A 72,089-nucleotide genomic window follows, 5' to 3' on the forward strand; every position below is an offset into this window, starting at 1 on the left:
GAGCTACAGAAAGAATGTTTCTGGAGGGGACTAGAGCCGGTCTCGGGCGGCAGCAGCACCTCAGGTCGGAGGTGCTCAGACGGGTTTGACGTGAGTCCTTGGGCTCGGAGGGGGGCGGGGCCCGGCCAAGAGCGACCGGGCTCCCAGCGGGCGGGGCGGGGAGAGGAGAGAGCAGGCTCTCGGGGGGCGGGGCGACGCGAGGGGCGGGGCGACGCGCGGTCGACGTGGCAGACGCCGGGGCGTGCGCCTCCGGTGGCCATCTTGGAGGCGGGGTCGCGCGGCGTTGAGCTTCTGCCCGGCGTCTTCGTGGTTATCTCCGAGCCTTGCTCTTAGCTCTCGGAGCTTCACGTCCCCGCGCGTTTCACCTGCCACGCAGACGCTCCTTCGGGCCCCCAGGTGAGCGTCAGCTTGGCAGTGACGCGGGTGTTTGCGGGCGGCGGGGTGAGATGCGAGCGCCAACGGGCGCAGCCCCTGCCAGGTGGGCGGGCCGGCGCCCAGGGATGGTTTGGGTCGCGTCGGAGCCTCGGTGTCGTCGAGTCCGGGCGTGGGCTGTGCGAGCGTGCTTGGCCAGGCTGGCAGTCTCCCCCGCGCTCAGCCCTGTTGGGTGCGTGTTGTGGGTCCGGTTCTGGCCCTTTGCTCCAGAGCGCGGACCCAGACTGGCGCCCCGGACCGTTTGGCTCCGCCTTTCAGAGCGCTGGCTGTCGCGCGGGACCGGCGGCAGGCGCCCGCTGACCTTAGCCCGGCCCAGCCCAGCCTGGAGACGTGGCAGAGCCTGCGGGGAGACCGCCGCCTCCAGGAACAGGATTTCGGCCGTCCCGGCCTTCTCCCAGCTCTTGGGTGCACACACTGGGCACGGCCTTGGGAAGTAGCTGGTTTTTCCTAGGTTCCCCCAGCCGGGGCGAGCCGCTCTCGAGACGGTGTGCAGTTGCATTCTGCTGTCTCTTTGTTCCTTCCCTTCCCGGGGCCGGCTTCAGGCAAGTTAGCAGGAAAGGAAAGCTCCTATCCCAGATTGGCAGAATTATATATCCATTTCTGTCATTCAAAGTAGGTACTTTGAGAGGCAACGGGTACTTTCCCGCGAAAGTGACACATTTTGACAGTCCAGGCTTTCCCCCTTTGCAGCCATTATTTCATTCATTTAACGTTCATAGAAGTTTATTTTGGCATCAGAACTGAGAATGCAAAGACAAAACTCACATCCTGCTTTGGCACTGTTTTGTCTGTTAGTGGAGACCGTGTTTTGCACTAGTAGAATATGAATAATAATTGTTTTTAATCCTTTTGCATTCATCAAAGCTGCATTAGTCCATTTCTTTTTGTTTTTGTTTATTTCTGAGAGAGAGAGACAGACAGACAGCGTGAGCAGGGGAGGGTCAGAGAGAGAGGGAGACACAGAATCCGAAGACAAGTTCCAGGCTCTGAGCTGTCAGCACAGACCCCGACCCGGGGCTCGAACCCACGAACCGTGAGATCATGACCTAAGTAAGCTGCAGTCGGACGCTTAACGGACTGAGCCACCCTGGCGCCCCTCCATTTCTTTTATTGTATCCTAATAAGTAGGCATTCCCTTTTTTAACAGAAAAATCCTATAGGAAGCAAATTGGAAGAGGAGGGTCTGGCCAAAGACTGAGGGCTCAATTTTCTAAGCCATTTTTTATCAATTTCTTAAATGTTCATACATTAAGAATACTTTTTATGCTGAGACTTCTGCACTAAAACCTTTATCATTTGACATTTCACTGTGACTGCAATAGCTTTTCTTTATAGAAGGTTTAATGTTTATGCACACAGCATTTATCCAACATCATCATTAAGCTGTTTCTTAAATAGAGTATCTAATAAAGACTGAAAAAAATTGACGCTTTATTTTGGGTTATAGGTTGTTTTCACTGCATAGCTTATTTTGCTAACACATCCGTTAATTTTACAGATCAAGATTATCTTAAACTTGACTTCCACCAGCCAATGGAAGGATTTAGCAGCACCTGTAGGAGGAAACTGAATTACCAATAGAAAATGGGGCGATGAAAAGAGGTAGCCTTCACAGGGAGCAATAAAGTCCCCACAAGGACATTTGTGTTCAAGGTTATTGCCCTTGGGTGTATAGGTACTGAATGAAAGGATTTTACCTCCCTGATCCCTGTTCTTTCTTGATGACATAGATGTTTCTTCTACATTCATAACCAAACTTTTTGAAAGTGTTTTGTGTTTCTGCCTCACCTTCTACTCCTTAGACTGGTTGAAACTGCCTTCTAGCCCCACTCTTTCCATGGAAACAGCTCTCACTGCACTCATATCTTAGTTTCAGAAATACATGGAATTTTTCAAATATCGTTGTTTGGCATTTCCACAGCATTTGATACCACTGCCTCTTCCCGCTGTGAAACTCTTCTTTGGCATTTGGCCACCACAGTCTCCTGGTTTTCTTCTTTTAGTTCATCTCCCACTTCTCATTAAGCTCATCTTTCTGCCAGACTATTTTTCAAGGATTGATTGAGTTATCTTCTCTTTTCATTTGGTATTCTCCTTTTAGGTAACCTCATCCCAGTAAATATGACTTTAGAGGCTATCAGTAAACTGAAGAAATCCACACCCACACTTACTCTGAAACTGCAGACCAAGTCAGATATCTCTACTTGGGTGTTTCAAGGAGCTTAAACTCAACATGTCCAATATTAAACAGTGTGTAATGCCCCCTTCCCCAAAAAGAAGACCTCAAACACCTTGACCTTTTCCTGCATTCCTGTCTTCATGAACGGTGTAGACATCTGTGCAGTTGTGCAAATCGTGCCTCTTCCTGTCACTACATCCATGTCCAGTCCTTGAGTCTACCTCCTGTCCTCTTCTCCTGTACTTGAGAGCCGCTTGTCTAGAGTGTTATATGAATTCTATCCTTCTTAATAGTCTTTCTGCCTTTACTCTGACTGCCCTGTGTCTCCATCTGCGTACTGTGGTCAAAGGAATGTTCTCATGTTTGGAACACAAATGTGAATTGGCAAAAGCTGGAATTAGCCTTAGATTAGCTTTCAGCAGACCAGTAGCTAACTGTGGCACATCTATGAGATGGAATACTATTCAGCAGTTAAAAATACCCAACCAGTGATAGATCCAACAGCTTGGATGGATCTCAAGACCATTGTGCTGAGTGAAAGAAAAAGCTGATCTCAAAATATTACATGCTGTATGATTCTATTTAGGTAACATTTCATGAAATGAGAAAATGATAGTGAATAAATAGTCAGTTGCCACGGCTTATGGTTAGTAGAAGGATGTGCAAGGGAGCACTGTGAGGGAGTTTCTTCAGGGTAATAGAACAGTTCTGTAACCTGATTGTGGTGTTGGTTACATGAGTCTTTGCAGATGATGAAATTTCATAGAATTACATACACACAGACATACACCCATGTGAAAACAGATGAAAATCCAAATGAAATCTGTAGTTACTCGTATTGCACCAGTGTTAATTTCCTGGGTTCCCCGGGTTCTCTGGTCTATTTTGCATCTTTCTGTGAATCTAAAATTTCTTAAAAAAATTTTTTTAAGGCTTATTTAGTTTTGAAAGAGAGGCAGAGAGAGAAACAGAGCATGAGTGGGAGAGGGGCAGAGAGTGAGGGAGACACAGAATCCAAAGAAGATCCAGGCTCTGAGCTGTGACCACAGAGCCTGATGAGGGGCTCGAACCCACGAACTGTGTGATCATGACCTGAGCCAAAGTTGGACGCTTAACCTATGGAGCTACCCAGGCACCTCTAAAATTTCTTTTAAAAAGTTAAGACAGAAGACAAATATTTCATCTCCAGCTTGAGTGCTGTATGGTGCTTTTCTCTTTTTGAAAAACCCAACTCCTTGACCTGGTGTAAAGTTAACCATGGTGTGGGCTCTTGCCTGTGTCTCCAGTCTTAATTCTTCTTTTCTGTTTGGTGCACATGGGTTTTCTTGAATGTGTCCTGTCCCCTCTCCCCTCCCCACCCCCAGGGCTTGTTTACCTCCTCCTGGTATTTTTACTTTGTCTGGGACCTTCTCTACTTAATTCTTTTCCCTTGCTTAATTCTATACATCTTTCAGATCTCTGCTTATATGTGATTTCCTTTCCTCCATTTCAACTCAAAATTGTATTCCTCTCAAGGCTGTGTTCTTACCCACCGAGCACATAATTCAGTTCATTGCCCATGGGTGGTATTATTGAGTTGTCTCACACTGGACTGTACGTATCCTGTTTGTTTCTGCATATATTGTATGCACACAGGTCCCGGTACAGTGCTTGGCACTGTTGACTTTAAATATTTGTTAAATAAGTAAAAACATCAAAAGCAAATTCCGAAGTTTTATTTGGAAGTTTTGATTTTATATTTGAGACAGGCTTGAAAATTTTTCATTTTTGAGGAAATTTTCCCATATTTTGTAGTTCATTATTATCTTAGGACCATATAACACTTTTGCTGAAGTTAGTGTTTCCAGTACATGAGACATATCACTTAGCAGTTACTGTGGTTTAAAATGTGAACTAGAGATACTGGGAATGGAGCACATTTCGAGTTTATTTTCATGTTAACAGAAATAGCCCACATATAATACTTTATGGGGAGAGAAGTAATATTAATAATACTTAATAATAGGGGCACCTGAGTGGCTCAGTCATTAAGTGTCTGACTCTCGATTTCGGCTCAGGTCATGATCTCAGGGCTGTGAGAGCGAGCCCTGTGTCGGGCTCCACGCTAGGTGTGGAGCCTGCTTAAGTTTCTCTCCCCTCCCTCTTCAAAATACTTAGTAATACTTAATGACTAATGATTCATTTTTACTTTAAATGTAACAGTAACTGGAATCTAGATATCAATCTTATATACATTCATGTGAGAAAATTATATTGGTAATTTACTATTTGAAGTTTATGGATAATTAGTTAACTTCAAATTATTTCCTAATTACCAAATATGTGTATGGAATATCTCATATGTGCATATTAAACATAGTCACAGACTATTTTCCTAGGAATTTGGACAGATCCTTTATGTAGAAGTAAATGGCATTATAAATAGCAAAGACAGATCTCTGTCTCTTGATTATTTTCTATAATCATTCTCTAGAAATACACATGATTACTGTGCAGTATTTATTACATTTTTATACCTTTGCAGTAAACTGTAACTGAAGAAAAATGATGGAAGAGAGTGGAATAGAGACCACCCCGCCGGGGACCCCTCCGCCACATCCTGCGGGACCCGCCGCGGCCACTGTGTCTTCCACGCCCCTTCCTTCAGGTACGTGGAGCTTTCTGGTGTCTGGTGTGTCTGGAGGGCGGTGGAGACGCTTCACTTTTCTCAGAGTCAGGTAGAAGATGACTACATATTTTACAAGTCCCGTCATCTTTGCTAGGACGAAAGGAAGCATCCTTTCTTATTTAAGCCTCAAGGTAGAAAACTTGTTATGTTCTGCTTTGGGTCAAGTTTTGTTCTTAATGTTTATACTGACTATAAATCATCGTCCTATGACAAAAATATCCTAAAACACACGCATTAGTTTTGACTCATGTTCTGAGAGTTTGATGATTAACTTACCAAAATATTTGAGCCAGTATGTAGGTTTTTATGCTGAAGTCAGCAGGGGTGAAAAATAGCTCTATTTTATTAAGAATGTTTCCAAAATGAATGAAAACACAAGGATCTACTTATGAATGGGGCTGTAACTTAATTCTATACAGCTGCTGCTTTTGCTTAGGGGAATTGAAAGTCATTTGCAGTCAGTTATACTTGTGTATTTCAGATTACACATTTTAAATTAATTACTCAGTTACGGATTGATAATTTTTAAAATTTTGCAAGACAGATGTGACAAGATACTTTGCAAAAAGCATTTGCAGTTTTGTGTTTTATTTTCCTTCCCACCTATTTTTTTTTTTTTTTTTTAGCTGCAACTAGTTCTTTTTCTTCTCCAAACGTGTCCTCCATTCAGCCCTTGGCGCAGCATGTGTACTCCACCCCTCAGCCACCCCTGGCTCCTGTGAGGCCCTCTGCGCCCTTGGTGCCGCCTTCACCTGTCCCTCCCGTCGCAGCCCTTGCTGCTTCTGTACCGCCTCCGGGGGCTCCAGCACCTGCTGCCGCCTTCACTAACCCTCCTCTGTCTCACTTCCCCCCTCCATCTTCTGCCCCAAACACTCTTTTGTCCGCACCCTCTTCCGGTCCTCCCACATCGGGATTTTCTGTTGGAGCGACTTACGACATTACAAGGGGACATGCGGGAAGAGCTCCCCAGACACCCCTGATGCCGTCGTTCTCTGCACCTCCTGTAACAGGTAACTCTCTCTTACTGATACTTGGAATTAAATGGCTGTAGGTAATGTTTGAGTAATGTTATTTATTTTTTTTAAATAACTGCTCTATTGAGAAATAACTTACGTACAATACAATTCACCTCTTTAAAATATATAATTCAGGGGTGTCTGGGTGGCTCAATCGGTTAAGCGTCTGACTTCGGCTCAAGTCATGATCTCATGGTTCGTGGGTTCGGGCCCCGCGTGGGGCTCTGTGCGGACAGCTCAGAGCCTGGAGCCTGTTTCAGATTCCATGTCTCCCTCTCTCTCTGACCTTCCCCTATTCATGCAGTCTCTCTCTCTCTCTCTCTCTTCCTCTCTATCTCTCAGAAAAAAAAACAAACAAACCCATAAAATATAGAATCCAGTAGTTGTCACAGTATGTACAGAGTCATGTAACCATTGCCATCATCAGTTTGGAGCTTTTTAATCACCCCCCAAAAGAAGCCCTATTGCTATTAACAGTCACTCCTGACTTGCTCCCACTTTTCACAGACCGAAAAACCATTCATCTGCTTTTGTCTCTATGAATTTGCCTATTTTGCACGTTTCAGATAAATGGAATCATGCAGTGTGTGGCTTTTGCGACAGGATTCCTTCACTTAGCATATTTTTCAGGTTCACCCACATTGTAGCATGTATCTGTACTCTCTTATTTGTCATGGCTGAGTAATCCTCCATCGTATGGCTATTTCTTCCACATTTTGATTATTTCATCAGTTGATGAGCTTTATCTTGTTTCCACGTTTTGATATTATGCATACTGCTTTTATGAACATTGGTGTACAAGTTTTCTTGAGGACATGTTTTCAGGTCTCTTGGGTGTACACCGAGGCTCGGAATTGCTGGCTTTGAGAGAATGCTGGACTGTTTTCTTGGTACTGTTTCACTTTCTCCTCAGCACTGTTTGAGTGTTTCCGTGTCTCTGTATTACGTGTTTTTTTTTTTTTTTTTTAACTTTTTTTTTTTTCTCTGTATTATTTTTTTCTCTTTTCTTTAGACTCTGGAGTGTTCCATTCTCATGTTTTGACATTTTGATATTATGCATACTGCTTTTATGAACATTGGTGTACAAGTTTTCTTGAGGACATGTTTTCAGGTCTCTTGGGTGTACACCGAGGCTCGGAATTGCTGGCTTTGAGAGAATGCTGGACTGTTTTCTTGGTACTGTTTCACTTTCTCCTCAGCACTGTTTGAGTGTTTCCGTGTCTCTGTATTACGTGTTTTTTTTTTTTTTTTTTTTAACTTTGTTGTTTCTCACTGCATTATTTTTAGCTCCTTCCTTTAGACTCTGGAGTGTTCCATTCTCATGTTTTGACATTTAAACTATTGAAATACAGCTGTTGTTAATTTAGTAAATGATTAACTTTATATGTTGTAAAATGTAGATGTTTAGTAAATGCAGTGCAGGTTTTCTTAGAAACACCAGGGTGAAACTTGAGAGTTTTTTAAAGCTTTACTTGAAAGGTTATATGGACAGAATGGTTCAGGGAATAGTTTTATTTGCCAGGTAAACATTTAAAGACAAATAAAAGCTCACATATATATGCCTTAAGTTTGTGGAGTTCGGCCATCTTCCTTGTGTAAGTTGGTTACAACTACTTTTTTGTCTTTCCCGAATGGTTATTGAAAACCAGGATCAAAACTGCATCCTTGTCATCTTCTGCCTGTTCCTTCTCCTTTTAGAAAAAGCAGCTTTGTTGTGATTTTTATTACCCAAATGTTTTGCTTATCTATGTTTACAAACAGAACTTTTCGCACAGTTTAAGTATTATATCTAGGTCTATGAACATGTGAATTTTCTGTTCTGAGTTAAAGTAGGGCACGTGGAATATGTACTCATTGTTACACTCTTTCATATGATGGGCTTGGGTGCTCACATCAATTAGTTTTATGCATTAAAGGGATTAGAATTACACCTCCCCACATCCAAGTATTAAATAGGGCCATTAGGAAGTACTTTTTGATATGTATTTGGTCCGTTTTTAGGACACTTCATAAAAAAACCTACAAAAAGGGAAAGAGATTTGTTCTTTGAAATCTTGTTTCATATGTATTTTATAAAGATTTAGGTGATTCTTGGAGTACATAACTCAGTCTTGAAATGCCTGAGTATAGGGGTGCCTTGGTGGCTCAGTTGGTTAAGCGTAGGACTTCAGCTCACGTCATGGTCTCACGGTTTGTGAGTTCTAGCCCCGTATCTGGCTCCATGCTGACAGCAAAACCTGCTTCCGATCCTCCGTCCCCCTTCCCTCTATGGCCCTCCCCGGCTCATGTGCGCTCGCTCGCTCTCTCAAAAATAAACAGACATTAAAAAAAATTTTAACAAATGCCTGAATATATATTTACGTTATTGAAGCTGTTTTGAGCTACTCATCTCATATATCTTTTTTATAGGAAATAGTTAATGAAATAAATTACACATATTAGAAATGTTTGCCGATTACCAGGTATTTTGCCGACTCCCATTACTCAGCAAGCCAGTTTGACATCTGTGGCACAGGGGCCTGGAACCACGTCAGCCATTACTTTTCCGGAGGAACAAGAGGATCCCAGAGTTGTTAGGGGTCAGGATGAAGCGTCTGCTGGTGGAATCTGGGGTTTTATTAAGGTAAGGGGTATGTAGTTAAAAAACTATGCTGAACTTTTTAGTTATAAAATTCTTAGATGTTCATTGGAATAATTTTGAAAGTACAAAATGGTATAAGGAAAAAGTAAAAATTCGTTTTAGTCTTATAACCAGGTTTTTTTTTCAGTTGCTCTCAATCTTTTTTGTGTGTTTATATGTGTATATATATCTTTTTCAAAATAAAAGTCAAAATGGGGGTAGTGACATGTGGACACTGTTTTGTGTTTTGTCTTTTTTTTTTCACTTTTTTTTTTATTATAGGAGAATCTTGCAAACAAAAAAATTCTCAAGACCCAAAGTTTTTTTTTTTCTTTCTTTTTTCTTTTAAGACCCTTATTTTTGAACACGTTAAATAAGGAATGTCCTCATACCAGACCACATAAGGTAGTAATAACAAAGTGAACACAACGTATACGAAGCCTAATAACAGTTCTGGGATTCTAATATGTTTTGAAAATTAGCATTTTGGCATTCAGAATGTCTCTATTTTAGGTTTTTACTTTTCAAAGCACTTATTTTTTTCTTTTTTTTCTCCTTTTTTTTCTTTCAAATAGTTTATTGTCAAATTAGTTTCCACATAACACCCAGTGCTCATCCCCACAAGTGCCCTCCTCCATGCCCCTCCCTCCCCCCCCCCACATCCATCAGTCCTCAGTTTTTGTCAGCATTCAAGAGTCTCTCATGGTTTGCCTCTCTCCCTTTCCCCCACCATTTCCCCCCTTCTTCTCCCCCTTGTTCCTCAGTTACATTCATCCTAATCCTCCTATACGTGCAAACATATGATATTTGTCCTTCTCTGCCTGACTTATTTCACGAAGTATGTCTTGTTTGTCTTTATTCAGCATATAGCAGGAACATCTTCGCAGCCATAAATATTCTTCAGAAGTTTTCTTTATGGCTGCTTTGCCCTTCATGCCATGGCATTTATTTCCCATATTTTGCTAATGTATTTTAGCCGTCTCTAATTGTAATTCTTACCAGTGCAACTCTGATGAGCACTCTTGTAGGCAAATCTTTATGCTCATCTCTGTTTTGTCGAGGTTGAGTTCTGATGAATGTCAGAGTGAACAGAGTGAATGTCTGACTATCCCAGCATTTTTCATTTGTCAGCCCTGATTATGGATTTGAAATATAACTTTTTTTGATTTGACAAACAAAAAACATATCTTTTTTTTTTTAATTTTTTTAATGTTTTATTTATTTTTGAGAGAGAGAGACAGTGTGAACAGGGGAGAGTCAGAGAGAGAGGGACAGAGAATCCGAAGACAGACTCCAGGCTCTGCGCTAGCTGTCAGAACAGAGCCCGATGTGGGGCTTGGACCCACAAACCGTGAGATCATGACCTGAACTGAAGTTGGATGCTTAACCAACTGAGCCACCCAGGCGCCCCAAAACATATCTTGTTTTAATTTGCGTTTCTTTGGTATCAAATTTGAACATTTTTTCACCTGATTTTTTTGTTTCCATTCATGTTTTTTTTCCTTAGGTCTCTAGTCTTGTTCTTTGCCCATTTTTGAATTGGGATGATTTTTCCTCTCTGAACAAAAATTCATAAGAGCCCCTAGTGCAGTAAGAATATTTTATTATCTGCATCATATGTTGCAGTTTTCTCTCTTTTTATTATACATTTGAATTGTATTACACCTTTTTTACACAACATCTAAATTTTCAGAAGTTCTTCATATCAGTTTTGGGTTTTTTTCGTTATTTTATGTTAACAATGACCTTTTCCTACCACACTATATCATGAATGATTTTCTGTGATTTTTTCTAATTCTTTTATGGTTTCATTTTTTAATACCTACCAGTTTATTGTTGCTGATACTTTATTACATGAAGTAGAAGTCAGACTTAATTTTCTTCCAGCCACTTACTTGACTCTGGCAATATCATATCCCAGGGTTTTGATATCTCATCTTTATGTTAATTATGAAATTGTGTGTTAATGTCATTATCTGAACTCTGTTCTGTTCCACTCTTTGGCCCGGCACTGCAATAGTAAGTACCTCACGAATGTGATTACTGTTAACTCTGTTTATTATATGTACTGAAAGTCTACTCTGTGCTCAGGTGGGGATGAGTAAGATAGAAAGGTCAGTGCCAAATGCCTGCTTTTGTAATGATATATCAGTATTTAATTTTTAAGTTTGCAGATTTTTCTTAAAAAGTTTTCTTTACTAGTCTTCTGCATTTATTTTTCTTAATGAATTTTGGAATCACTGTGACAAAGTTTCTCCCAGTATTCTGCTGAGAGTTTGGCTGAAATTTAATCATATGTTAAACTTATTTTTTAATTGCTAAGTAGCTAACTTAGTTACAATGTTTGAGCTTTATGTTACACAGAGATGGCATTTTTCTTACCTTCCTTTTTTTTTTTTTTTTTTTTTTAACCCTTCTGTACTTTTTAAAGGTTTTCCTTATAGAGGGATCACTACTACTTTCCACTGTTATGAGCTTCTGTCAGTGTGTCTGTCACTAGTTGTAACACTCATTCAACTCTACAAGTCTTGTAAGGAGTTCTTCTAATACTCTGCCTAATATTGGTTGACAGTTTTAAATATCACCGTTAAGAACTCAGCTTTTTCTGAATCCCCTTAGTTCAGTGGTAGCTTGGAAAAGGTGGAATGGTGGCCTGCTAGTCACATGCCATCTCAGGAGACCCTGCTCCTTAGCTTACCCTGGGAGAAGTATGGCACAAGAAGGGAGCACTCAGACCTGGTTCCTTCTGCTGAATAGGTGGTTTTAAGAATTCAGAGGAATGGGTGTGGATTAAAAGAGAGAATTTGGGAATGAACATAACAAATAGAAGTTGGAATAAAGAAGAAACATAGCAAACCAGTAGAACATAGCAGAATAATGCATGTTAATGAGGGAATAAGGATGAGAGGTATTACCATTTTTATTTTTTGGTTAGGGAACCAAGTATGAATCCATGGAGACATCTCATTACAGTTTTTATTGATGGATTAGTTTTGCATAGTCTTTCATATAAATAAGTAGAAATGCAGTACAATAAGAATATGTACATGCAGAGAAATGAATGTGTATATATGTGGAAATTGAATACATATGAATCTATACATCCATGAAAGGAATACCTCCACATATCCTGTGTGGATATACAGGCCACTGGGGTCTGTCGACTGCCGTGGGTCTGTGATGAAAGGAGAAATTGAGAGTAAGCATTTTGAAATCTTAATAGCATTTTGACATTGCCGTAACCATGTTTTTCTTACATTTTACAAAATTACAGGTCTTCCGTGTATCAGAAACTTCAAAAGTTTTCTTCCACCGTCAGGTGTTCTTTACTTAGAATGGGCCTTTATATATTAATTTGTCTTGTGCAGGGTGTGGCGGGAAATCCCATGGTGAAATCTGTGCTTGACAAAACAAAGCATTCGGTAGAAAGCATGATTACAACGTTGGACCCTGGCATGGCTCCATATATCAGTATGTACTTAAGATAGAGCTGCATTTGCTGTATGGTTTTAAAGTATGTGCTTTTGTCAGCCACTCACTGTCATTCCAGAGTCTTGTAATCAGTGGAAATCATCTTACGTTCTTGATCATAAGTCTTAGCGTTGACATTCTTAACTTTTTCTTTGTCACAAATAAATTTTGAAAACCCCGCAGAAGGGACTCTGGGAGGAGTAAAACCCATATGAACTTGTATACTGATTAGTATACTTGTTTGTTTGTTTGTTTTTTATGTTTTTTTTTTTATTTGTGAGAGAGAGAGAGACAGCGTGAGCAGGGGAGGGTCAGAGAGAGAGACACAGAATCTGAAACAGGCTCCAGGCTCTGAGCTGTCAGCACAGAGCCCAACGTGGGGCTCCAACCCATGAACCGTGAGAACATGACCTGAGCCAGAGTCGGACGCTCAACTGACTGAGCCACCCAGGCGCTCCGTGATTAGTATACTTGTAATTAGTGTATATTAATTGTAAATGTGGTTGGTCTTGTTTTGTATGAATTTTATTTTATTCACTATTGACATTTGATGTGATGCTTTGTTTATATTTGATTTTGATAATTCTCCAGTTATCTATTTTAATTAAATGGGATTATGCTTACCCTGGGAATAATATTTTTAGAGGAAGTTAATCTGTTTACTAATAATGTCTGATTACTAGATCTGTTGGGGAAGCTATTTTACTCACCTTTGAATTCCTATTACCAAGAATCCTCCAGACAGATGATGTAGACATACATGCCATGCCACTTAATTTTGCATGTACATATCCCAGTATGTGAAGAAGCATAATCGTTAGCAGGATCAGTGACCAATTATTAGTATTTCTGTTAAAGATAACAACTTACAAGTCACAGCCATGCATCAGGTACTTGAACAGAGATTTTTAGTACCAATAAAAAGTTAGTAGCTTTCAGAAGTCTTCATATTGTTGGTGGTTGGCTAGTAAGCATCAAAGGACAAGACCTAATTGTAATGAGTATCATTTTTAAATGCTTGCTGTGCCCGGCAGTAATTCTCATAAGAACTCTGCAAGTTAAGTATTTTTTTTTTACGTTGGAGATGCAGAACCTCAGTTTGGAGTGATTATTATCCTAGGTCATATACAGTTAGGTGGAGCTAGATTGAACCCATGTTCAAGTTGTTTTTACTCTTAGCCACTTTGCTTCTGTGGGAATAGAAAATTGAATCAAGTATTAAATCAGCTGAGTTGTTCTTTGTGTCTGCCAAAGGATTTAGAAATTGGACCCTGTCATAGATACTGATTTTATATATTCATAATAATCAAGTGTGACATAACTAATGCATCATATATATTCTTTTCAAGCTCCTGTTTTGAATGAGGGAAAGAAAGGAATTAGTATATTTGAAGCTCTTGCTATTTTAACAGGTACTGTGTTAGACTGTGAAAACAGTTACTTAGTCTCTAGAAAAAGCCCTGTGAGGGGGCAGATGTTTTTCTTTGAAGAAACCAGCTCATTGACTGCCCTGAGGTGACAAAGCTGATAAAGTCAGGACTCACACCCAGGGCTTTTTCTCAGGTCAGTGGTCCATGTGGCATCATGAAAAAGGCAGAAAACGAAAGGGGTCGAGTTTCAGGGGAAAATACCAAATAAATTGTCTATCAGTGAAGATCATAACATGTAGTCTTAATCAGTTAACTATAAAAAGCAGTAAGACTGATGTGAACAAGCTGACTCTTTACTGGCAGTGAAAGCAAGACCATTCTGATCTAACAAATTCAAAATAAAACTTAAGATATTTTTATAGAAATATTGTACAAATCATTACAATTTCAAAGGTATCAAGAAGGCATAAGAGTATTAGAAATGGATTTTAACACAGTTTAGCTTCCTATATTCTTAACATTACTTATCATCCATCAATAAAGGTGATACTGTTCATCACAGAGAGACTGAGAAGCCTCTCGAGGCGAAGTTTAATGGAACAGTACTCAGCCAGGGCCAAGAGATAGGTCCCACATGGAGAAAAAATTAGAGAAAAGTATATTTGTTCTCTTTTCTCTCCTATGAGACTCAATGCTTTTAGGTTTTAGTAACTTAGGAAATTCTAGTACAGATGGGATCTGTGGATCATCCTGTCAGTGGGGAAAAAAGAAAAATGATACAAAGCCCAGATATTTTGAAAATATTTTTAGGTGTTCCACAAGATGCTTATTAAGGAGCACCATAACATTGTTTCTGGGGCAAAATATTTTACAACATAAACAGCTTTCTTGATCTTTCTATTGGACTAGTGATCCCCATTAATGCCAGGTGCCAAAATATGCTGTGCTTAGAAATAGGTCTTTGAACTCAGTGTGTCACAAAATGTTAGGTAAAGATTTTAAAAAATAGGTATATTTATCAAATCACTCTGTGTAAATGGTACAACGTTTTTAGAAATGATACATTAAAAATGTTTTAGAATTTTTATTTCATATTCTTTGCCTTTTTAGATTTCAAGTTTTATATGTGTTGGTTCTTCCATTTCCTTATATGCTTACATATTAGGACAATAATAGATGTATCATTTATAGCTAGATACCCCATTTATTTATGGCATATGCTTTTTTCTTCTGATGGTGAAGATGTAGGGTAAAAAAGTTGACTCTCACCATGTAAACTATTTTCTAGATAAAAAGCACATTTCATGGCGCCCTTGTTGAGTGCGGAACTTCTTTACAACTCTGACAAATCCTTCTTGTCAGTAACAGTCTTCATTTTCATTTTCTGTAACACACCCTAAATGTGTAACATGTATTTCACAAGCTCCATATTTAATTTCTGTGATTGCTCGCTTAGTTAAAGGACTTGGAATTCCAACATTCTCATGATATCAGAAGTTTACGCATAATAGATGTGTGTCTTTATTAATTGAAAGCAGGAAAGCCATTGTGATTTGCAGGCTTAAAAATGCAATGTGTTTTATCCAAAGTGTAGACTTAACAGAAAATGAAATTTTGTGAAATTAATAGAGCAGTATAGTAGAAAATTAAACTTTTTTCATAGCTGTGAAAACATTATTTTCCAAATTGACATCTATGGAAGACTTTCTAGGAGCTGTTACTATGCTGAAAAAGTAGTCTATAAACAGATTAAGTGTGGAAAGTGGTGGGTTAAAGTCATATTTAACTGTTGGTTTTCTGAGAATCTTAATGTTCACTGTGAATTTCCAAGACAGAACGCATAGAGCAATTCCCAAGCGTGTTTGACCACAAAATGGCTGTTTTAGGGGGGAGCAGTATTTCGTAGGAAAAAAACTGTTACGCTCTTTTTGTGGCAGATGAGATGCTCAGAACATTTAGAAGGCATGCAGTATCTTCTGCCTGCAGATGAGACTCTCAGGTATTCCATTAAATGCTCAGTTTTAAAAGGACAAATTGGTAGTTTGGATCTAAACACTTGAATAAGATGCTGTTGGATTAGAGGGTGGAAGTGTGTCTGGTGGAGCAGATGGTGTGAAAGAGGATGTCGGAGTGTGACACCCCTAGGTTCGTGTCCTGACATCATCGCAAAATTATTGTTACCGTGGGCAAGGTCTTATCAGTCTTAGCTTCTTCAGCATATAAAGAAGTTCATAACCTGTGTCTTGCATTATTTTGTGAACTTAGTAATAATTCTATAATGAAGTGTTAGCATATGACAATGATGACGAGAATTTCATTATTTTACTTTGGAGCTGAAATTTTTTTTCTGGTCGTGGTAGAATCTGGAGGTGAACTGGACATCGTAGTGACCTCGAATAAAGAAGTGAAAGTCGCCGCCGTCCGAGACGCCTTCCAGGAGGTCTTTGGCTTAGCTGTGGTGATAGGGGAAGCTGGACAGTCCAATATTGCCCCACAGCCGGTGGGCTATGCAGCTGGCCTGAAAGTGAGTAATAGAAAACTTTCATCAGCGTATAGAAACTGGAAACTAATTTTTTCATAATCCTTTGGTCTTTATGGAGCTGATGGCTTTTTACATTCAGAAATAATGATCATCTTGGTTTTTAAGTAGAAAACTGTGTGTAGTTTTACTTTAACAGAAGGGTAGGTTTTGATGACGGGACGGGAGGAACACTCGCAGAGAATAGTTAGTCCTAAAAGAGATCTTGACCCAGTGCTAGCATGTAAGTCACACTGAATTTAAATAATTTTATACTGAAATTATAGTACCCCTTGAATCCTCTAAGCTTTTTATTGCTTCACTATAAATAATACTTCACACTTACATTTTTCTTCATGGTTTTGGGGACTCCAATATATTTGAAAGTTTCCCGACTACTAATGGGCTTCCAATAGGCAGGTTCTATCTAGATTGACCCTACAAATTTCCCTTTTGCCTGTCCTTGGTGAGAGGACTTAGCACTCATCTGGGAGCTTTTCTTAGCTTCCTTGCCTTGATTCTTCCTCTTCTCCATCCTTTTAATTCCTTTGTCTTAAAGGCCTGACTACCTGGCACTTTACAGCTACAAAACCTGCATGTTACCAGAGTTTTTCAGAGTCTCACCAGTGTATAGAGACTTTTTAAATCTCATTATCAGTAATAACTTTAAAAGGAAGACACTGTCTTAGTTTTTCCATGGTGAGGGAAGAGGATCTTGTGACCAAGTGTGTAGCAGGGACAGATGACAGAGTGACTTATTTTAAAGAGAAATTTCATACAACTGCATACTAACACCACCCCTGGAATATTACAGATTGTCTTCTGGCCAGTTACCGTTAAAAACCTTGTCCTACATCTGTGGAAAAACTGTCCAATTCCCAGTGAACTACATCTGGTTTTCTCAAGCCAGTGAGGGTTAAATTTCAAGAATCCTGGGGCACCTGGGTTACTTGGTTGGTTAAGCATCTCACTTAGGCTCAGGTCATGATCTCACGGTTCATGGTTTTGAGCCCTAGGTCAGGTTTTGTGCTGTCTGCTCAGAGCCTAGAGCCTGGAGCGTGCTTCACATATCTCTGTCTCCCTGTCTTTCTGCCCCTCCCCCACTCATGCTCTGTTTCTCTCTCTCTCTCAGAAACAAACATTAAACATTGAAGAATCCTGTCCTGTCGGACATTTGTTACCACCAGAATATAGACACACAAGAGCAAATGAACACTAAACAGGTCATTAGCATGCAGATATTTCTCCTACCTTAAATAAACCAGAGACTTTAACAAAATTTTTTACCTTATTATCATCTACCATCTCATTTTGTTTTTTTTGTTTTTGGTTTTGTTTCTTTTAGCAGCCAAACTTCTCCAAAGAGTTGCTAATCCTTTATCTCTAATTCTGCCTTTATAGTCTCCTTAACTCCACCCAGCCTGGGTCTCATCCCGACTCCACAGAGAGCGCTGTGCATGTCACCAGTGTTCTCCTTCTGCTCTTACCTAAGCTTTTGTAACACTTAGGTTTCTTTACTGTGTTTTTCACTGCTGGGGTTCCACACTTGTTTCCCCCTCCCCTGTGCCTCCTTTGTGCGTTCCCTCTGATGGTTTTGTTTTTATCTACATTCCCTCCTTTGGTGAGCTCAGAGTGTCTGGCTTTAAATACCATCTGTGTGCTGACAGTTTGAAATTTCCATCTCCAGCACCAGCCTCTCACGTAAACTAGATTTATGTAAAAGTTGCCTTCTCAACATCTTAACCTGAGTGTCTAAAACATGCACCTGCTTTCCCCTCCCCGCCCCCCCCCCTCCCCCCAGGCCGCCCGTAGCCTTCTCCTTCTCTAGGATCGATGGCAGCACCGTCCTTCCATTTTCCCAAGTGAGAAACCTTGGAGTCCCCCTTCTGTCTGTGCCCATGCGCAGTTTATCAAGAAGTCTTGTTTGTCCTGCCTTCACGATGTGTCCAGCAGCTGGCTGCTCACATCCCTCCTGCCGCTGCAGTGCCTCGTCTCTGACTAGGCCATCTAGCTGTTGGGGTTACCCTGCTAGGGTAATGCCCCTGTAGCCCTCTAGGTCCTTCTCAGCAGAGTGGCCAGATAATCCTTTCATATCATGGGTGAGAGCAGGTGAGAGCACGTCACTCCCCTTTTCAACACTTTATATTTCACTCATTGTAAACCCACATTACTTAAGTGGCTTCTTCCGTGGCCTCACACAGTTGGGCTGACATGGCCTTTTGTTCTCTCGCTGCTGCAACTCCTGGTCTTCCCCTCACTCGCTCATGCCAGTCACAGTGGCTTCCTTGCAGCTCTTTGTACTTGCCTTTCCTGCTCCTCTTTGTGGGGCCTTTTCACTAGGTCTTTTCTCTGTCCGGTACATTCTTCCCTCCAGCATGTTCTTGGTGGGCTCTCTGAACCTTCTTTAAGTCTTCACGCAAATCTTGCCTGCACAGTGAGGCCTGCCTTGTTTAGTCCTGCATCCTGTGCTGATGCACCCTAATCGCCCTTACTCTTCTGTTTTCTTTCCTGTGGTTCTCAGCACCTTCTGATACACTGCATCATTTTGTTTTGTATTTGTGTTTTGGAATGTTTCCCCACATTCCTCAGGAACAGGAATTTTGGTTTGGTTCACAGATGCAAAGTCTTAAAGTAGTACTTGGTGTTCTTTAAAGTGAATAGCAGTTTTATCAAGATGTCTAGGGGCACCTGGGTGGCTCAGTCAGTTAAGTGCCCGACTTCTAAGCGTTGGCTTTGGTTCAAGTCATGATTTTGCGGTGTGTGAGTTTAAGTCCCACATCAGGCTCCATGCTCAGAGCCTGGAGCCTTCTTTGGTTTCTGTGTCTCCTTCTCTCTCTGCCCCTCCCTCACTCACTCTTATTCTCTTTCTCAAAAATAAATATTAAAAAACATTTTTTAAAAATGTCTAAACCCCAAACATCAGAACTAAAAATGCTAGGGTGTGTTTTTTAAATTATTAATTTATTTCTTCAAGTAAGCAGTCTGATACAGAAGATATTTTCATTTGGGGATCTGCTTTCAATTTTGGTTTAACATCCTATCGATTTCATGAGAAGAGATTTTTCACTTAAGAGCACTCTGGCTGCCTCCCACCCATCACTATATCTTGATTGTAGTTCTACAGTCACACAGTGGTCTTCAGACTGGTCTAGAAGTTCCTCTGATGAGACACAAAGGTTTTTCAGGGTCTCAGGAAACCCTGAGAGCTTTAAGGAACTCACTTCTTCAGCCTCCACATGTTCTCTTGCCTAAACATTTTCTGCCTAATTATATACCTGGCATTGAGGCAACTTGTTCTCCTTTCCTATCTTCCCAGATAGAACCTCTGTTCTTTCCCTCTGGGAAGTGAGACCTACCTCCTCCCCACAAATGTTCATATGGTTCATTGCCCCAGAACATAAAATACTCCTCTGAGTGTCGTTGGAAGGGACGGTTCAAAATACCGTGTCCAATGTTGGGAATACTAATGACATAATGACGAGGTAAAATTTTTTTGTTCTTGTCAAAACTGAAAAAAGACCAGACACAGTTGTCAGCTGATGGGTCATTAATTGTTTTATGACAAATCACCATGTGATATTTGGACTATAACTCAAATTTTTATGGTTTTTAAAACATGAGTCAAACATTTTGTTATGTCAAATATTATTACATGGAAGATATTTAAAACTGGGGTGCCTGGGTGTTTCCATCGGTTAAGCGGCCAACTTGTGTTTTTGGCTCAGGTTGTGATTTCACAGTGCGTGAGTTCAAGCCCTGCATTGGGCTCTGTGATGACAGTGTAGAGCCTGCTTGGGATTCTCTGGGTCCCTCTTTGTGCCCCTTCCCTGCTCATGCCCTCTCTCTCTCTCTCTCTCTCAAAATAATAAACTTAAAAGAAGATATTTAAAATCATTAGGTGCTGTTCTTGAAAGGCTGATGGAGATTATTTTCTGCAAGAAAAACCTCATCTTTTAGAGAATATTAATAGCTCAAGATGTTGTGACTTTATTAGTGTTTGACAGATTCATTTTTAGGTTGGTTTTTGTCCTTCAAATTCAGACATATAGGCTTCTTTTCCATAATATTTAATAAAAGCTTAAAAATCAAAATTCACAGAAACTGATACATAGGAAAATTCTTCATAAATTTATCAGCTGTTTTTTTCCCCACAAACAGTAGAGGGGGCTAATGAGAAGAAAAGTAATGTAGAATCCTAGAATATTAAAAATTCAACACGGATTTTTTTAACTCATCAGATTTTTAATTGAATGTCTTTTTTTTTTAATGTTTTATTTATTTCTAGGAGGGAGGAGGGAGAGAGAGACAGCATGAGCAGGGGAGAGTCAGAGAGAGAGGGAGTCACAGACTCTGAAACAGGCTCCAGGCTCTGAGCTGGCAGTCAGCACAGAGCCCGACACGGGGCTCGAACCCAAGCGAAAGTCAGACGCTTAACCGACTAAGCCACCCAGGCGCCCCAATTGAATGTCTTTTCTGAACTAAACCCAACTTTTCCTTTAAGCATGTGAGATTGTTTAAGGAAATAAACCTGCCATAATTAAAATTAGGAAGCTTCTGAAATGTGTATGCCAAACATTAATTTTATGGAAAAGCCAATCATAGTTATTATGACCACTGTTTTATAACCTGTATTCAGCAGATACAGATAAATCCACATGCATTTGTGAAGAAGTATGGAGTTTTGATAAACAAAATTGCTTAGTATAAACTGTTAAGAGTACAGAATAAGCACGGGTGGCCTTTTTGTGTAGTACTTTCATTCAAGATCATTACTTCATTGTGGCCTCCAAAGTACCTAATTCTTGATTCCTTATACTTCTGAAAATGAAGTTAAAATGTGTTCTTAAAACATGGGTAGGGGCTCTGCTTAAAGTGTATTTGTGACTCCAGAAGATGCCACACTTAATGTCAGGGGAGAAGAGAGCCACATAGAACGCCCTCTTTGTTTTCCTTATGAAGTCTCTTTAGATCTTAGATGTTCTTTCAAATTCAGTAGGTGCCTCCTCATTCAAAGTTACCAGAAAATTTACACTATTAAGATTCTTAGTATAAGTTACAAACATTTTTAGGAAGGCCGTTGTTTTTCATGCAGTTCATTTTTCCTGAATGACCTTTGGGATAGACACTGTGTGGTACTGGAGAGAGAGGAAGCAAAAATATAGTCCTGATACTACTACAGTTTTGTTTACACCTTCTTTCATCCTTCATCTTTATAAGCTAATGTCTTAAATTGATTTACCCATTTTCATGCAGTTGTCACCTTATTTCTGTTGTCTCTAGAAGTGCCCTAGCTTTTAAATTATCATTTGATAAGAATGGACCACTTTTTCTTACTTACTACTTAGCTCCGCTGTCCTTAGTAAAAATAGGTTAATGTATTATCCATGGCAAGTTTTATTAAGAAATAGAACACATTTGTCCAGGTTTTTAAATACTTGCTGATACTTTCCTTATGATCACTGTTTATGAAGTAATTCAGATGAAAGTAGGTAAACAGCAATCTTACTGAAAACTTGTAGTTTTCTACCATAAGATATGTATTGATGGTTTTCAGTTATCCATGTAGCATTGTCAGCCCCGCAGTTTTGCTGCATAAATGATAGTAATTTTCTTGAATAAATCTTGGTGCAATATATATGTTTCCAGTTAAAAATATATCAGCCAACTGTCATTTTGGTGCATATTTTAAGGCTATATTTAAAGGAAATAAGAAAGAGGAAAAAGCATTTACTGTTGATAGGATTGCCTACCTAGATAACTCAAGAGCAAATTGAATAAAAACTACTAGGACTAAAATAAGATTTATCAGTAAGATATCCTCTTGACAGATCAACATTAAGAAGCAGCACACAGTTTCATCATATCGGTAATAACCAGTGAGAGCATTAATGTAAAAATAATCCGTTTTATAGTAACAGCCAAATTAATAGGGCATATGGAAAGTGCTCTGTAAACTTTACACAATTGGACTCTTCATTCTTCTGTATTGTTTAAATATATACCATGGGTGTATAGGTGTGTTTGGTATAAATGTACATATTATGTAACCATGAATTAGTATATGTAATACTGAATAATTTGAAGTGGCTTCTAACCTGAGCCGTTGTCATTCAGGGAGCCCAGGAACGGATAGATAGTTTGCGTCGAACTGGAGTGATCCATGAAAAACAGACTGCTGTGTCAGTAGAAAACTTCATCGCAGAATTGCTGCCTGACAAGTAAGAGGCTTTTTTTTTTTTTTTTAACATAACGAAAAAATTTTTTTCCTATAATGAGAACTTTCACGATCTACTCTCTTGGCATTTTTCAGATATACCGTACAGTATTAACTATAGTAACCATGCTATATATTTTATCCCCATGACTTATGACTGCAATTTTATAACTATTAATCCCCTTCACCCATCTTAACCACCACCCTATGCCAACCATCAATCTGTTCTTTCCATCTGTGAGTTGGGTTTTTTTCCCGTGTATAAGTGAGATCATACATTATTTGTTCTCGTGGACTTATTTCCTTTAGCATAATGCATTCAGGATCCATTCATGTTATTGTAAATGGCAAGATTTCCTTCTTTGTTCATGGCTGAAGTGTGTGTGTATGTGTATACCATAATTTCTTTGTTCATTCTTCCATTGACCGATGCTTAGGTTGCCTCCATGTCTTGGTGAATGCTGCTGCAGTGAACATTGGTGGAGGGTGCATATGACTTCAAGTTAGTTTTCATTTCCCTCAGATAAATACTCAGAAGGGGAATTGCTGGATCATAGGCTTTATTTAATTTTTTCAGGAGCCTCCATATTGTTTTCCATAGTGCACCAATTTACATTCTCTTCAAGGGCTTTCTCTCCACATCTTTGCCAACTCTTGGTTTTTTTTTTTTGACTTTTGATAATAGCCATACTAACGGGTTTAAGAGGACAGCTCATCGTGGTTTTGATCTGCATCTTCCTGATGATGAGTGATGTTGAACATCTTCTCATGTATGTGTTGGCCATCTGCAGGTCTTTAGAAAACTATTTAGAGCCTCTGCCCATTTTTTAATCAATTTTTAATATATTTGGATGTTAACACCTTCTGAGATAGACGATTTGTAAAGGAATTTTCCCATTCAGTAGGTTGTCTTTTCACTTTGTTGATGGTTTCCTTTGCTCCGTAGAACCTTTTTAGTTTGGTGTAGTCCCACTTAATGAGTTTTGCTTTTGGTGTCTAATCCAAAAAATCACCACCAAGACTGCTGTCAAGCAGCTAACTCCCTCTTGTCTTCTAGGAGTTTTATGGCTTTAGTTCTTAAATTCAAGTCTTAAATCCATTTGAGTTAGTTTTTGTGTATGGTGTAAGTAGTTCAGTTTCCACAACACCTTTTATCATACAGACTCCCCTTTCCCCATTGTATATTCTTGGCTCTTTTGTTGTAAATTAATTGTGTGTGTGTAGGTTTATTCGTCAGCTCTCTCTTTTGTTGGATTGCTCTGTGTCTGATTATGTCAGTACCATACTGTTTGGATGAATGTAGCTTGGTAATGTATATTGTTTGAAATACAGTTTGAAATTGGGGCGTGTGATGCTGCTCCTTTCTCAGAATTGCTTTGTCTGTTTAGGTTCTTGTTCAATTTCTGTGAAAAATGCCATGGCAATTTTGATAGAGATTGCATTGAGTCTGTTGATTGCTTTGGATACTATGGACGTTTTTATTTTAGCAGTGTTACACAGTTTTCGGAGTAGACTTTTTTCACCTTGGTTAAATATGTTCCTAACTATTTTATCATTTTTGAGGTATTTGTAAGTGACCCTAGAGAACATTCCATGTGTTCTTGAAAAGAATGTCTTCACCTCGTTTTGGAAGGAATGTTCTATGTAGAATGGTTAAGCCCGTCTGGTGTGATGTCTTGTTGAAAGCCACCATTTCGTTACTGATTTTCTATCTGGGCCATCTATCCGTTGATACAAGTGGGGTGGAAAAGTTCTTTAATGTTACTGTTTTACTGTCAATTTCTTCCTCTGTATCTGCTAATTTTGCCTTAGATATTCCATTATTGGGTTCATCTATATTTACCATTATAGTTTCTCGTTCGATTGATCCCTTTATTATCATGTAATGTCCTTCTTTGTCTCTCGGTACAGTCTGTTTTAAAGTCTGGTTTGATGTATTATTCCCCCAGTTTTTTGGGGGTCCTTTCACGTCCATTTGTGTCCAAGGTTTTTTTCCATCCCTTCACTTAAAAGTCTGTATGTGTCTTTAGGTGTGAATTGAATCTCCTTTAGGCCACATATAGATGAGTCTTGTTTTTTATACAGTCACCCTGTATCTTTTGATTAAAGCATTTAGACGTTATTTTATGTGTTGTGTCTCTTGTTCTTTCATTGTGACTGATGACTTTCTGTAATGTTAGGTGTAGCTTTATTTTTTTATCTTTTAGAAGTTTTGGGTTTGTGGTTACCATGAGATTTCTGTATAACAAACATCTTAAGTATATAGCAGTCTGTTAATGATCTCTTACACACATTCAGAAAAACCGCATCTTACCCTTCACCCTTTCTTTATATGATGTCTTATTTTACATCTTTTTATAAATCCCTTAATTATTGTAATTATAATTGATTTATTACTTTAGCCTTTTAACCTTTGCAATAGCTGTCTAAGTGATTGATATACTCACTTTACTGTGTGTGTGCTTTTACCTGTAAATTTTTTTTCCTTTTAGTTTTACCTCTGTGGCCTTTGCTTTTCTTCTTAGAAAAGGCCTTTTGAAATTTCTTACAAGCCTGGTTTAGCGGCAGTTAACCTACTTATCTCTTTTAGTGGTGACTGTTACCCTTGCCAGGTAGAATATTTGTGATTATAGGCTTTTTTTCTTCTTCCACTTGGATTATATCATGCCACTTCCTTCTTTTCTGCAAGTTTGTGTTGAGAAATCTGAGAGCTTTAGGGGGTTTCCCTTGTGTGTAACTAGTTTCTTACCTCTTGATGTCTTTAGTATTTTCTATCATTAATTTTTGACATTTATGTTTCTTGACATGGACCTCCTTGGGTTCATCTTATTTTGGGCTATGATTCTTGGACTTCAATATCTTCTTCTTTCCACAGGTAAGGGTTTTTTGCTCCTTTCTCTCTTCTGGAACCCCTACAGCAGGGGTGTTAGTATGCTTAACATTATCCCAGAGATCCGTTTTACTCATCTTCATTTCTTTTTCTTTCTGCTCTTTAGCCTCTTTGCTTTATGATACCCTCTCTTCCAGATCACCGCTCTGTTCTTCTTTCTAGTCTGTTTGTCGTTTCAATTATTATATTCAACTCTGATTAGTTCTCTTTTATGTTTTCAGAGTTTATGCACTCTTCTCCAGTCCAGTGAGCATTTTTAGGACCAGTACTTTGAATCTTTATCTGTTAGATTGTATAATTCTGTTTAGGGTTTTTTTTGTTAAGTTTTTTTCTTGTTCAAAGCATATGAGTTTCCAATTTAGGTAAACACCTAACCTCTCTCAGTCTTGAAGGTGTGGCCTGTGTAGATGTGTTTGGAGCCTTGGAATGTCTCGGTGTATACCATGCTGACACCACCCTGGTGAGATGGCTTAAGCTGGTGTGTGTGTGTGTCCTAGGGGTCAGGCCTCACTGAGGTGGCAGGCCAGCTTGTCTGCATTGTCACAGTGGCGGGAGAACATAAACAGTGGTCTTCCTGAGCACCTCCAACCCCAGAAAAAATTCAAACAAACAACTTCCCCAGTTCTTGAAAGATGCTGGGGACTTAGTCTTCACCTCACTCTGAAAGCTTTTCCCATCCAGAATGTTATTCCATTTTGTCCTCCTCGCTTTTAGAGCTCTTTAGCTTAGCTAGATAGAGGCATTTAGAGCTCTTTAGCATAGCTAGATCATAGCTAGCTGTGGCATTTTTCCTACCAGTTACCTTTTGACCAGTACAGGAGCATTGAGGAAGATTAGGGGATAGAAAAAACAGCTGTCTCTTGAAACACATATATTGGAACCACACAAATCTGCTTATACAGATTTTTCTCTGATAGAACGCAGTACTATAAATGTATTTTTCTCTTCCTACTAATTGTTTATTTTTGAGAGAGAGAGAGCACAAGCAGGGGAGGGGCAGAGATATGAGGCTCAAACTTGCAAACTATGGTATCATGACCTGAACCGAAGTCGGACATGTAACTGAGCCACTGAGGCACCCCTCTTCCTGATGATTTTCTTAATGTTTTTTTCCTCTAGCTCACTTGATTGCAAGAATATAGTAGGTGGTATGTATAAAACCTACAAAACTTGTATTAATATACTGTTATTGACTGACTTTTGGCCAACAGGAGGCTATTATATGTTTTTGGAGAGTCAGAAGTGAGATTTTGACTGCATTAGGGGGTCATGGCAACCCATGTTGCCGACTTCGGTGTCCGACTTCAGTTCAGGTCATGATACCGTAGTTAGCAAGTTTGAGCCTCATGTCCATGTTGTTCACTGAAAAACTGTCGTATTAGGAAATCTGTTGTTGGTTTGTAGTGTGGATTAAAGAGGAGGGGATGGAAAGGCTGTGATAGGGAAGTGCAGAGGAGCAGAGAGGAAGAACATGTGAATAGAGAGCAAACCTAGGATTGCAAACCACTTCACGGTTCGTGCTTTCTGTCTGCCATGGTCCTGTATGAAACAAATGCACAGCTGATCAACAGCCCAAATGCGTTTAGCCCTAACAAAGAGTAGAGCCAGTGTGGACTGACTTCTCTGGTGAATTTTACATCAGTTCATGTTATGTGAGGAAACCTAACATGATGTGTACCATACCTGGACAAAAGCCTGTGTAAGCATGAACTGTCCTTATTCAGAGATTAACCTGTAAAGTTGCAAAATGTTGGGTTGTATATTAAATGTATTAAAATGTCTTTGGTGTGAATTGACTGGTGGTGGTAGATGGTCTGTCTTTGTAAAATACAAAGTGGCAGTTCCCACATTCCATTTTGAGATTTTTGCTGGTAAATGGTATTCAAGTGTCTTGGAACCATTCACAGCTCTTATTGAGCTCTTTTTTAATCAAGGTGGCAGCCACAGGAGATTGGTCAAGCCTGTGTTACTTCGGCAGCTCCCTGGAGAGGGTAAGGAAGGGATGGAAAGGGCCCTCAGTGTTTGGCCCTGAATGTGGGGTGGGGAGTGTCCTTGGAGTTGAAGGACAGTATTTAGGAGAGGAGGACCCAGTGTTTCTCTGGCCAGCGGCACTCTTGAAAGAAATGGAAGGGGTTTCCAAGGCTGTGACAATGGTGGCAGTTTTAGCGGAATTGAAGAGAACAGGATGTCCCTGTTGACGTGGTCAAAAGCGTGATGGAATTTTAGGTGACAAAGAGGACCTTGCAGTTCTTTTATCGCACCTTCACCAGCATCACAGAAGGAACTTTTACCTTCCGTGAGACTCCAAGTTACTAATTAGTATACGAAATAAACTAAATAGCATAATTTAATGTTATTTTGAAACCAAATTTTAGGATATGAATGCTACAGACATCCCATTCTGTTTCTTTGAATATGTAAGTAGAAGTTATCTAATTCGTTTTCTATTTCATCACACTTTATTAGATCTACATATTTTAAAAAATAGCATATATATATATATATATATATATATATATATATGCTCTATCCTCTTGTTATTCAGGCTTATGATTTCATGGCATCTGGTGGTTGCATAATTCTAGTTATCTAAAATGCTGGTGGTGTTACAGATGACTTAAGGCAATTATAAAATGTGTTCTTATAATTTATGAGTAACTTTAAATAGAAGAGAGTTTTCTTGATTTCATGAATGTTTTCAAAGACTGATTATCAAGGAGGAGGAGGAGATTTGGTATGTCCTCTGAATGAGCTTATTTAATTTGCTATTAACTTTTCAAGTCAGCTACGTATTAACAATAGAGAAGGTAATATAAAATTTCTCCTATTTTAGCAAGTGACATTTTAAAAATGTTACTCATCAGGTAATGTATTTGCACATTCAAGTGAATAACTGTCTGTTGCTGATATGAATACTGCCGTCCCCATTCTTCTGCCTCAGTCGTAGCAGTATAAGAAGCTTGACATGGATACTTCCCAGTTACTTTTTCTTTGTTGTCGTTATTTCTCGTTTTTGTCCTGCCTCCTCTTGGAATTAAGGTAATAGGTAATTTTATATATTCTTATGGATTGTTTTCTTCAAAATTGATTAGAAAAACATTTCAACTCTGGTCATGTTTTCTCTGAATGATAATAGTTTTTTGGGTTGGTTTTGTCTGTTCACCTTAACTTTTTTGGGCACGTCAACAACTTAATCCTCCTCCATCCCATCCTAGGTGGTTTGACATTGGCTGCTTGATAGTTGAAGATCCCGCCCACGGCATTCATCTAGAAACATTTACCCAGGCCACACCAGTGCCTTTGGAATTTGTACAACAGGTTAGTTTTCTCCTTTGTCATTATACTTCAGAGAAACTTGAAATACTGTCTGTTCACAGTAAAAGCTTTAGTTAGATTTTTCACTGGATATACATTTTTGATTTTAATTCTTTCCCTTTTTAAGCTTTCCAGTTTCCAATTTGTTTCAGGTTGTTTGAGTACCTTCTTCCTTGTTTTCCCCCCGTCTTTGAAAAGATAATACTTCACAGCCTTAATCACTGTTTTCCTCTCTTGTTTTTATGATTGTGCTGTGCTCACTGTTAATAGGAGGAAAACGAGTTACCAGTTCTGGTTTTAGATGCACTTTTCATTTACTTTCCCTTTATCTACCATTTTGGTTCCCTTATTACTATCCTGTCTTTTGTCTTTATCTTCCTTTTTAGTTTGTTCATCTTTTCTAAAAGGTTTCTAGAACTCAGGAAACCCACTTACTCCTTTATGAATTTATTATAAAAGGATGTAACTCCAGAATGGCTAGATGGAAGAGATGAGCAGGACAAGGAATGGGGCAGGGGACAGAGGTTCCCTGCCATCTGAACCCTCCACTTTTCCAGCTCTGTCATGTTGAGTCAGAAGTTCTTCAACCCCATCCTTTGGGGGTTTTATGGAGACTGTGTTTCATAGGCATGTTACAAAGTCCGCAGGTTTGGACTTTCAAAAAAAAATCACCTCATTAACAAAAGACATCTTTATGGTTCTCTATCCTTAAGAAATTACAGGGGCGCCTGGATGGCTTAGTGAGTTAAGCGTCTGACTTCGGCTCAGGTCATGATCCCATGGTTTGTGGGTTTGAGCCCCGTGTCAGTCTCTGTGCTGACAGCTCAGAGCCTGGAGACTGCTTCAGATTCTCTCTCTCTCTCTCTCAGAAATAAAGTAAAAAAAAAAATTTACAAGGATGTTAGGAGCACAGGGAGAGGCCACTCGGGTTTGCATCCTTCTGTTCTGTTGGCTTCCTAAACCAGGTGTGGTAGCTTTACCCTTCCAGACCTGCCCTAGAAGGGAGCTCACAGCCCCTGTTATCTCTTGCCCTGGCATCGTTTGGGGGGTTAGCATAACGTTTGGCTTCCCTCCTTGTACAACCCATTAATTCGTTCCTTTATCCATAGCTACCATTTATCCTGTTTTCCATTTTATACTCACTTTTCTCCCTTGGTCCAGGGACATTAGTTTTAGCCTCTGCTGGCATGCATTGGAAGCAGCTAGTACATCCATCCGCACTCAGTCCACTTGTATTCGGACAAGGTGAGGTTACAGAAGTCCAGAGATCTTGTGGGTTTGCTTCCAGATCACTGCGATAAAGTGTGTCACGTGTGTTTTTTGGTTTTTCAGTGCACATGGAAGTTATGTTTATGCTATACTGCTGAATGTGTAATAGCATTATGTTTAAAAAACATTTATACCTCAATTAAAAATATATATTATTGCTAAAAAATTCATTTGGGCATCGAGCAAATTTTAGGTATTGATCACAGATCACTAACAAATAATGAAAAAGCTTGAAACATAGTGAGAATTACCTAGTTAGGCCACAAAATGAAAAATGCTGTTGTTAAAATGGCACCAATACACGTGTTCACCGTGGCCACACACCTTCCATTTTTGAAAACTGCAGTATCGGCAAAGCGTGGTGCAACAAAGGGACACATGCCTGTGGTGGGCTGTCACTACCCCCTGTGCGTGTAGTTACACTCACTGTCCCCAGCTTTGCCACGGACCGTGCAGGCACATCCTGCCACGTAGGTCCTTAGGGACTTTGTAACGTTAAGTTTAAAAGCGTACCTAGCGTTTCTTGCTTAGGAGTCATCCCTGTTTCCACTCCGTATTTGCAACATCAGAAGGGGATGAAAAGTGGAAGTGGTCTGAGGAAGAACGAAAAAGTCACTATACCAGCGTTGCCCTCTCTTTGCCAGAATTGCAGGGTCAGACCATCATCCCCGTCTGCCCCCTGCCCCAGGTCCACAGGAAAACAGCCTTTCATCTGTGTCATCCCACTCACGTCAGTCCGAACCTTCATGCCTGCATCCACACCTTTTCAGACACCCTCTGTTTCCGTTGCCCATTTGATTCTGCATCAAACTAGTTCTCTAAGGAGGAGATTTCTCTCTGTCACGTCCATTGCTGGACACGGGCTTTCAGGTGTGTCCCTTGCTCTGTAGAGACGGTGCTCAGCTGTCCACAGTGGTGCAGTCCCTTCTGCTCGTGCTCTGTTATAGTGTCTGAGCATTTGCACCTACCCCTGAGGAGGAAAGCTCAGTCCAGAGTCAGTGTCATTCCTGGCAAGGCCCATTTGTAGCCTCCAGAGCTGTCACCATCTGTCTCCCTTGTCCTCTGTTTATGGTCTTCCCAGCGGGGAAGGTGCTGCATAACTATTTGCATGCTTTCTCCCTGGGGGCAGGGGAGGGGGGAGGCAGTTCATATTGGCATTTTACGCCTCAGAATGCAGGACCGTGTCTAGACTCAGCCTGCCTCTGTACTTACCCACTCATTTTGTGGACCCAGGGAGCCGTCTAAAGCAGGGATATCTGCTTGTTCATCCCACTCACCTTCTAGACCTGGAAGGAAGTTCTGATGGGATCATGTCCTACTTCACTGCACCCTTCAGATTCCCAGAGTGGTTCCCATAGGGCTGTGCCCCACACACGCGTCCTTTTAATAGATCACATATCCACTGTGCCTTCCTGCCCGGCCACATGGTCAGACCATTGGCTACGGCCCTGAGTCAGTAAAATCCGAAACAGGAAAAAAAAAACACTGGTAAAAACCCCTATGACACTGAGAAAATAATGTGCATTTCAGCCCATAGAGTTGATTGGTTTTCACCTTCTTCATCAGAGCGACGGCCTTCCAGATAGTCTGTGGTCCGCTCACCTGTGGAACTGCCCTCCGCAAACCCAGCAGCTGGCTCTTTGCTCTTCAGTTGAGAGTTGTTCATAGGGCACAGTCGACATGGTATTTGGTTCTCACAGCTTTTCCCATGGCTCCAAAATGAGTCCTAGAGGAAAAGAGGGGCCCTGGTAAAGACGGTCTCCCTGGGCATCATGATCCTGTATGTAAATCATTTCCCTCTTAGGGGTCTGTCCTGGGCACTGCTGTCTTCCTAAGGCATTCTGCAACCTCTCCTAGATGTTCTACACATTTCACATTTCACAGTCACTCTGTGTCCTTCAGTGAATGCAGCAGCTTTAACTAATAGGGTCTGGTGGCAAGGTAGTAAATGCCCCTCAAATGGAAACCCTCTGCTCCAGAGTCCCAGGAGCTGGCGCTGAATGGCACTCTGATTTTTGCCGTAAGCCTCAGTCTGAGCTCCAAATCGGGCTGTGGCACAGAGTGTCCGTGCCAGCTCACAGCTTGTGCCTCACAGCGTGTGGGCTCAGCCCTACTGGTTACTGTACAGCAGGGTCAATTAGTGATACCTGAAGGGCGAATTTACATCCCTTCACTAGGCTGGGGAAGCCCTCGCCAGGGAGATTACAGTGTCCATCCCCAAAATGCAATCAGTTAAAAAAAAAAAACCCAAAAAAAACCCACTTCACATAAAGCGTCTTCAAACCTCTTTCCTTTCACATTTGTACTTTAATCTGTACTTTCATGACCCTAACTGTAGACTCTATTTTAACCTCATTGACAGGTTAGGTGGGGCACCTATACCCCAAACAGACATGATCACCATTTGCACATAACATCAAGGAGACAGCTTTACATAAAACTTGCTTAAACAATTCAGCTTCCATAACCCTTTCAGCTCTTCCATTTTGACTTTCTAATTGCAGCTCTCCTTACGGCTTCGGTAGGCCTGGTAGTGCAGCTCCAGGGTCTTGAAACCTCTCTCCTCCGCTCTTGGCCATTTTCACCTATCATGTGCACAAGCTTTTGTGTTTCCAGCAAAGGGGACGAGGGATGTGTCCTCCCTCTCCGTTGACCACCTCATTAGTGACCAGAGGTCTCAGGTTGTGTTGTCCGTGTACAACCTGTACCTTGGAGGGGGACGTTGAGGCTAGTGGCAAAAGTGTGAAGACAGACATATGGAGTTGGGTCCGGCATCAAGGCTAGACTCAGCATTTTCTTTTTACTTAGAGGGTGGCTGTAGTAGATAACAGCCACCAAGGGACTGTTTTGCCTTTCTGTTCTTGGTTTGCATTTCTTTGGGTTTCCAGTAAATCAGCTTCCCAGGGGTTGGATGTTGGATCCATCTCTAATTTTCATTGGTAACTTGACCTTTAGTAACTGAGTACATCCCAGATGCTGCTCCATACAGGTGGTGACCACGTGGCCACCCAGCAACCAGAGGGTCTTCCTCCTTCATTTTTCATCTTTGTTTTTGGCAGGCTACGTGTTTCCACCATCCACGGCTGTTCAACCCAAATACTCCTCTGACACCTACTATGTAGGTTTCATACCCACTGCTAGTGTGTGGGAGGGGTCTGTCTACACCACCAGGCAATTCTCGGATACCAGCTGGTATCATACATTGCAGCTCAATTCCGACACTCTCTTCCTGGAGGTCGTTTCAGATCCTGTAGGGTAAGGACTCATCCTATAAGACTGCCCCCTCCCTGACCTCACACACCAGGGCAGAGTCCAGGTTATGACCTATGCTTCTGACCCCCCTGCTACACATTGGTTTTCACAACCCCGTCCTTCTCAGGAACCCTGCAGACTTGCTAGATGGCTTGCCTCTTACGAAAGGATACACGTCAGGGACAACCAGTTGGATGAGATGCAGAGGACAAGGTGCCAGGAAGGGGTGCAGAGCTGTCATGCCCTCTCCTAGCCCGCCCCTCTTCTTAGATCTCCACATGTGCACCAGCCTGGAAGCTCTCCCAGCCTTGTCCTTCTGGGTTTTTATGGAGCTCATTCCATAGGCATGATTGGTCAGTCTCAGTTGATCCTGTAACACCAGGGGTAGGCTATTTAGTGGTGAAGTTTTTGGGGAATCACAAGTAATATGTGGGTTTTCAACTACACCACAGGTGGTCACTGTCCCTAACCCCTGCATTGTTCAGCTATCAAGCATGTACATATTTTTTACTGTAAATCCCAGTATCACACATATTCTAGCCTAGCCACGATAGGTTTATCCCAGAAACAGCCTGATGCTTCAAAGCAATAGCTCATCAATTCACAACAGTTCAAAACCTACTGAAGGAGAAAAAAGGATTTCAGTAGAACTGAAGTGTCTTTGCTAGAAATAACAACCAGAGTGATAACTTGTTAGCTAGTCAGGATTAGGAAGGTGAGGGCACTGACACATCAAAGCAAAACTCAGACCTGCTGATAAGACATCAGAACCTAGACATCGCATGGGCTAGACACTGTGTCGGTGAAACACGTAAGTGAAAATTGCAGATGATAGAAAGGTTCTGAAGAGCCCACTGCTGAGGGAGCGCCTGGAAAAGGGCGGGAAGGCACACTCTCACCTCTCAGCTTCTTAACCTGGAGCAACACTGACTGGCACTGAAACCTAAACCCTTGAACACTGAGCCCTGTTAGACAGAGTCGTTCGATTAAGACTAAGATGACATCTGAATAAGAGAATGAGCTTTACTTTACTCCAGTAAACACAGGAGTCCTGGGCAGCATTGTGGCAGATTCTTCTGCAGCCTTGCCACTTCCTATCGTGGCTCGCACAGCTTCTCAGGTTTGTCGTCATCTATGTTATAAGTAACCTGAGAGACTTTGGGATGTCTCTTATAGCTAGGTCCAATTGTTTTTAAAATGCATTATGAATCCTATAAATTTCCTCTTCCCACAGGCTCAAAGTCTTACTCCCCAAGACTACCATCTGAGATGGTCAGGCCTTTTGGTGACGGTGGGTGAAGTCCTGGAAAAGAGCTTAGTCAACGTCACCCGGACTGACTGGCACAGGACGTTCACCGGCATGTCTCGGCGACAGATGATCTACAGTGCAGCCAAAGCCCTTGCGGGCATGTACAGACAGCGCCTGCCCCCCAGGACTGTGTGAGCCAGCGCTCTCCCGGGGCACCGGCGACTCCTTCGCTTGGGGCGTGGCGGTATTTAGACCTTATACCTCCCCTAGATGGACAGCTTCAGGGAACACAGCAGTCTTGATAGTTTGCTCGTGGGGTGTGGTGGTTCTTTTCTAGAAAGGCAGGGGGTCATTCCAGTAGATGAAAAGAAACAGATCCTTTCTGTGATTGTCATTTCGTGTGTCACAGTTCTTGAAAAAAATCTATAAATATTTTTATAGGACACTTTGATATACCAAATTTATAAGGTGCAAATCCATGTGCCTACTACGTTTAACGTAACGATACGTACTTGATTTTTTTCCTTGTTTAAGAAGACATGACTGGTTAAAGAACGTCATTGTTTCTTTGATTTCAAGATTAATCTCTTTCTTGTTAGTTTTTGGCGCTTGTGTGTGCAGGTGATCTCAGGTCATACGCTGAGCCTTGTGCTCCCAGTGGACCCTCAGACACCTTTTTGCCGGGAGATGGTGCGCATTTCAGTGCTTAGTTTTTACATGGGCCAAAATGATGAAATTGATAATTTTGTTTCTGTTATCATGTACATACATACATAGTCTAAAATAAAAAGGATTTATTTCTAAGTAAGTTTTGGCATTTTACAGATTTATACTCTGAAATGTTGGAGTGATCGGTTTTGCTTGCCGTGGCTATGACAGCTAGTGGCACGTGATCCATGTATATTTTAAATTGGAAGCATTTGGGTTATTTTCATATAATAGTATTCAGTATTTCCAAGTAAACTCTGATGTCAGCCATGATTTCTCCTTCCACTCAGATTTTCTCAGATGTAGTAGAGAAATTGTTCAGAGGAATTACCTTGTTATTTATGGAATTGTATGCCTCTTAATTTAATTAATGTTACTTAATATTTAGTTTGCCTTAAACACCGCTTTTCTAACCTGGTGCCATTCTGCCTTTACTCTTTATCGAAGTTTTCAAAGAGACTATTTAATATCCAGTCTGTTTTATCTAGTCCATTGTGTTTATATGTAGTGAAAGCTTCTTTTTCCCCCAAATAATATATTTTACCGTTTTTGAATTTATATAAATCAAAATTTAAATAGTTTGTCTTCTACTTTTGGACTCTATATATGCAAGTTCATATAACTTTTTGAAGATAGTTTCTTACATAAGTGTTATTTAATTTTTATTTACTCGTCTGTACAGTTCTTTAGATGGACCAGAATTAGCACAATCTTCCAAAGTGTGTCAGAACTCTTAACCCTGCACTGTCCTTGCATGTACTGGTTTCTTTGTATTATTTTGAGAACTTAATTCATTTGTGTTATTTTTTACCTGAGGATGAGAAAGAAGCATTAATTTCACAGCTATGGTTTGGTGAAATTCAGGCTTGTCATTAAAAGTAATGAGAGAAAGAAAAGACCTGTAACCAGTTGCTGTGACATAATAGGATCGAATACTTGTCTCTCCTGTTATTACTCTTTGTGGAAGTTTATCCATGTTTCCTCCATCTTGTTAATAAAAAAGAGCTTTTCTCTACCATGTACTTTTTTTCTGTATTTTTGAAAAGCTACTCTCACCTATCTGTCTTGTCATGGCCGTGGCCTGAGAACAGCACACAAGTAGGGATGAAGGAAGCCTGTACAGTATTTGTGCCCCTTTCCCTACTGTCACAGGGAATTTTAGAGATCCTAAGGAATGTCAGTCTTTTTATTTTACCAAGTCTCAAATATTTTATATTTTTAAGGGCTGTTTTCAAAGAAACACCAGAAGGGACATCCCTCAGATGACAGGTTTCCCATGGTCCTGAAATGACTCAGTTCTTCTGCGGCCTGGCTGAGGCCAGGTGATCTTCCCGCCAGCCGCCAGTTTGCTGAGCCTTCCGTTCCTTAGAGTGGTTGCAAGTGTTGAGGAGGATTCGGGACGGGCACGTGGAGAAGTAAACCCACGAGCTGGTTCCGGCCTCTGATTCATTTCTTGGCCTTCAATTGCCGTTGACAGGCATCTGAGCATGGCTGCCTGTACGTGCTCCGTTTTCCCAACTTCATGTTACGTTTTTCATCGTTAGGTTTCGTTGTTGCACACGGGGCGGGAAGACCAACTCAGGTTGTTGCTCGCGCCCCGGCAGCTGCAGCCAGCGGCTCGTGAGTGCTGGTGCGAGATACTCAGGTGGCCGTCACCCAGCCGCCCCGTGTGCATTTCCCTTGCTGCTCATTTCCCAGGGGCCCCAGCGTTCCCGTTTTTTACACAGGCCAGCGGCTCTTTGCTTTTTTGTCTCTCAAGCTTCTCAGGAAAACCTGACTTTAATACAGCTCTTTAGCACTGCTGTTCTGGTCGTGATAGTTTTTCTTCTGAAGTGCTCCAGGAATTACTTAGGGAATTTTCGCAGCTCACTCACTTCTTTGTTTTAATGACGTAGTGTCAAAGACAACAGGAAAAATACAGGAGGAGTCATGTAACCTCAGTTGACAGAAGGTTCTCAGAGGCTTCAGTTCAAGAGCCTCCCCTTGATAAGCTTGTCGTGTCACCCAGACCCAAAGTGGTGCCACAGGCTTCTGCAGTTGGAGAGCTTCAGGCAGTCCTCGTCCCTACCCTGCTGGTCTCTTTACGACTTCCCTGTTCATTGTTCCTTTTTATTTTAAGGATTCATGAGGTAGAAAATCGAGATGACTGAATTCATAGCCAAACGGTAGTGTAATGGTAAGTTTAAATATTATATGCATGCATGACCCATGACATACTCAGGGTCAACTAAATTACTCTTTATGTAGTTGAATTTACTTTGTTCCTGAACTACAAAAAAAACTGAAACAGGTATGTGTGTCTTCTGAAGCCAAATTGATATTTTGTGACCCAAAAGATGTTGGGTTGTATATAAATTATTTAGAAACTTGGATTTTTACTCCCGGAATATGATGTTCGTTCTGAAGATACTATGCAGGATGACGTATTGGATCAAAACAGTTTTGTAAGTGTGTAACTATGTCATAAATAAATAATACCTCAATTTATTTCCCTGAGTTGTATAGTGATTTTTTTTTAAATGCCTAGTTAGTTATATTAATGTTTTATTAGGAGGACCTACATTCCTTTGTCTAAACGAGCTACCGGCTGTCCAGAATTCTTAACCTGGTAGCAACTTAAAACGCATCTTCCAAGTGCAATGGTAACGTTCAGATATACTAGAATTGCTAATTTCAAGTTCAGAGAACTCATTAAGGGGAGAGGATATTCTGGAGATAGAGGTGATGGACAAGAAGTTATGGCCTGCGTTCCTGGGGAGATCTCTTGACTAGAGACTTAATTTACCCTTAACCTCCACAAATACCTTCTTTCAAAACAAAACAAAAAACAAAACAAAACACAACAACCTTGACAATCTTGTTACTCTATTTGCTATTCTGAACCTATGATCTCAGGGCGGAGATTTTTGTTTTGATTTGGTTGGGAAGGGCATACTTTACAAAAGACAAGGGAATGTTCTTTTGGGTGTTTTGTTTGCCAAAGGAAAGCAGTATAGTTTACAGTAGAGGAGCAAAACACCAATTCAGAACCTACGTAATTAAACTGTTTCAGAATTAACTGGAGGATAAGTTTGGGCAAGAAAAATTGACCAAAGACCAATATCAAGATTTAAAAATTTATACCTAAAGGAAATCTTTGAAATTCTCCTTAATGTGAACCTCTATGAAGAATTTAAAGCAGTAAGAAAACCGGAAACTGACACAGTTATGTGATGAATGCACACTGCTGCTTAGGGAGTGCAGTAGAAACTTCTTTTTATAGGAGAGGGGGGTGAAGGGGAATCAGCTGTTTCACGAATATCCTCCCAGCAAGTGAGTTACAGAGAAGGGAGTCCTGTGGAGAGTGTTAGCAAACCCTCTCTGAAGCATCCTGTGTATTTGCTTCGCCGAGTGAATGCACAGCTGATCATACAAAGGTTTGTCCAATTCAACTTAGTTCAGACAATAACTTGAGATTTTGTCCTGGCATATTTTTTCATTTTAGTTTCAAATGCTACTTGGAGCTTCCCTGCGGGTATGAGACTGTATCTGTGATAACTGAATACTCTCCCAAATGTGACAATCCAGACAGTAGGCTCACATCTGAGTATCATTTTTAGGATTAGAATCGGAAATGTTCTTATTGTCTAACTACTCTTCAGGCAAGGTACTGACCTTTCAAAATATATTTTAATATTTTGAGTCCTGCTCCAGGGGCCATACTTTGAGAACCACTGCTCAGATACCAGTCCTGACTCACTGCTAATGTCCTAAGTTATTTTAGAGAGTGATGTCACCGAGATAGCAGCACAGGTCGTTCCTGAGTTCACTGTTCCTCTAAGAAGAGCAATAAACAACTACTCAAGGGCAAGATGCCACAGAGAGAATTACAAGGGAGTGAGGCTGACGCACCCCTGCGCCACACAGACGACGAGGGACTGCTCGGGAAGGGCAGGAGGAGCAGCGACGTACTGGGCTGTTCGCACACCAGCAGGCCGGCACGGCACCACCCAGAGAGATCCTCCCTGAACCTCTGGTCCCTCCACGGGGCAGAGATCCCCGGGTGGACAATCCAGCTCCCCCAGCATGATGGCTTGCTTCTTGGGAACCTCTACTCTAGTCTTGATTCCTAGGTGGTGTGGGAGAATATGCAGGACTTGACCACAGCGAATCTGATGATGACGGGAAGGTAAGCAGGGGGTTCCAACAACCAGCACCGGCATCTCGGCCAGCCCACTTCCGACCTGCAGCACCAAGCAGTCGTCCCCACTGGTGGTCTTGCTCGTCTGCGGAACTGAGTATGTGGCACAGTCTGACCAGGCAACTCAGACTCAGACTCATTCTGGTCTGCACCCACTCGGCCAGGGGAACTGAATCACAGCCCAGCCCTCTGCTGAGCGTAACTCCTCTTAGCCCCATGTGACCCTGCAGGGCCGACAGGAACCCCTGGAAACTACAGGGCCTGGCAGTACGGGTGCAGAGAGCTTGGCAGGCAGAGCTGAGCACCCACAGAGTGTAGCCCATGCCAGGTGACCCAGGCAGAGGAGCTAATTCATACCCTACTCACCATTAAGTAAAAACTCCCACCACCAGAAAGCTGGGCTCAAACACCTGGAAAGCTAAGTAGCACATCAATGCTTGAACAGAGAATCTGGAAGGCAGAGCTGACAGTCTGTGGAGCAAGGCTAGTGATCCTAATTCAGGTAAGGGAACTGAGGCACAGAATGGTTAAAGACAAGACTAGATAAATAAGGAGCCTTACCCACCATGGAGCTGATTCTCCCACTGTGCTCTGACAGAAAAACTAATTCATAGCCTCCCTCAATGCTGAATAAAGCCTCAGCCTGCCTTCCCAGAGAAGCTAGCCAGAGCACATGGAAAGACGGGTAGTCCATCCGATAGCCCATGACTTTACGCATTTATAAAGAGCAGAACCAGTGGCCTTGTTTGGCCAGGAAATACATGGTACACTCTTGCCTGATTCAGGTTCCCAGTCAATGAATGCTGCATGTGCTGGCTCTTGCCCTGCTGCCCTGCCAGGGCATGGAAGCAAATTCATTGTCTCCCCAGCTGCTGAGTATAGTATCAGTCCCAGCCATCTACTATGCCTGACCAGAGAGCCCAGGCAAATTGTGGGGCTCATCCTACCACTTCACTTGGGCAAGGAATCAAACCATCAGTTCAATCCGACCATTCTCAGAACCACACCACACCTTCCACCCCAGCCCAGAGCTTGGGAAGTTGCCTCAACCCAAATTAGACCCTGAAAGTAAGCCTCACCAGCCCAAGGATCCTCCTAGCAGATATTTCCAGGCATATTGACCTTACGGGTGAAGAACTGTCTATGCCTAATCGAATCTGCAAAGAAGAATAGAGGAAGAAGAGGAAGTAGAGAAGTGCAAATATCGACATAAAGAATTCAGAATCATTAAAAAATAAGAGAGCAAGAAGCACCAAAGAAAACAAAGCTCCAGTAACTGACCCTAAAGAAATGGAGAGCTATCAAAAATCAGAATAATCTTGGGGCGCCTGGGTGGCTCAGGCAGTTGAGCATCCAACTTTGGCTCAGGTCGTGATCTCATGGTTCATGAGTTCGAGCCCCATGTCAGGCTCTGTGCTGACAGCTCAGAGCCTGGGGCCTGTTTCGGATTCTGTGTCTCCCTCTCTCTCTGCCCCTCTCCCACTTGTGCTCTGTGTCTCTCTGTCTCAAAAATAAATAGAACAAAAATCACAATAATCCTTTTAAAAATGTTTAGTGAACTCTAAGGATACATATGCACCTCAATGAAATTTGAAAAACAATGCATACACAAACTGAGAAGTTCCACTAAGAGAAACCATCAACAACAAAAACTCAAATAGAATTCCTAGAGCTGAAAAGTATAATGACTATACTGAAGAATTCAATAAAGAGCTTCAGAAATAGATTTGCTCATGCAGAAGAAATCACCATTTAGATGAGAGAACATTTGAAATTATGCAGGGGGAGGAACGAATTACACAAGCCTACTACTAAGAGGACACCATCAGAAGAAACAATATCCACTTCTTTGGAATTCCATATGGAGAAGAGAAAGAGTAAGTGACAAAGTAGATTTAAATCAAAAACAGCGGAAAACTTCCCAAAACCGGAGGAGAGAATAAGAAATCCAGATACATAAGACCCAAAGGACCCAAAATAGTTTGAGTGTGAACAGGGCTGCAAAGAGACACATTATCATTAAATTGTGAAAGGTCAAAGATAAATAATTTTGAAGCTAGCAAAAACAAAAATAAAAACAACAACAACAACAACAAAAAAAAAAAACAAAGGAAAGTTACATGCAAGGGACCTCCCAAAAGACTCTCAATCTCTCAAAAGAAATGTTCCAGGCCAGGAGAGAATGGGATGATATATTCAATGTATTGAAAGAAAAACTCAACCAAGAATTTTAAACCCAGTTAAGCTGTTTGTCAGCAGTAGAGACGTGAAGACTTTACTGAATCAATAAAAGCTAAGGGAGTCCATCACCATTACACCTGCCTTACCAGATATGTTAATGGGAGTTCTTCAAGTGGAAATAAAAAGAATCCAATTAACATCAGAAAAATCTAAGAAAATAGCACAAAACTCACTGGTAATAGTAAATATATAATCAAAATTGGATTCTGTAACATGAAAGGGTGGTACATAGTGCACTTAAACTTATAGTTTTAAAACATAGTAAAAGTAACTGTATCTGTACTATTCTGTTACTGGATACCAAATATTTAACGATATGCAAACTATAGTATCAATAACCAAAAATGGGGGAGTGAAAAGCATAAAGTTTAAGTCTTCAGTTTAAGATAGGGTGTTACAATTTTCAGATGGTTTATGTAAGCCTCATGGTAACTTCAAAACTACATTGCACACAGTTCAAAGCATATCTGTACCAAAAGACATCAAGACACAAAATGAGAGGATATGAAACAATGAACAATGCATCTGCAAAACACCCAGAAAACAAACAACAAAATGGCAATAATAGTCCTTACCTATCAATAATTACTTTAAACCTAAATGGATTAAATTCTCCAAAACACAAAGAATGGCTCTATGGAAAAAAATGAACTAACAAGACCCAATGATATGTTGCCTACAAGAGACTCTAGCCTTAAAAAGACATGGACTGAGAATAAAGGGATGAGAAAAGGCATTTCAAGCAAATGGTAACCATAAACAAAAGCAAATAAAAAAAAAACGGAAGCTCTATTTCAGGCAATTTATCAGGCAAAATAAACTTTAAGAATGACTATAATAAGAGACAAAGGGCATTATATGATAAATGAATCCACTGAGAAGATGTAAGAAATGTAAATACTTATGTACTCAATATCAGAACCCCTAAATATATGAAGCAAAAACAAAGAGCTTAAGACAAATAAACAGTAATACAATAATTGGGGCTTTTATACCCACCTCTGAACAGTAAAGAAGGAAACAGCAGACAGAGGAAATTAAAGGAGAGAATAAAAATTATCTTCAGATGATGGAAATGTAAACACAACACACAAAAACTTATGGAATGCAGCCAAAGAAGCTCTAAGAGTGAATTCATAGCAATAATGCCTACACTAAGAAACAGAAATCTCAAATAAACAACCTAACGTCTTTGTACATTTCATTTAGTAATCCTTGTAGAAACAAACCTACTTGGAAAATTTTCTAGGCTTCGAAAATATAAGGAATAAAAGGTACTTGCCATTCCTGATTGTAATTCAGGAAGGTGATATTAAATTTAATATTGACTTTTTCATATATACCCACATGTGTAAAGTAGAATGCAAGATAAAAAATTAACAGGATACAATAGAAAACAATAAGGGAGAGAATATGAAGAATAGGTTAGAAGTCTATTACTTTTTGTATATATTGCAGCTATAAAATAATAACCTTTATGAAGAAGTGCTGAGGTAAGGGGGTAAAAGTGGTATTTAAAGAAATAAGAACAGTACTTTTCCAAAACAGTAAAGCATCATCCTAATAGGTTTGGGGGAAAACAAGATTTTTTAGAAAATCTGCTGACCTCTTTAGATCAAGTGGAAATTTTGCCATCTATACACAATTATAATGTAACAACTGTGTGTTCTTCAAAACATTTTGTTAAAATCCAAAAAAAAAAAAATATTTGTTTTTCTGGACTCTTTTGAAAATATCTCAACAACCTAGAAACTAAAAGATCCCATCTCTATCTAAAAACAAAGGAAAGGGAAGTAATACTTGTGAGCTTATTGTATGAGGCTAGCATTACTCTGATACCTCAATCAGACAAACCTACTACAAAATAAGAAATTACAGGCCAGTATCCCTGATGACCATAGATACAAAAATCCTCAGCAAAACATCAGCAAACCAAACTGAAGAACACATTAAAAGGATCATACACCATGATCAAATTGGATTTATTCCAGGCATGCAAGGATGGTTCAGTATCTGTAAATCAACATGATACACCACATTAACAAAATGAAGGATAAACATTTTATGATCATCCCAATAAATACAGAAAAAGGATTTTACAAAATGTAACATCCACTTTCGGTAAAACCTCTCAATATCATGGGTAAGGAGGGAACATACCACCAATTACTGAAGGCCATATGTGACAAACCAGTAGCTAACATCATCTCAATGATAAAAAGCTGCAAACTTTCCTTTTAAGATCAAAATTAAGAATAACTACTCTTGCCACTTTTATTCAACATATTATTGAAAGTTCTAGTCACAGCAACCAGACAGGAAACAAAGGCATTAAAGTTGAAAAGCAAGAAAAACCATCATTATTTACAGGCGACATGACTACATGTAGAAAATCCTCAAGCCACCATCCAAAAACTACTGGAATAAAGGAGTCCAGTAAAGTATCAGGGTACAAAATTAGTACACAGAAATAGGTTCCATTTCTATACACATCAACTACATGTGAACATCAAGCAATATTAAGAAAACAATTCCATTTTTAATTGTATCAAAAAAAAAACCTATGAATAAATTTAACCAAGAATGTGAAAGACCAGTACTCTGAAACTGTAACACATTGATGAGAGAAATTGAGGATTAGGGACACAAAAGAAAGGGAAAGATCAATCTACCATACTCGCAGATTGGAAGAATATTGTTTAAGTGTTCATGCTACCCAAAACAATCTATAGATTTAGTACAATCCCTATCACAGTATCCATGGCATTTAAAAAAAAACCCTAGAATTTAGAAACAATTCTAAAATCTATATAGAACCACAAATGACTCTAAAGAGCCAAAGCAATCTTCTGAAAGAAAAACAGATGGCGGTATTCTGTTCCTGGATTTCAAACTATACGACAAAGTTAACAGTAATCAAAACAGTATGGTGGTAGTGGCACAAAAACACAGATACATGGATCAATGGAACAGGATAGAGAGCCCAGAGGGGCGGCTGGGTGGCTCAGTCGGTTAAGCGTCCGACTTCGGCTCAGGTCATGATCTCACAGTTCGTGGGTTTGAGCCCTGAGTCAGGCTCTGTGCTGACTGCCAGCTCAGAGCCTGGAGCCTGCTTCAGATTCTGTGTCTCCCTCTCGCTCTGACCCTCCCCTGCTCATGCTGTCTCTCTCTCTCTCTCTCTCTCTCTGTCTGAAATAAATAGAACATTAAAAATTTAAAAAAAAAACTAGAATAAAGAGCCCAGAAATAAAACCATACTTACATGCTCAATTAATTGACAGCAGGGAGGCAAGAAACATCTACAATGGGGAAGAGACTATCTCATCAAAAAAATACTGCTGGGAAAACTGGACAGCTAATATGCAAAGAATAAAAGTGTACCACTTTCTTACCTCTTATGCAAAAATAAAAGAATGGATGAAGGACTTAAATGTAAGAATTGAAGCTGTAAAACTCATAGAAAAAAAAAACATAGGAAGTAAGTTTTTGACATTGGTCTTCGCAATATTTGGGAGGACCTATTTCCTTAGGCAAGGACATCAAAAGCAAAAACAAACATATGGGATAGCAAATTAAAAACCTTCTTGCCTGGCACAGGAAACCATCAACAAAACAAGAATGCCACATAATGAAGAGGAGAAATAATCACAAATGATAAAACCATTAAGGATTTAACATCCAAACGTATGACCAAGTCCTACGACTCCGTAGCAAAAGAACAATCCAATTAAAAAATGGGCAAAGACCTCAATAGGGGTTTTCCCAAAGAGTCCATACGTATCATGAGAAGATACTCAACATCACTCATCAAGGAAATGCAAACAAAAACCTCAGAAAGTGATTATCTTACACAGGTCAGAATGATTATTAGCAAAAAGACAAGAAATTAGTGTTCACTGAGGATGTAAAGAAAAGGGAACCCTCATGCTCTACTGGTGGTAATGTAACTTGGTGTGGCCACTAGAGAAAACCGTGAGATTTTTAAAAATATTAAAAATACAGATACTAGGGCACCTGGGTGGCTCAGTCGGTTGTGTCCAATTCTCAAATTCACCTCAGGTCATGATCTCACAGTTTGCAGGATTGAGCCCCTTAATCCAGCTCTGCACTGACAGTGCAGAGCCTGCTTGGGATTCTCTCTCTCTCTCTGTCTCTCTCTCTCTGTCTCTCTCTCTCTTTCTCAAAATAAGTAAACATTTTTTAAAAACTGCAAATACTACACAATCTATCAATTCCACTTCTAGGTATTTATCTGAAGAAAATGAAAACACTAATTTAAAAAGGCACGCACCCCTGTGTTCATCACAGTGTTATTTATGATGACCGAGATATGTAAGCAACCTGATGTCCTTTGATACATCAATGAATAAAGAAGACATGGTATATATACATACAATGGAATATTTCTCAGACTTAAAAAAGAATGAAATCTTGCCATTTGTAACAATATGATGAATGAGACTTATTGTGGTGATCATTTCTAATGTATAGAATACTGAATCACTGTTATACACCAGAAACTAATACTACATTGTATATCAAATAGTCTCTAATAATACCATTCCTGTGTTTATGTAACTTGATTTTTCTATAAAAACAATTTCCCTTATTATGCCAATATTTATCTGAAAAAGGCAGCCTCTGACAGTAAACTCTTAACTGAAGTAACCAGTGTATCATTATGAGCTAATATTGAAACAAACCTGGCAAGTTATTTTTAATATTCAACTAATGAACAGACAGGAGACATATGAAAAATCACAACTATGAAGAAAGGCAAGTGGAAATAAAGAATACAGATTTTTAAAAAAAAAGTCCACAAGGCAAAAACACAGATATTAGAAAGATGCTTCAAAAATCAACTACTATCAGAGAAAGGTTTTATGAAAGCAATACAGAACATTAGTGAACACATCTACCTGTAAATTGATAGAACTCTAAATACTTGATCTGTCTAGGATCCCCTCCAATGCGAAGGTAATTGCTACAATATTGATTTCCTCACGTTTTCTGAAAAAATCTATAGGATTTGTGTACTTCACTGGTGCATACAATTTTTCTCAACTGTACAAAGTGGAAATCACTTCTGCAACCTTAAAAAAGAAGAAAATTGGGGCACCTGGGTGGCTCAGTCGGCTGAGCGTCCAACTTTGGCTCAGGTCATGATCACACGGTTTGTGGGTTTGAGCCCCAAGTTGGGCTCTGTGCTGACTGCTAGCTCAGAGCCTGGAGCCTGTTTCAGATTCGATATCTCCCTCTCTCTCTGACCCTCCCCTGCTCATGTTGTTTCCCTCTCTCTCTCAGAAATAAATAAAAACATTTTAAAAAATTAAAAAAAAAAAAGAAGTTAAGGGACACCTGGGTGGCTCAGCCAGTTAAGCCTCCAACATGAGCTCAGGTTGTGATCTCACAGTTCGTGGGTTTGAGTCCCATGTTGGGCTCTGTGCTGACAGCTCAGAGCCTGGAGTCTGCTTTGGATTCTGTCTCCCTCTCTCTGCCCCTCCCCCACTCATGATCTCTAAAAAATAAATATTAAAAAATTAAAAAAAAAAGAAAATTAAGAATTGTCTTCTTTAAGACAAAAAAAGAGTATGTATTTATTTTGCCACACCATGCTGACATGTACAGAGGGAAAAGCACAGAAATAACAAATGAATTGATGAATTATCACAAGGTGGATGCACTCATATGACCACTGCTATGATAAACAAATAGACGAGCCCCCCTCAAATCACCCTGTAGGCCTCCTTGAAAGCAGTCCTCTATCTCCTCCCCAAAGGTAACCACTATCCTGCGTTCCAATCTCACACTTTGTGTATAGTGCTCTGTTGCCTGAATATACTGTGAGTTATGCATCTTGTCTTCTGTTGCTGGACAGGTGGCCTGTTTGCAGTGTTGGGCTTTTTTTTTTTTTTTTTTTAACAACAATAATGGGTAATGCAGCTGTGGTCAGATATCTTATACAGTTACTGTGAGGCACATGTATAGCAATGCTGTTAGAAATATACAGAAGAGTGGAAATTTTGGGTCATAATGTATGCATATGCTCAACTCCAGTAGGTATTGTCAAAATGTGTTCTGAGTGATCACACCACTTCACCCTCCCACCTTTAGCATGTATTACTTCTACTTTCTACAATTAGTAATTCCATATCTTTGCCAACTCCTGCTACAATTCAATAAAATGTTTATTTAATTTTATTGTGGTTCCAATTTATTTTTCTCTGACACTAAAAATAAATCTGAGGGACACCTGAGTGGCTCAGTCAGTTAAGAGACCCATTCTTGATTTCCGCGCAGGTCATGATCTCATGGTTGTGAGATTAAGCTCCATGTTGGACTCCATGCTGGGTGGGATTGTACTTAAGTCCATGAGACCATGTGGCTACAGCAAATAGACAAATAGCTCTGAAAAAACTCACCCCAGGGCCCAGTGCAGAGGCAGCTGATTGAAAAGCATCCCTACTTTCTGTGAAAGAAGCTTATTGGCTTGTCTTTAATCATGAACCTGATGGGCAGGCATCTCATTCAACACAGATCTAGGGGCCTAAAGAAATCCTCTCCAAGAACAGAGGCTAGTGAGCAGTATTTTTGTGCTCTCTCTCTGCCTCAATCCAACTTTTCAACATCTCCCACAAAGGAGTTTGTAAACTTGTTTGGTGTCACCCAGGGGACACCAGGAATCACCCAGCTCTGGTGGCCATATGGGCTAATCTCAAGGATCCCACAGGACTGTAGTGGAGAGACACCAGCTATTACCATGCCAGGACACAACACAGAGGGAACAGATGGAAGTGCCCTGTCTTTCTGTAAAAGAGGTCTAAGACCTTATCTCTATAGCTGTGCCCTGAGGGGCAGGCTTCTAATTAAACACACATCTAAGGGCCCAAGGATATCCTACCCAGAGAACAAGTAACAGAATTGCAGTTAAGTACAGATCAATAATTACTTTAAATGTAAATGGACTAAATTATCCAATCAAAAGACAGAGTTACTGAATGTGAGCTCATGGCCTGAAATGAAATCAAGAGTTGTCCACTTAACTGACTGAGCCACCCAGATGTCCCCACAATAAAAACTTTCAACAAAGTGGGTTCAGGAGGAACATAAAGGCCATATATGACAAACCCACAGCTAACATTATACTCTGTGATGATAGAGTTTTTTCCCCCTAAAATCAGGAAAAAGACAAGGATTTCCATTCTAACTACTTTTATTTAGTACTGGAAATCCTAGTAATAGCAACCAGACAAGGAAAGATACAGGCATCCAAATTGTTAAGAAAACTGTTTCTATTTGTATATAACATAATACTATACATTGAAAACCCTCAAGACTACACCAAAGAAAACAAAACAACTATTAGAATTGACAAATCAATTCAATGAGGTTGCAGGATAGTTGATGAAGACACAGAAATCTGTTGTTTTTACACACTAGTATAGAGTAGAAGAAAGAGAATTTAAGAAAAACATTCCATTTACAATTGCATCAAATAAAACAAAATGCCTAGGAATAAATTTAGCCAAAGATGTAAAAGACCTATACTCTGAAAACTATAAGACACTGATGAAATTCATTTAAGATGACACAAATAAATAGAAAGATGTTCCATGCTGATGAACTATAAGAGGTTACAAACTTCCAGTTTTGACATTCATAAGTCAGAAATAAAAATACTGCATAAGAGGGGCGTCTGGGTGGCTCAGTTGGTTAAGTGTCTGACTTCAGTTCAGGTCATGATCTCGCAGTCCATGAGTTTGAGCCCTGCATCGGGCTCTGTACTGACATCTCAGAGCCTGGAGCTTGCTTCAGATTCCGTCTCCCTCTCTCCCTGCCCCTCTCCACTCATGCTTGCTCTCTCTGTCTCTCAAAAATAAATAAATGTTAAAAAAAATAAAATATACTGCATAAGAAATACAGACAATATTACAATAATGTATGGTGATAAGATGGTGACTATGCTTATCATGGTAAGCATTAAGTAACTTATAGAATTGTCAAATCAGTATGTTGTACATCTAAAATATATGATTGTATTTATTATACTTAAATAAAAAAAATCCCCAAAACCTATAGTAGACAAACAATGGTAAACCAAAAGAATTCTAATCGTATCGCTGTGGAAGATCATCAAAATGCAAAAGCAGAGAGCAATAAAAGAAAAGAACAAAGGTATTAAAAGACTGTTGGAAAGCCATGAACAAAATTACAGTAGGTCCATACCTGTCAATAATTACTTTTAAAGTAAAGGGACTAAATTCTCCAATTAAAAGACAGAATGGCTGAATGAATTTAAAGGGGAAAAAAGGACATAACTACATACTGCCTTTAAGAGACTCCCTCAGCTTTAAGAATACACAGACTGAAAGTGAAGGGATAGAAAAAAGATATTCCATACAAAAAGAAAGCAAAGGAAAAGAGAGATAACTGTATTTATGTCAGGGAAAATAGACTTTTAATCAAAGACGGCATTAAGAGACAAAGTCATTATACAGCAATATAGTGATCAAAGAAGAGAATATAACACTTGTAAGCCTTACACACCCCAAATCAGTAAGGAGTAATTAAGCAGATAGGCAAACATGAACAGACCAAAAGGGACAAACAGTAACACAATTACAATAGGGAACTTCAATACTTCATTTCCATCAATGGTAAATTATCTAAAACAAAAACCAATTAGCAACAATTGGACTTAAACAGTGAAATGACTTAATAGATATTTATAAAAAATTTGATCTAAAAGCAGTAAAATACACTTTTCTTAAGTGCACATGAAACATTCTCCAGGATACATCATATATTAATCAAAATAATAAATAAAAACTCTTATTAGATTTAATGCTGAAATCATAACAAGCAGTTTTTCTGGTTTTAACAGTATAAAATTATAAGAAGAAAACTGGAAAATTCACAAATATGTGGAGATTAAACAGCATGGTACTGCATATCCAATAGGTCAAAGAAGATATGAAAAAAATTAAAAGCAACTCTACACCTCATCCAACTGGGGGTGGGGGAAATAAGAATGAAGAAGCCTGAAGTCAGTAGAAGCAAGGTTATAACAAAAAGCAGAGTGGAAACTAATATGGACAAAAAAGAAAATAAAGAAGATGAATGAAACTAAGAGCTGTTTTTTGAACAAACTGACAAACCCTTATGTAGATTCATCAAGAAAAATAGAAGAATCAAATAAATAAAATCAGAAATAAAAGAGAAGAGGGGCACATGGGTGGCTCCGTCCGTTTAACATCGGACTTCAGCTCAGGTCATGATCTTGCAGTCTGTGAGTACAAGCCCTGTAGTCTGGAGCCTGTCTTCAGATTCTGTATCTCCCTCTCTCTCTGACTCTCCCCTGCTCACGCTGCCTCTCTTTCTCTCTCAGAAATAAATAAAACATGGGCGCCTGGGTGGCTTAGTCGGTTAAGCGTCCGACTTTCGCTCAGGTCATGATCTCGCGGTTCGTGGGTTCGAGCCCCGCGTCGGGCTCTGTGCTGACTGCCAGCTCAGAGCCTGGAGCCTGTTTCACTCTGTGACTCCCTCTCTCTCTGACCCTCCCCTGCTCACGCTGTCTCTCTCTCTCCTAGAAATAAATAAAAAATTAAAAAAAAAATAAAAAATAAAAAAAAAAAAAGACAAGAAATGTGACATTATCCAGTCAGTGGAAGAGCAACAATGACAATGAAATGAATGAAAAAGATTGAAGAAAACCTATAGAAATAATAAGGCACCATCAAAAGAAACAATATTGTGATTATGTCAATTCCAGAAGGGAAAGAGAAAGAGATTAGGACAGCAAATATATTTAAAGTATATATACAGAGGCTCCTGGCTGGTTTAGTTGGTGGAGCATGTGACTCTAGATTTCAGGGTTATGAGTTGGAGCCCAAGATATTGGGTTTAGAGATTACTAAACTAAACTAAATTTTAGAGTTTATTTCTACAATAAATGGCTGAAAACTTCCCAAAACTCAGGAGAGAAATGGAATCCAATCCATGAGGCCAAAGGACCCTAAAGAAATTGAACTGCATAGGGATACACTAAGACACAATATAACTAAATGTTCAAAGACAAAGAAATACTTTAGAAAGCATCAGAAGAAAAGTGAGAAGTTATATACAAGGTAACTTCCATAAGCTTATTAGATTTCCAAGGGAAATATTTCAGACTAGCAGAGAATGTGATGATATGTTCCAAATATTCAAACAAAAACCTATCAGGGGGACCTGAGTGGCTCAGCTGGTTGAGCTTCCAACTTTGTTCAAGTAACCATCTCATAGTTCATGAGCTTAAGCTATGCTTTGGGTGAGCTCCAGCTCCGCAGTGGGTGAGCTCAAGGCCTGTTTCCAGTGAACACGAGCCCCACCCTGGGTAAAAAAATGGGAGCCTTGCTTCAGGGGACCCTACCTCTTACTCTCTCTCCTTCCCCCTGCCCCATATGGGATTCTCTCTCTTTTTCTCTGTCTGTCCCTCACTTATGGCCCCACCCCCACCCCAAAGAAGCCTGTCAAACAAGAAGTCTATACCTAGTAAAGCAGTCCTTTAGAAATGAAGGAGAGATGAAGACTTTCCTGAGCAAACACATATTGAGGGAATTCATTGCTACCTGACTTGGCTTCTAAGAGATGATGCAGGCAGTTCTTTGAGTGTAAGTAAAAGGACACTAGTTAATATTCTTAAATGTAATAAAGGATTAAAAATCTCGCTGGTAATGGTAAATACACAGTCAAAATTAGATGCTGGAATATGGTAATGATACTGCATTATTCACTTACAACTCTAGTTGAGAACCTAAAAATAAAAACAGTAAAAACAAACCTAAATACAATCTGTTATGAGCTGCACAATATAAAAATATGGGAATAGTAACATCAATAACCTGGAATGTTAGGGAAAGGAGAAGTACAAGTATGAAGTTTAGAAATGCTATTGAAGTTGTTAGTTAAAAATAAGATGTTATAGTTTTAAGATATGTTATGTAAACTTCATGGTAACCAAGTAACCATAAGGAAAAGATCTATAGTGATTGCACAAAAAAACATGACTGAGGAGCCAAACTATATTGATACCAAAAGACATGAAAAAACACACAAAAAAGGATACAAAACTATGAAAATGGGCCAGTTTCCATAGTACAGTGGTTATATGTTCACCTCACAAAACAGTGTACATGGATCTATAAAACACTCAGAAAATAATGAACAAAATGATAACAGTAAGTCCTTATGTATCATTACTCCAAAATAAAAAATTAAATTCTCCAACCAAAAAACATGGATCACATGGCTGAATGGATAAAAAGATGAGACTCAATGATATGCTACCTACATGAGACTCATTTTTGCCTTAAAGACAAACAGGCTGTGAGTGAGTCAGTGAATGAAAAATTTTCTTCACGCTGATAAAACCTCCCACCCTGGCCCCAAAAGCAGGTATGGCTGTACTTATATCAGACAAAATGTATTTAAAAGAGGTAAAAGAGACATAGGAGGACATTATATAATGATAAGAGGATTTAATCCATCAACATATACATATATATCCATATATGTGTAAAACATCTTGTTATAGTTACATATGTATCTCCACCAACACATATGTGTATGCATGTAAATAAACGTCTTGTTATATAAGATGTAACTAATGTAAATATTTATGCACTCAACACTGGAGAACCTAAATATATAAAGCAAAAAAGAACAGCTAAAAGGATAAATAAACAGCAATTCAGTAATAATTGGGGACTTTAAAACTTCATTCTCAACAATGGATAGATGATGCAGACAGAGAATCAATAAGGACACTGTAGATTTGAACAATACTATAGGCCAAATGGATTGAACAAACATATAAGAACATTTTATCCAGTAACAACAGATTACACATTTCTAGTAAATGGCCATGGAACATTTTCTAAGATAGACCTTATGTTAGTCCACAAAACAAGCCTCAGCAAATTCAAGAGTGAAACTGTACCAAGTATGTTCTCTGATCATGATGGTATGAAACTAGGAGTCAGCAACAGGAGGAAAACTTTAATTTCTTGCAATAGACAGAAATGGAAACATAACATACCAAAACTTGTGGGATGCAGCCAAAGCTGTTCTAACGGTGGTTTGTGCAATAAATGCCAACTTTAAGAAAACAGATCTCAAGTAAACAACAAAACTTTATGTTCTGAGGAACTAGAAAAAGAACAGACTTGGCTTACAGTTAGCATAGGGAAGGGCATAATAATGATTAGAGAAGAAAAAATGAAATAGGTAACAGGAACTAATAATAGAAGAGACCAACACAACTAAGAGTTGCTTCTTTGGGAAGATAAACAAAACTGACAGTCTTTAGCTAACCAAAGAAAAATAACCAAAGGAAAAAGAGGACCCAAATGGACACAATTATAAAGGAAAAAGGTGACATTGTGATTGATACAACAGAAATACACAAGATCCTAAGTGACCACTAGGAGCAAGCATATGTCAACAAACTGCGTAATCTACAACAAAAGCTAAAATTCTTAGAAACATAGAATCTACCAAGACTGCAGCAGGAAGAAATAAAAAGTCTTAACAGACTAATTATTAGTAAGGGGATTGTATGAGTAATGAGAAAAACCTTCCAACAAAGTTAAGCCCAGGACCGGACAGCTTCACTGATGAATTTTACCAAACATTTAAACAAAGAATCAATGACCATCCTTTTCAAACTCTTCCAAAAAATCTTTGAGGAGGGAACATTGCCAAACTTATTTTATGAGGTTGTCATTATATTGACACCAAAGCCAGAAGAGGACATTACCAGAAAACTACGAACCAGTAATACTGATGAATATAGATGCAAAAATTCTCAATAAAAAACCAGCAAACATAATTCAGAAGCACATTAAAAGAATCATTCACAAAGATCAAATAGGATATATCCCTGGGATGCAAGGATGGTTCAACATACACAAATCAATCAATGTGAGGTATCACATTAATAAAATGAAAGATAAAAATCATAGGACCATCTCAATAGAAGCAGAAAGAGCACTTGACATAATTCACCATTCATTCAAGACAAAATGTCTTCACAAATTAGGAATGGAAGCAACGTATCACAACATAACAGAGACCATATATGACAAGCCCACAGAAAATACCATATTCAATGGTAAAAGGTAGAAAGTTTTCTAAGATCAGAAAGAAAACAAGAGTGTCTCCTCACACTATTCCTGTTCAGCATACAAACTGAAGTCTTTGTCAGGCAAAGGGGAGGGGAGGGGATGGGAGGGGAGGGGAGGGGAGGGGAGGGGAGGGAAGGCTCAAAATTGCAAGGAGAAAATTTTCTCTATTTGTAGATGACAGGATTTTATCTACCAAAGATTGTAAAGACTCCAGCAAAAACCCTTGATCTCATCATTAAATTCAGTAAAATTGCAAGATACAAAATTAACATACAAAACTCAGTAGCATTTCTGTGCACTAACAATAAATTATCTGAAAAAGAAATAAAGAAAATGATCCCATTTATAATAGCATCTTTTTTTAAAATTTTTATGTTTATTTACTTCTGAGAGACAAAGACAGAGACAGAATGTGAGTGGGGGAGGAGCAGAGGAAAGATGGAGACACAGAATCAGAAGCAGGGTCCAGGCTCCGAGCTGTCAGCACAGAGCCCGACGTGGGGCTTGAACTCACGGACCCCGAGATCATGACCTGAGCCAAAGTCAGCACTTAACCGACTGAGCCTCCCAGGTGCCCCTATAATAGCATCTTAAACAAAATACTTAGGAATAAACTTAACTAAGTAGGTGAAAGATCCTCTACTCTTAAAAACTACAAGACATTGATGAAAGAATCAGAAACAAATAAATGGAAAGCTGTCCCCTATTCATGGATTGGAAAACGTAATATTGTAAAAATGTTCATATTACTCAAAGCCATCTGTGGATTCAATGGAATCTCTATCAAAATTCCAGTGGCATCACTGAAGAATCCTAACAATCCTTAAATTTATATGAACCATAAAAGACACCTAATAACTAAAGAGTACTGAGAATGAATAAAGCAGGAGGCATCACACTTTTTGATTTTAAGCTCTACTATCAAGCTATAATTATCCAAACAGTATGGTACTGGCATAAAAAGACACATAAGCCAGTGGAATAAAATCAAGAGTCCAGAAATGAACACACACATTACAGTTAACTAATATTGGATAAGAGAGCCAAGAATGTTCAATGGAGGAAAGATAGTGCTGTCATTAAATGGTGCTGGACAAACTAGAATGTCACATGTAAAAGAATGAAACTAGACCCCTATCTCACACAACTCACAAAAATTAACTTGAAATGTATTAGAGACCTAAATATAAGAGTGGAAGCCATAAGTGTTCTAGAAGAAAACATAAGAAAAAAGCATCTTGACAGGGGCCTTGGCAATGAGATTTTTTTTTGTATATAACAACTAAAGTGAAATCAACTAAAAAAGTGGGACTACGTCAAACTTTGCAAAAGCTTCTGCATAGCAAAAAAAAAAAAGAACAAAATTAATAGAATCTATTGCATGGGAAAAATATTTGCAAATCATGTATATGATAAACAGTAAAAATCCAAAATATATGAAAAATTTATACAACTCAAAAAAGCCAAACAATCCAACTGAAAAATGGCCAAAAGTCCTTACTCGATAGTTTTCCAAAGAAGATATATGAATCTTCAGGGACATGGAAAGATGTACCAAAAGACTAATATTAAACAGACCAGAGATAGCAAATGCTGAAGACAATTTGGGAAGAAGAGAATTTTCATGCCCTGTCGGTGGGATTGTAAACTGGTGCACCCAATATCAAGAACAGTGTGGAGGTTCATCTAAAAAGTTAAAAACAGAACTACTATACGATCCATCAATTCCATTTCTGGGAATATAGCCACAGAAAATTAAAATATTATGATAAAAAGATATCTGTATTTTCGTGTTAAAAGCAGCATTATTTACAATAGCCAAGACATGGAAAGAACTTAAGTGTCATTTGAAGGATGAATGGATAAAGAAAATTTGATGTGGGGGCGACTGGGTGGCTTAGTCGGCTAAGCATCCGACTTTAGCTTAGGTCATGATCTCGCGGTTCAAGGGTTCGAGCCTCACGTCGGGCTCTGTGCTGACTGCCAGCTCAGAGCCTGGAGCCTGTTTCAGTCTGTGACTCCCTCTCTCTCTGACCCTCCCCTGCTCACGCTGTCTCTCTCTGTCTCTCCTAGAAATAAAAATTAAAAAAAAAAAATTTGATGTGTATATATACTTATGTACATACATACATACACAATGGAATATAGTTAAGCTTTAAATAAGAAGAAATCCTGCCATTTGTGACAACATAAAGGGAACTTGAGGACATATGCTAAGTGAAGTAAGTCAGACAGAGAAAGACAAATACTGTATGATCACACTTAGATATGGAATAAAAACAGAAAAGCAAACATACAAACAAACCAAACTATTCATAGAAAAGCGGAGATTAGATTTGTGGTTACCAGAGGCAGGGAAAATTGAATAAAGGGCATCAAAAGGTAAAAACTTCCACTTACAAGATAACTAAGCACTGGGGATGTAATCTACAACGTGATGGCTAAAGTTAACATTGCTGTATGGTATATATGGAAATTAAGTGAGTAAACCCTAAGAGTTTGCATCACAAGGAAAAAAAATATACATATATTTTATCTGTATGAGATGATGGATATTAGCTGAACTTATTGTGGTAATTATTTAATATATATGGAGCTGAAATCATGATGTACACCTTAATTGTACCTCAATAAAACTGGAAAAAATATATAACAAGTATTGGTGAGGAGGTGTAAAAACAGAAATGCTGTGTACTTTTGGTGGGAATATAAATTGGTGCAGCCATTACAGAAAACAGTGTAGAGTTTCAACAAAAATTAAAAATAGAACTACCATATTATCCAGCAATTCCACTTCCAGCATTTATCCAAAGGAAACGGGAATACTAACTCCAAAGGTATATGCACCTCCATGTTCACTGCAGCATTATTTATGATGGGCAACACAAAGAAGCAACTTAAGTGTCCACTGATGGATGAATGGGTAAAGAAGATGTGGTATGTATACACAATGGAATATTGTTCAGCCACAAAAAAGAAATCTTGTCATTTGTAATCTGGATGGACACTGAAGGCAGTATGCTAAGTAAGCCAAATCTATATAGACAAATATTGTATGATATCACTTACATGTGGAATCTAAAAGCAGGGGAAAAAAAAAAAGAAACCACCATCAAAAACAAACTTAAAAGAGTACATATTGGTGGTTCCCAAAGCTGAGGGATTGAGGTTGGATGAAATGGATGAAGGGGGTCAAAAGTTACAACTTGCCATTATAAAACAAGTAAGTCATGCATATGCAGTGTATAGTACAGTGACTATAGTTAATATTATATAGACATATATAATATTATATAGATTATATAGATAGATAGATGTGCAGGTTAAAGTTGCTAAGAAACTAGAACTTAAAACATATCACAAGAGGGGTACCTGGGTGGCTCAGTCAGTTAAGTGTTTGACTTCGGCTCAGGTCATGATCTCACAGTTCGTGGGTTCTGTTCTCTATCAGAAATAAATAAAACATACTGTCTTGCTAATCAGCAAGCTGTAATCACAGCTTTGTGGTAGAGGCTCAAGTCTGGAAAACCCGTTTTGGTTTTCTTCTTCAATATTACTTTGGCTATTCGGGATCTTTTGTGGTTCCATACACATTTTAGGATAGTTTGTTCTAGTTTTGAGAAGTATGCTGATGCAACTTTGATTGGGATTGCATTGAATGTGTAGATTGCTCTGGGTAGTAATGACATTTTAACTATATTTATTCTTCCAATCCATGAGCATGGAATGTTTTTCCATTTCTTTGTATCTTCTTCAATTTATTTCATAAGTAATCATCAAGACAGTATGGTATTGGCACAAAAACAGACACACAGACCAATGGAATATAATTGAGAACTCAGAATTGGACCCAAAAGTGTACAGCCAACTAATCTTTGACAAAGCAGGAAAGAATATCCAATGGAAAAAAAGACAGTCTCTTTAACAGATGGTGCTAGGAGAATTGGACAGCAACATGCAGAAGAATGAAACTAGATCATTTTCTCACACCATACATAAAAATAAACTCAAAATGGATAAAGGACCTGAACGTGAGACAGGAAACCATCAAAACCCTAGAGGAGAAAGCAGGAAACAACCTCCTTGACCTCCACTGCAGCAATTTCTTACTTGGCACATCCCTGAAAGCAAGGGAATCAAGAGCAAAAATGAACTATTGGGACCTCATCAAGATTAAAACTTCTGCACAGCAAAGGAAACAATCCATAAAACTAATAGGCAACTGACAGAATGGGAAAAGATAGTTGCAAATGATATATCAAATAAAGGGCTCGTATCCAAAATCTATAAGGAACTCACCAAACTCCACACCCGAAAAACAAACAATCCAGTGAAGAAATGGGCAGAAGATATGAACAGACACTTCTCCAAAGAAGACATCCAGATGGGCAACAAACACATGAAATGATGCTCAGCATCCCTCCTCATCAGGGAAATACAAATCAAAAGCACACTGAGATACCACCTCACACCAGTCAGAGTGGCTAACAAGCAAATCAGAGGACTCTAGATGCTGGCGAGGATTTGGAGAAACGGGCACCCTCCGACACTGTTGGTGGGAATGTAAACTGATACAGCCCCTCTGGAAAACAGTGTGGAGGTTCCTCAAAAAATTAACAGTAAAACTCCCCTATGGCCCAGAATTAGCACTGCTAGGAATTTACCCAAGGGATACAGGAGTGCTGATGCATAGGGGTACACGTACCCCAACGTTCATAGTAGCACTCTCAACAATAGCCAAAACATGGAAAGATCCTAAGTGTTCATCAACAGATGAATGGATCAAGAAGATGTGGTTTATCTATACAATGGAATACTACATGGCGATGAGAAAGAATGAAATCTGGCCATGTGTAGCAACACGGATGGAACTTGAGGGTGTTATAAGTCAGGCAGAGTGAAAGAAGTCAGGCAGAGAAGGATAGTTATCATGTTTGCACGTATAGGAGGATTAGGAGGAACTTAACGGAAGACCGTGGGGGAGAAGAAGGGGAGAAATAGTGGGGGAGAGGGAGGGAGGCAAACCATGAGAGACTCTTGAATGCTGAGAACTGAGGACTGATAGGTATGGGGGAGCGGGGAAGGGGGGGTGATGGGCATGGAGGAGGGCACTTGTGGGGATGAGCACTGGGTGTTATATGGAAACCAATTTGACAGTAAACTATTAAAAAAAGAAATAAATAAAACATTAAAAAACACATCAAAAGAAGAACTTTTTTAATTATATGGGGTGAGGGATATTAACTAGACCACTGTGGTGATCATTCATATAAAACTATCAGGTTATGTTGTGTACCTGAAACTAATATATTCACTATATCTCAATTTAAAAAATAGTGAAGTTAGCTTCATGGAAAGGGAGGGTAGTAGTAAAGGGCTGAGGGTGCTAGGTTATGGAAAAAGTACAAAATATAGAACCATGGGGGAGAACTATGCAATGAGCACTTCTAAGTCTGAACAGGGGTCTCATCTAAGCCAACAAAAACACCATGGATGAACTAGACACCAGGGCAGTGTTCCGAGCTTCCTGTTCTCATGTGTGTTTATGATTTTGAGTTTAGGGGTGTTACATGAACCATTCAAACTTCCAGATTACACCATCTACCCATTTTGTAGAAGCTGAGTGCTATGGAAGTGTGGGTTGGAACAGAATGGAAACAAATGTGATGCTTGGCTTACTTGTCATCTTTTAAGAAATTGTTATGAGCTGAATTGTGAACCTCCCATTTTAATTGTCCAAGTCCAAAATATGACTGTATTTGGAAATAAAAGTTTAAGAGAGACAATAAAAACAAAGCCATTAAGGTAAGTCCTAATCCAATGTGACTAGTTTTGTTATAAGAAGAGATTTGGACACAGAAACACAAAGGGAAGACCTTGTGAAGACACAGAGAGAAGACAACCATCTGCAAGCCAAGGATAGAGGCCTCAGAAGAAACCTATTCTGCTGACATCTTGATGTAGGCACTTACAGCCTTAAGAATCATGAAAAATTAATTTCTGTCATTGAAGTCATTCAGTCTGTGGCACTTTGTTATCGCAGCCTGGGCAAGTGAATATAGAAACTAATGACCACTGTATATGAAAGAGCATCAAAGGCAAAGTCAAGTGCCTGCAGGGGTCAGGGTCAGGAAGGCTACGGAGGTGGGAGGGATGGAGGGGCCACCCTGGAGAAGCCACAACCCGCCCATGGGAGACAGGTGCCGTCAGTTTCAGCTGATTGCTGTCATGGGAAACTGTGAGCCTTGGTGTGGGCAGATCATCTGATTTTTTTCAAGACCATCTATGTGCCTGGATTTTGACATCAAATTGCCCCATTCTTACAACCCTGACGAAGGAAAAGAGGGTTGGAATCCAGGGTTTGGGCAACCAGTTGTGAATTACTGGAATGTAAAAGATAATACAAATCTACATGTCAATTCCCGGAAAGCTTTGAAACAAGGACAGTTCTTTGACAGTTATGTGTGGTGCGGCCGTAAGTTGTATGTTTGTACAAACTCAACTCCTGATCTGGTGATTGTAGAAATTGCATGGGATGGTATATAATGTGTAGATATTGAGATCAGTTCAGTTTGGCTGCCTGTCACTAAGATTACCTGTTAGTCTTCTATTTTCATATTGTTGGGCTGTTTCACCCATGCTTTCCAACAAATAACAAAGATGTGTTCTCTTCTGCCATTGTGGAAGGTTGGTGTAAGCAGGGTAAATCCCAACACTCTGCAGAACAGAAGGACCTAGTGCAATAGCATAAAACTGTTCTACTTAGCTTTACCCCTTATCACTACTTTATGTAACATGAAAATGAAGGGGAGAAAAAAAATTCAAATGTTTCCAACAAACACAGCCAACGAGATTCTTGTCTCTTCTGTAACATAAAAACCGAAAACGTTTTGAAGTTTAATTAACAGGGCTTGTCATGGAAAGAACACTTATGGAGCAAAACTTAATACCACATTTTTAGATTTGCGTAATGGTTTGTTGGCAAGCTGGGTCTTTTTCCCCTGCTTCTTTGCTTGTGTTAAATGCTTTAAAAGGGTGTAGCCAAGTATTCTTGTCAGCAGGGACTTGGCGACTCATGTCTCCATCCCAGACCCCCTGTGCCTTGCTTCACCCTAAAGACAGTGAGACAGCCAACTACCCAGGTGATGTTTTATGCATATGATGCTATGAAAAGCAAGGCAGTAAATTAGGGGGATGGAGCCTATCCATCTCCTTTAAAACACCCCACTTTGGGGTATGTGACATATGGGTTGCCAGCAGGGGTTTCTGAGACAAGATGATGAAGTAGAGGTCTGAGTATATGATTTTATTATTTTTTCAGCTGACTTTGCCCCAGTGGATACATAGAAGGTGAAAGGGAAAAAAATGATTCAACAGCTTAATAGTAAAATATACATTCCTCCTGCTTCTTGGTATGAAGCTAAGGAATGGTAGACAAGTATTTCCATGAAGTAATAATTACCATTTGAATAAGCGTCTATTAGTTTAAAAAAAAAATCAGTCTATGCCAAATCCTAGCGAAAATGTGCTCAGAATCATGGTGGAAAATATACACCCAGCATGAGATCAGAGAGACAACTAGATTTTCTGATTTTCCACTGTAGCTGCAGAAAGATCAAATCGACTCAATTATATACATACATATACGGCATATCAGATGGATGAATACACCTCCATTCAGTGAGTGCAAAATTTCAAGTAAGCCTAGGCACTTTACATACATGAACTTATTTAGTCTTTCCCTGACAGAGAAGATACTATTATCTCCATTCTACACAGGAAAACTAAGGTTTAAAATGTTCAATTATTTGTGTAAGAGCACACAGCTATTAAGTGGCGTGAAGACTCAAATCCTGTCTTGTCAGGTGTGTAGAATTTCGATTTCGACATGAGATCTAGAGAAAATGAAGCTCCTGTTCAGAATTGTATACTATCTTATACAATATATATATATTTATATCCAGATTTACATAAAGACAAAACCCCGAAGATTCACTCGTGGAATCTTTAGAAAAACAAAAGAAAACAAGAAATAAGCTAACTCATACATACAAACAACAGATTGGTGGTTGACAGAGGCAGGAGGTGGGCGTGAGGTGGGGTGATGAAATGGCTGAAGACAGTCAAAAGGTCCAAACTTCCAGTTATAAAATAAGTCATGGGATCTAATGTGTAACATAGTGACTATAATTCTGTATTGCAGATTTCAAAGTTGCTAAGAGCTAAGAATACATCCTAAAAGCTCTTATCACTCGGAAAAATGTTTTTAACTGTATTAGTGACAGATGTTAACATCAGTTATTATAGGGATTATTATTATAGGGTCAGATATTATAGGGATCATTACACAATATACAAATATTGAATTATGATGTCATACCCGGGAAACTAATGTGGTATATGTCCCTTTTATCTCAAAAAAAAGTGGGGCACCTGGGTGGCTCGGTCAGTTAAGCCTGACTTCAGCTCAGGTCATGATCTTGTGCTTTGTGGGTTTAAGCCCTGCAAAGGGCTCTATGCTGACAGTTGAGAGCCTAGAGCCTGCTTCAGATTCTGTGTCTTCTCTCTCTCTGCCCCACCCCTGCTTGCATCTGTCTCTCCCTCTCTCCCTCCCTCTCTCTCTCAAATACAAATAAACGTTAAAAAATACCTATGTCAAAAACAATTGGCTCTTAACACAGGTTTGAACTGCACAGGTCCATTTATGTGTGGATTCTTTACATTACAGTTCTGTTCAATCAAACTGCTTTAGTCTTAGCAAATTTTTATGTAGATTTTGGGCACAGTATTTTATATAATAAAGAAAGCAATTTTTAAATTAAAAAATCTAGCATTTTGCGCTGGAGGAGGTCAAAGTATAGATAAGTGAATCAGCAAGTAACAGTAAGATTCCTGGGAGCAGGGCTGCTGTCCAAGCAGATGGTGGGAGATCATGGGCAGGAGCCACTGGGATACTGGGGACGCTTCCTGGAGGAGAGGAATTTGCAGGACAAGAGGATGGCCAGCGGTCTGTAGAGTTCTGCACAGAGAACAAAGCCTAGGTGACCACAGCAAGATGAGCTGGAGAAAGGCAAGAAGCAACTGATAAAGTAAGCTAGGGTCATTTCATTCTATCCTACTTTCCCCTAAGATCGACTGGTAATAAATTTCTCAAACAAACCAGCTAATACCAGTGTAAAAGATGAATGAGCAGGGAAGAAGTTACCCAGCTTGAAAGACATAAAAAGAATTCACAATGGGAACCAGCCAAGGCCTGAACTGAGGCACAGCGTCCAGGACAGGTGAAAAGGGGATGTTCCTTACCTAGGTGAGGATGGCAGCTCAGAAGGAATGTGGGCTCTGCCCAGGAGACAGGTGGGTACCATCAGTTAAGAGGGACCTCCAGGCCTAAGAGCCATTTTGATGGGAAAAAAGACTGTAGACAGCAAATACCTATGTAGGAATACTTAGGTGGGTATGAGCTCTGGTCTTCTGCCTTGAGGATATTTCAGCTCACAGCACGTCCATGTTCTGTTCTGGCTAGAGATAGTGCAACGTTGGAGTTAGATCCCCTTACTCCATCATCTCTCAGAGCCAAGAAGAATTGTGTGGTTTCTAGAGCCTCTCTATCTCAATTATCAAAGACAACTTCAAAAACCTGTTTCCAGCTAGGAGGTTTCCCAGAGACACCTGGGGGAACAGTGTCCTCATCTGTGGAAGAAATCTGAACCCTCCAAGACATCCAAGACCCTTATCTTCTAAACCCAAGGACGCTTGCTGGCATTTGTCTTATGAATTACCAAGGCACTCCAGAGCACCTTCTTGCCTTCCACTTTCTTCATTGTCTCTTCCCTCCCTGTAGGTCTGGGGTAGGATAAATGATCAAGAGCGGGTTTCTTTAAGCTTCAAAAGGAGAGGCCACGATGTCTGGAGCTGGCTCCCGGTCACTAGAGGGCACCAGCTGCATGCAGAATGTCTAAGTATTACCATGCTCAGCTTCCTTCAAATACAGCAAGAGGTCACATGAAAGAGGCTTGCAATGAGGTAGCTTTCCCACTACCCTTATTCACTTCATTTCTGCTACTCAGTTCATGGTGTTTTCAGATTTTTCTTGTCATTCAGAAATCCAACGATACGGATTGGAGATATGAAGAAGGCATGTTTTCCACAGACCTGGAAGACTACACAGGCTTTGTGACTGCTTACCTGCCTCTTACATGCTAGATAATGTGTGAAAACTGTCAGCTTTGCACATGGTCTCATTACAGATTCTGCAACAAACTGGTGGGTGTGAGAAGAAGATCTCTCCTGGATGGCAACACTGCCGAATAAAATTGCCCACTCTACACATTCCAGTACAGATGTCCCCATGAAATCAAGGGATCAGGCTCTTTCCCTGAGATTTAGTGAAACTGCCCAGACATTTGATTTAGGGGACTCTGTGAGGGACTGCACAGAAATCCGGTGTCCTAGGCAAGCTGCTGACGGTCTAGTTGCCTTCTCCCAGCTTTGCCTCAGGGGGCTGACCCTTGTGTCAAGACCTTGCTTGAGTTTATCCAAGCAAAACTGGCTCATTGTTTTATCTGTGATGGTTTTCCCTAACCCCAGGTTTCGCATTTTGGGGGAAAAAGAAAGGAAGTGAGCATTTACTACAGAACTATTGGGTTCTGTTGAGGGCTGACACGTCCTCTGTACTGAAAAAAATCACAGGGACCTGGCCTAGCCCAGGCACACCGAGTATCAGGTTGGTCTAAGGGTGCCCTGTGGAAAGACAACAACATGGAGGCTGTGGGAGCCTGAGCGTTAGGGACCCAGGGCAGAAATTAACCCAAACAGAAGGTGAAGGATGGATTAAGGAGTAGGAGATTTTCTTGCCCTTTGAATCTGCACATCTTCTCCAGGATGGAGGTAAAAGAGTTGCAGGGACCTCACGGCGTCAGGGCGGGGCCGGGTGGAGGACAGGCTGACCTCACATACTGAGAAACCACTCAGTGGCCGACACTGAGCTAGGTTTAAAATGTTTAACATTTACTTGTTTCTGAGAGATGGGGAGGGGGGAAGGGCGCAGAGAGAGGGAGACACAGGATCTGAAGCAGGCTCCAGGCTCTGAGCTGTCAGCACAGAGCCTGATGCGGGGCTCAAACCCACAAGCAGTGAGACCGTGACCTGAACTGAAGTGGGATAGTTAACCGACTGAGCCACCCAGGTGCCCCAGGTGCAGGTTTTATACAGAGTCAACCCTCTTAGAAAGATCAAGAATGATTCCTATTTTATAAAATGAAATAAGACTACATGGATTTTCAAAACTTGCCCAAGGTCATACTGCTCATTTTAAGAAATCAGAGGATAATAACAGCCAGCACTGACCACGTGCATACCCTGTACCAAGCACCATCCTCCTCTCTGATTTCCAAACCACCACATGGGAGATTTCATCGTAACCATTTTGTAGAGAAGAAACCTGAGGCTGCAAGAAGTGAAGTCACTTACCCAGGTACATCACCACCTCCACCTCCTCCTGACTCTTTCAGCCTCGTTGGCACCCTCAGGCACGTTGCCAGGTTTACTGTTCTTTCTATAACCAAAAACAAAAACCCCAGAAAGCATCGTGATAAGCTAATTCACTTGCATATCCAGGAAAAACTGTTTAAGTGAGATACACCAGGAGCTTAACTTCCCAGGTATCTGGCAGAACATAGCCTCCTGCTTCTACCCACAGAAAAGGCTCTGTAGCCAAACACAAGTAGAAAATTTAACACGCTTTAATTTCCACTTTGAGATTCCTATCCTTATCATAAGAATTCACAGAAGAAACTTTCTTGCCCACGTACTGTAGAGCCCTCCCTAAGGAATGTGGTGGAGACCTTGTTCTACTCCTCAGAACAAAGAAATGCAACGTGGCCCAATCAATTCCTATACACATATGCGTAGCTCTGACCCTACTCTGTAATTTGGACTGTGTCCAATCAGACTAAACGACACCATATATGGGAGACAAAGAAGTAGAAACTGCATAAAAGGCTACACCCTGCTGTGATCCGGGCTCAGTGTTTTAGGTATGACCCCACTGAGCCCATGTCACCATGAATAAAGTAGCTTCCCGGACAGAAAAGCCTCGGCATCCCACCTCTCTATTGCAAGAACCCTGCTACATAAGGACAGCAAGGTTTACTTGCACGTACCGTCTGTGCCTCAGCGACGTGACCTTGAGCCTCAACATCGTCCGTGAAACGACTCAGTCTATAAAACTAGCCAGAGCGGATTCCCCATAAGCAGTGAGGGTAATTGCTATCATCATCGGCACCTGTAAACGAGGCTGCCTGAGCACGTGGGCGATGCGTGGGCAGCGGCATTCAAGGTCGTGGGCCAGGCGTCCCGAGGCCCTTTGCACAAGTGAAAGCGTGGTTGGAGAAAAGATATGGCTTTTAAATTGGGCAGTTATGGACAGTGTGCTGCTTATGCGTTCTGTGCTTCATTTTCCTCATGCTTAGATGAGGATACAAAAGTCCCTTCCTCAGAGTTTGGAGAAGATCAAGGGAGAAACAGATGGACAGGTGCGAGCTATTATTGTTAGACGACCAAGGGAGAGCACCTGCCCAACCAAGGGGTGTGAAGGGCTGGGGAGAAAACTAACTTCCTTAAAGGCATCTCAGAAGCCATTCTGGTTAAGAGTTAGACTTTCTTCATTATGAAGTTTATTTGGATGAAATCATAGTTGAAGGTTAATCCCATTTCCTTCATGGGATAAAGCCTGATGAAGCAATTAATTAAGGAAGGAATTGACTACTATGGAGAAGAAGCAATGAACTTTCTGGAAAAAACGCAGACGCCGCCCTCCCCTTTGAAATAGCAAGTCTGTGAAGCGACATCAGATCCTGTCTGTTGAAAGGCCCCAGGCCACCTGGGAAGGTGTGCAGGGGACACAGTGTGTCAAGGAGAAAGTGGGGTCCATATAAGGGACGCTGTGTATTAATAGATCAAGATTCCACATAATCCTTTAAATAAATGCAACCTGTTTCCATTTGAGTAACCGTCTTATTCCATAAATGTTTAATGTGAAGGAATAATAGATATTTCTCTGGAAAAGTACTGAGTAATCACACGCCTCTTCCTTGCTTCCTTGGACCAGGATCCTTTCCTCCAGTCCTGCCCAGCATAAGATGGAACAGGAAGGTTTGCAGATGTTGAGCCCGGGGAAGCTGAGTGGGACAGTGGGTGAGGGCAAGAATAAGATGGGAAGGTCACAGAAGGGCCCTTAGAAGGGGAGGGAAGCTGCTTTTCTCAAGACTCCTCAAGCTACTCGTCATTCCCAGAAGCTAATCAAGCCTAAGAAGGGGAGTGGGGACAGAGGGAACAGCCACCGATAAAACTTAGCATACGAATTACAGAAACGAAAGCACATATATATTTGTGTGTGTGTGTGTGTGTGTGTGTGCATTTAAAGTATGCTTTGCACATTAGTAGGTGGTGTAGCTTTTTTGATACGGTTGGGCATGTTAGTCATTCAGAGGACTCTGAAATCTTAAAACATTGCACGTCATAAATTACCTTTGTTACTTTTTAATTTCTATTACAACTGAGTCCACTGGAAGCATGACAGGCTAGACTGAGCAAAGGGAAGGAATCCTTATAGCTGTTGAATAACACATGGAAAATTCTCATCTCAAAGCAGGTGCTCAATAAATGTTAGCATATTTTTGTTTCCCTTTCTTTCCTAAAAAAGGATGAAAAAGAAAAAAGCAGGTAGGTGGGAGAAGGAAGAAGGAAGAAAGGAAGCTGAAGAGAGAAAGGAAGATAATTTTCTCTCAAAAGACTGTGGCACCTGAGACCTGGAGGAAGTTTGTGGCTTTAAGTATTGATGAAACATTTCATGGAATTTTCCATGTTATGTCCTGTTAGTAAAATCCCATAATATAAGGAGCCTTCTTTTTCTTTTTTTCTTTTTATTAGATTTTACATCAAATTCACTATATAATTGCATATCTTAAAGAAATAGGACCACAAATCGGATTAGATGTTTCTTCCTCTGCTTGCTTCTTTTCTGAGCATTTGCTGTAAAGAAAAAAAAATAATTTAGGATCAGTTGTGAACTGTCCCTTTAAAAACTAACCTTTGATATCAGGCTGCAATCATCTTGTTGACCTTGGTTGGACCATATGATTCTCTTGAAGTCCAAAGGCGTGAATGGATCTCTTTGTGTGCTCAGCCCTCATCCAAGCCAAGCCTGCATGGGTTTTGTTTTGGCCTGTTGGAGAGAAAGCCATAGACAAGTAGGTTTTGATTTACAGATACACGTAAGGAGATGTGATTTCCTTTCCAGGAAAAGGGCATGATGGGCTAAAGTGCTTTAATTTACACACACGGGGCTCTTTTAGAAGCCTGTGATGTAGTCAGGGCTTGCTCAGAGTGACTCCTTAAGCAGGAAGCATCACTCCCAAATGCTTAGGGGTAGACAGGAAACCTGGAAAATCCCCAAGATGAGGAGGTGGAAAGGGAAGACATGGACAGAATTTTTGAGGCTGGAACTTAAACATCTCACTCTAAAGAGTTCATCATTTCACATGCCTCCAAATTTTATTTGGATCTGGTTTTCTTTGTTTTAGTTATTTCCTGTTTTTCAGCCATGGGTGGTCCTGTTGCCTGGAAACAGAGACTGCTATATTTTTCCTAACATGTGGTTTTCTGGGGGATAAGATTTCCATAATAAATGAGGTGGATTTGGTCTGATTAGCCAGGCGTCAGTTTTCTGGGTGTGGACATGGTTCCTATTGATCGTGTAAGCAGAAGCCATACCTAACCATCCTCAGAGCTCAACAACATTTACAAGGGCCACAGAATAATGACTTTTTGGCTAAGTGAACTCTACTAAGTTTAACAAAAACCTAAATAGGTAGTACCATCTATCTATCTATCTATCTATCTATCTATCTATCTATCTATCTATTTCGAGTGTGAGCAGGGGAGGGGGCAAAGGGAGACAGAGAATCCTAAGCAGACCCCATACTCAGCATGGAGTATTATTGTAGGGATTAATCCCACGACCCTGGGACCACAACCTGAGATGAAATTAAGAGGTGCTCAACCAACTGAGCCCCCTAGGCAACCCAGCGGTACCTTTTAAAAGCATGAAGACTCTTCTCAAATATTCCTGTGCACAGAGAAAAACAGTTGCATCAGCTACATGTTGAGCCCGAAAGCCCAGGGAAACATTTGTGTTGATCACAGGGGGCGTGAAGGAAAAGTGTCCTTTGCAGCTTTTCTCACCCTATTTTACACATTTGTCCTTTATTTCCTGGCAGGCCAGAGAGACAAAGACTACCTCTGTCCTTTGTTTGGTTGGCTTCTCCTTAGTGGAGAATTTCTGCTCCCAACTTGGATCCTACACTCCATTAAGACTATTCCTGTGACCGGAAAGTGATAAAAGAAATACATTTCAAATAGTAAAAACAAGTGTGTCCAGGAAAGATCTTGCCAGCAGGTTCAAACAAATGAAAAAGCCAGGCCTCCAGTTGCTCTGTCTGGATCTGGGACAGCTGAGGGAGGAGAATCACTGAGGCTCTGGGCAGCTGTCTCCGGCGCAGAGAGCCTGGCCAGCCACTGTGCGTGTCACAGGCTGGACACGGCGGAGGGCCAGGGGCAGGGAAGGACACGTGTCTAGAGCAGCTGCTTCTTCCTTTTGTCCCGTGTCATTTCCCTCTCTCCTCCCTTTCTTACACTATTTCTCCTCCCTTTCCTTTTTTTACTTGGCATTTCTTTTTCTTTTTCTTTTATAGTTTATTGTCGAGTTGGTTTCCATATAACACCCAGTGCTCATCGTAACAAATGCCCTCCTCCATGCCCATTACCCCTTTTCTCCTCTCCCACACCCCCATCAGCCCTCAGTTTGTTCTCAGTATTTAAGAGTCTCTTATGGTTTGCCTCCATCCCTCTCCCCCACTATTATTTTCCCCTTCTCCTCCCCCATGGTCCTCTGTTAAGTTTCTCCTGTTCCACATTTGAGTGAAAACATACGGTATCTGTCCTTCTCTGTTTACCTGGCATTTTTGTACTCTCTTCTCAAAACTCTGAGCTCCTCTCACCTTCCATCCACCTAGTAAATACCTTCAAGTCCCCACTCTTCAGTGTTTCTCCTTCTATACATCATGGCTAAGATAATAATCACTGTCAGTTACTGAGGGCTTATCATGGGCTTTTGATCTCCCTTACTGTTCCAGCAAACTGTGGGGTGATATACTAATCGGGATAGACCAACCATTGAAGTATGCAGTCCTAGAATTGCAGCCAGAATGTTTCTTGCTCTCCTGCAATGTCTGGAGCTATGTTCATGGCTGCGTAGCTCTCTTTAGTGCCGTCCTGGAGGCGGTGAGAAGAGGGCTGCAATGTGCCTCAACTATCCTGAAGTCTTTAGCACAGGAGGGAGGGAGCAAGTGGGAGATCATAGGGAGGTTTTAGGGGCCAGGCTTCTGAGTGGGATTCCACCAAGTACCCCACATTCTATTGGCCACAATCTGACATATGGGAGAACCATGAAGTACAGGATGAAGACAAAACTGTGTGGTGGGTGTGGCAGGGTTCCTACAAGTAAGTGATGTCATTTCCTCCAGGTAAAGGAATTGAAGCTCAAAGATTCAGAGTCACCAGCTAATACATGGTAAAACCCAGAATCCAACCCTGTAAATATGACTTCAGTACTACCCTCTCAACCTTGTGTTCTGCTTTCTTGGTCTTCCAGTAAAAACTTACTCTTTCTTTTATCCCAACTCTTTACCTTTGGTAAATTTTTACTCCCCTCCATATCACACTGTGCCGCACCTGTTGTAGGAGTCTGTGAATGTCCCAGGGTGAGGGAGTGCTTTTATTTCATATCTGCACCATCAGCAGATAGCACAATGCCTGAGACACAGTGGAGCTCAAAGTTTGATGACTAAAGAATAGCTGTGGTTTGTGTGCGGGCTTATGGAAAAGGATCTGAGGTACTTCACAGAGATCAAATTATTCACCGTACAACTTTTCTAAAGATTATAGTCAGGGAGTTCAGATTATTGCCATCATCACCCCCCATGTAGCTATTTTCAACCCAGCCATAAAACTGACCATTTGAAAACATAAGTCAGAGTTTATACCTCTTCTGCCTAAATCTCTCCAATGACACACCTGTACCCAAATCTTGGTTTCCTAATACCATGCCCGAGTTAGAGGAAACAGGGCTGCTAAGAGCAGAGGGTGGTTCCAGGGCTGGTACAGAGAAAATACAAGATGAGCCTGAAGTACTAAGAAATCTTTTTTTTTTTCTTTTTTACAGTCTGTTGATTTATTTTGAGACAGAGAGAAAGCATGAGTGGAGGGGCGTTA

At 40.2% G+C, this 72,089-nt stretch overlaps 1 protein-coding gene and 1 long non-coding RNA gene across 3 annotated transcripts; one reads left to right on the forward strand and one right to left on the reverse strand.

Moving 5' to 3' along the window:
• The first annotated feature begins 274 nt into the window (after window positions 1–274).
• Window positions 275–37,659, forward strand: PRRC1 (proline rich coiled-coil 1). Of its 2 annotated transcripts, XM_039236693.1 has the most exons (10): window positions 275–396; window positions 1,931–2,034; window positions 5,136–5,258; window positions 5,906–6,289; window positions 8,758–8,918; window positions 12,284–12,386; window positions 16,117–16,280; window positions 22,389–22,492; window positions 28,594–28,696; window positions 34,449–37,659. In XM_039236693.1, exons 3-10 carry the CDS (start codon window positions 5,156–5,158, stop codon window positions 34,656–34,658), a joined length of 1,332 nt encoding a protein of 443 aa, XP_039092624.1. In that variant the 5' UTR covers window positions 275–396; window positions 1,931–2,034; window positions 5,136–5,155; the 3' UTR covers window positions 34,659–37,659. The 2 variants fall into 2 exon arrangements, with proteins under 2 accessions (XP_039092624.1, XP_039092623.1); XM_039236692.1 differs by lacking the exon at window positions 1,931–2,034.
• On the reverse strand, window positions 29,843–31,725 carry LOC120234733. The gene is made up of 3 exons (XR_005529184.1): window positions 31,565–31,725; window positions 30,476–30,555; window positions 29,843–29,985 (listed from the first exon to the last, which is right to left on the reverse strand). It is a non-coding gene; the product is annotated as an uncharacterized LOC120234733 (long non-coding RNA).
• Window positions 37,660–72,089: the final 34,430 nt, after the last annotated feature.

This window comes from Hyaena hyaena, unplaced genomic scaffold (genome assembly GCF_003009895.1).
Source record: "Hyaena hyaena isolate Hyena2069 unplaced genomic scaffold, ASM300989v1 scaffold_115, whole genome shotgun sequence".
In the NCBI taxonomy this organism is placed as follows: Eukaryota; Metazoa; Chordata; class Mammalia; order Carnivora; family Hyaenidae; genus Hyaena; species Hyaena hyaena.

Excerpts from the sequence above, each read along its gene's own strand:
- PRRC1 (XM_039236693.1), top strand. The coding sequence starts at position 5,156 with ATGATGGAAGAGAGTGGAATAGAGACCACCCCGCCGGGGACCCCTCCG. Across the intron at positions 22,493-28,593 it reads GCAGAATTGCTGCCTGACAA|GTGGTTTGACATTGGCTGCT; the intron begins GTAAGAGGCTTT and ends ATCCCATCCTAG. Across the intron at positions 28,697-34,448 it reads CTTTGGAATTTGTACAACAG|GCTCAAAGTCTTACTCCCCA; the intron begins GTTAGTTTTCTC and ends CTCTTCCCACAG.